The sequence below is a fragment of the Larimichthys crocea genome, chromosome XX (assembly GCF_000972845.2).
Source record: "Larimichthys crocea isolate SSNF chromosome XX, L_crocea_2.0, whole genome shotgun sequence".
NCBI lineage: Eukaryota > Metazoa > Chordata > Actinopteri > Sciaenidae > Larimichthys > Larimichthys crocea.
Genome location: NC_040030.1, coordinates 11,256,077 through 11,308,811, shown reverse-complemented (window position 1 = coordinate 11,308,811; position 52,735 = coordinate 11,256,077). Strand labels below are relative to the sequence as shown.

General features: G+C 40.3%; 1 protein-coding gene across 1 annotated transcript; it reads left to right on the top strand.

Annotated features, from left to right (window-relative positions):
• The first annotated feature begins 16,744 nt into the window (after nt 1–16,744).
• pdzrn4 (PDZ domain containing ring finger 4) lies at nt 16,745–50,767 on the top strand. Its single transcript, XM_019260322.2, has 9 exons — nt 16,745–17,240; nt 36,825–37,096; nt 37,695–37,797; nt 42,827–42,925; nt 44,533–44,595; nt 46,848–46,949; nt 47,156–47,272; nt 47,908–48,972; nt 49,077–50,767. The coding sequence occupies exons 1-9, from the start codon at nt 17,172–17,174 to the stop codon at nt 49,647–49,649; spliced, it is 2,463 nt and encodes an 820-aa protein (XP_019115867.2). The 5' UTR covers nt 16,745–17,171; the 3' UTR covers nt 49,650–50,767.
• Nucleotides 50,768–52,735: the final 1,968 nt, after the last annotated feature.

Sequence of the window (52,735 nt, the reverse complement as noted above, 5' to 3'; positions counted from 1 at the left end):
AGCATCGAAGCTGCAAGCAGATGCATTCATTCTTTCACTCTATTATGCTGTTATTTTTTTGCCTCAACTAAAGATTCCTCAGAACAATACTTTCTATTTGCATATGCGGTGAAAAATAAAATTGTGACCCTGAGACTGATGAAAGTAATGGGCCCTGGTGTGGGCAACAAGACTGACAAGCCTGAGTATGAGAACCAGTTCCTCAGACAACAAGACTTAGCAATTATCTCCACCGCAGGCCAATCAGACACACTACGCTGAAGCAAGAAGCCTGCAATCAATCTCCAATGCTTGTAATGAGAAACATATTTTTCTCTGCCAGTGAAAAGATAATCAGCAGCTGAACGGAAGGGTCAACAGGTCCCCTCTACTAGGATGTAGTGAAACAAATAACACAAATCTCTATCAGCCTCCAGAGCTGCACAGCTCCTCAAACAAGGTTACCTTCAAACCTGGAGACCCTTAACTCAGCTGCTGGCTGTGGTATCGATCAGAAAATGTGTGTGTGTGTCTATGTGTGCAAAGTATCTTAGCCTGTAGTACCAGCAGTTTTCCTATGTACCCTATGTAAAAGTTTACATTGATTTGAATATGTGATATGAGACTGTACACAACATTCGCTCTTTTACACTTTTCAGTCTATACGCCTGTTCTGCCTCTAGAATGTACCCCAGTGTCACTGAGGGAAAGATGAAGGTTACTAAGTGCTGTCAAAATGTGTTGAAGAGAGCAACACATTTTCATGTAATTACTAGATTAATGAATGGACTGAATTTCGAACAAAATCTCAACATTTTGGTACAAAAAGCATAGCTTTTAAGATTAGCCTGAGGAAAAGAATTATTCAAGTGAATACATTAGAGCCACGTGTTGTTAAAAATCAGCGTTTTGGTTCACTCATTATTCATTTCAGTGCTTTTTGAAGTATGAAATAAGTGCACTGTACTTGGATGCATAATTTACTTACATACTTACTCATTATACAGAGTGAATGTATATCTAGTACAATCAGACATGCCTATATCTCTCAATGTGGCTTTAATGAGATGGGGTATTTCTCTTCAGAATGGTTTCTAATATAATCTTACACACAATACCAAGGTAGTGGAGTTTAAAGTAATAGACTTTGGAAGTAGTTGCTTTTCTTCGCTGATAGCATGGATGTTTCACTCTTATGAATCTACAGCCAGCAGCTGGTGAGCTTAGCTTAGCATAAAGACTGGAAACCAGTACCACTTAAGCTCACAAATAAACACATTATCTAGACTAGAGGAAGATTTGTTTTCTTATTTACAAAACACATAAATAATTAACACATGAACACCTTACAAAGATCATAAAAAAGCCGACTGCTCGCTAATATTTGCTGCATATCAATCTTAGATCATCTACAGTAACTCTACAATAAAGTATTTTCCTGAATCTCAAACTATTTCTTTAGCACATTTTGCCATTAAATCTTCTACTGTATTGTCAGTTGCAGCTCTTCAATGCTGTTTCAGCAATGAAAAATGTACCCGACACTCTGAATCCTACTGTGTGGTTTAAGTGATGATCATTTAACTGATAATCAACTCATGATTGCATACAAATAGCTTTGCATTATTTAATATCCACAATAATAAGGTTCATTTTTAAGATTATATAATCCCTGTGATGTGTCTCTGCATGCTCAAGTGTGTGTGTGTGTGTGTGTGTGTGTGTATGTCTGTACGTGTGTGTGGAAGTTAATGGAGGTTATTTTGTTCTGTCATTGTTTGTGAGATGGAGGTGAAACCAATTTTAGATAATTGGAATCAGTAATTGAAATGTATGTTGCTACTTAAATTCCCTTCTCCAACTTTTATTTGGCCAATTAGAAGAATAAATGTGGGCTCCAAGTTTCAAAGTGGAAAAACATTAAATCCTATAAAGCGAGGCAGAAAAACATGTTAAATAATACAACAAATCCATTAATTACACGCTTCTGTTTTTTAGTGGGAGAAAATTCAATATCTCATTTCTCATATGCTGCCGAGTTGCCTTTGAAGCTTGTATGTTTTTTGTAATTGCAAGACTAATTCTTCCACAGTTATGAATAGTTTGCTACTGAACAGGTTGTCCTTATATAACCTCCCAATTGTTTATTCATTCAAGTTACAAAATATGAAGCCAAAGAAAATATTCTCTTTTAAAGTAATGATAACCAGAAGTCTTTTTTGTTTTTACCTTTTGTGGGATATGTTAAATACGTTTGTGTTGGTGCTTAAAGCCACGGACACAAAGAAGCACATACAAATAACGACAAATACAAAGGGTGGACGGGATGTGTTTTAAGGTGACCTCAGTGTTCATTTGACCTCTTGTGACTCCCAGTTTATGACCTGTGAAAGGATACAAAGGCTTCTGACCATAGACATAAATCCATATTAGGCACTGTGAAGGGGATAATTGGACAAACCCCATCATTTATTATTGAAGGTTTTGAGATGCTACATTTTATATTTGACAGTTGATCCATGTTGAGGACAAATTGCTTGTGCACTGAGATGTGTTAGCAGTAGTGGTGCTTAAAGACCCTAAAAACCTATTTTCTTAGTCACCTTTTCATTGTGGGCAATGGAGTTCTACAAAATGTTCAGCCAAAGTTGGGGCTGTGTTGGTTATTTCACAGAAGCTATTTCTGTTTTATTTTCTCACTGATTTGACGGGGATCTGGTTGAATCAGAGTGTGAAGAAAATTGTGGTGTAGTTTGAATCAAACGTGACTGAACCTCATCCACAAAGATCTGATAAAGCAGTTTAGCTGAGCTTCTGAGTGTTAAACTCTTTATAAATAATGAATAACATAAGGACGTTTCTTTTTTTCCAAACTCTCATTTGCCATGTTCCAATACAAATGTATTTTAATGTGAATTCTGAAGAATCACGTTAGAAAAGTTTGATGGATATGCCAAAATTAAAAACAACAAAAAAAAACATCCTCAATTTAACAAAAGTTTTTACGCTCGCTTGAGGTGTTTTTTGCCTTTTACAGGAAAGAGTTAATGCACTTTAAATAGGTTCATTTCAACATTTAAAATGTAACTATTATGACGATCAGGTGCAGTGGTTAGCACTGTCGCCTTACAGCAAGAAGTTTAAACCTTTCTGTGTGAAGTTTGCACGTTTAACCCATGTCTGCGCCAGTTCTCTCTGGATACTCTGGCTTTCTTCCACAGTCCAAAGACATGCACTTAATGTGTTAATTGGTGACTCTAAATTTCCTGTAGGTGTCAATGGTTGTTTGTCTCTATGTGCCACTGCGATATTCTCCTGGCCCTCGCAACCCTGATGAAGATAAGCGGTTACAGAAAATGGATGGATGACTGATCAGCTTTTTCTCATTGCTCATGGCTTTATAATGCATTACAGGTCTGATGTAACCTTCATTAATACACATTATTACAAAAAACAGAAATGTATTCAAGTTCCAAGAATTCAAATTTTACACATTATTACATGAATTTTTAGGTTCAACTGGTGCTCTTTTAATTACATCATCTTGTTGTGTCCTCTTTTGATTGAACCACCTACTGCTTATCTCATGAACCAACTCCTAGTAATGTTAGTGGATAAAATAGAATATTGGAAACATAGCCATTCTTGCTTAGGTTGTCTATTAGTAGTAGTTCATAGAGAACTTTTTGAATGTTTTGATTTCAGAGGCTTTAAACCTGATGTGATCTCTCTAACATCTGCCCCACAAAACAGCACATATGTATAGTTTTGATGACGTTAGAGATGGAGGGATAATACAAGCACACTACGGGTTTCCCATATATTACAATCAATCTAACATCAAATTAGCAGGAAATCACACGAGGTGTTGCTGGCACAAAGCAACGGTTTTGACGGCTAAAGTTTTTTGCCACAACGCTGGCAGGATGTCATCTCATGGAGCCTTGTTTTTTATTGTTCACACAGTCTGGAGCAGGATAATTGTCATGCATTGGAAGCAGGAGAGCATGACAGGCAAAGATAGACGGGAGACACACCATATATAAGCTGTAGTACATACTGACAGAGCTACTGCCATTTGTCTCACCCAGAGCGGGACAGGCCAACTCTGTCTTTTGATCAATGTTTTCTTTTTTTTCATCACTGTGTCTTTCTCACCCTTTACACCTCACTTTCTGTCTGTGTTCTGTCCATCTTTCTATCTTACTGACTTTCCTGTTTTTCACATTTTACACACTACTTTTTGTCACCTCTTTGCGTATCTCTCCTCTTTTCTGCAATATGCTTTTCCTTTTACAGTCTCCGTACACACCACACACAGACACATTAGCATTTATACATGGCTATTATGTGAATCTAGTGGTCAGCAAGGTTGTAAAGTACATAATATAACCTTCTAAATCAGGATTTAAGACTTTTTCTATTAAATGAATCTTTTGTTCAGATATGGTAACACTATAAAGAACACAGCATATGATAACATTAAGATTATCGTTTTTAATTGATTTGGAGTGATGAGGTCGACTCTGGTGATTGTATATGTGTGCTAAAAATGTAGATTTGGTGTTAGAGAACAGACCATTCTTTCTCATTAACATTTGGCCTTTAAATTAGGGTTTTTAGCTGACACCAACCTTTTAGCAGCTAACAGAGAATGAAATGTCTAATACATGTTTTTATTTTTGCATATAAACCATTTTCTGTTTCTGTAAAAGCACAATTTGCATCCTATGTTTCTACTTGAAGTTGTGTGGCCACTCGTCACTGTGTATTATCTTTTTTTTTATTTATTTATGTTCTTTCTCTGTCCTTGTGCTTCTTGAAAACAGTGGGTAAAAATGTATGGACGGTTTGGCTGATGAATACTGAAAATGCTTGGAAAACTAGACGTAGTTATGAAAAAGTAATGGCTGGGGGAACAAAACGACCATAGAAGTGGTCTGTTAAATGCACCTAATATTAACCTGAATGATGGGCATGATTGAATGCTAGGACCCTTAATAGAGCTCTTCATGTTTTCATCCTACATGCCCTAAAAGGTTTGAGTGGTCTTGGTTTCCAGTGCAGCACTTGACGACACTCATGGAAGCTGCAAGTCCAGACTGAGCTGAAATTATCATAAAACCTAAACATGGCCTCTCAGGTGAAGTAACCACACAAATTACATACAGTAGATATTTTACAACTTCCAGTTTAGGTGCTTCAAACTTTTAAACTCCTTTTTTTTTAATTGCCTGCATCATATTGCTCACATAGGTACACAGAACTAGTTCAAATATTTCTTTACACACACACATACTGCTACACCTGCACTGCGAAAATGTGATGTCAAATATGTCTGGATGTGTTAGCAGCAGCACCTCTAGAATTCCTGTACTCGACTGAAGTATATAGGAAACATAATAGAGGGAACTAAATGAAAAGGTTAGTGTTTACTGTCGCTACGTGATTGTACTTCTCTCACTTGAAGCTAACAATACACAGCATCCTCCAGTTCAGCTTCATATCAAACCTGGGGCTACATGGTCTAACTATAACACATTGACAAGTACAGTCACGTGACCAGGATCTATTTACCATACTTGCAGCTTTACCCAAGACCTCCATACTGTGTGAGGACAACCTCAGGGCTTACTTTTTGAAGTAACAGAACTCTTTTCTACCTTAAACCTAAAACAATTCGCCTGGTGAGGCTGGTTTTCACAAAACTTAGTCAAAGAAGGAAGAAAGCTGAAAAGAACAAATGAAAAAGTTGAGTGGTGGCTTTTGAACTCTGACACCTGACCTTGTGGCATCATGGATCCACTAAACAAGTGTCCCTCTCATGAGATTAAGCCTCATAACCATTTTGATCTTGTTGACCGAAGAGGACCCCCCACTGGGACACAGGGTGACCTTAACATGCCCTTAATGCTCCGTTCTGATGAATTGACCGCTAAAGGTCACCAAAGAAGAAAGTGCTTCTTCATAGCTAATTTGCACATGCACATTTAACTGTCAAATTTGGGAACATTTACCAAACACATGATCTGATGTACCATCTGTCTGACTTGCAATTGCAAGTAGAGTCTGTGACTTATTCAAAATCAGCATATAACCTGAATGAATTTGAAATCAGCCCACGTAGCGTAATCCTAAAATACGGCACTACTTTATTTGAGTGACGAGCTAACATCACTATAAGACACTTGCATTGCTTAACTGGCCATGCTTTTTTCCATCTGTGGTGATGAATTAAAAAATCCTCACATCTTAGATGGTTTCTTTGATGGTTGAGTGCTAATTTTCTGTTCAGCATGGCTTGGTATTTTTTTTTTCCTCATTTTCTGTTAGCAAAGAGAAAAACAATAGCTTAGTTTACAGACAGAGGACCAGATACACAGCGCCCACTATTTTAGTATAAGACACAGTTGTGCTTATTCACTTAATTTTTAATTAAAACAGATTGAATTACAGATTAAATATTTCATTTCTTCCCGCATTGTAACAGTACTTACATTTTTGAATAACAATTGGTAGTCCAGACAGAGGGATTTTTGATTAAATGACGAGTGCAAAGACTTAGAGTTTTACCACATCCAATGAAACTCAGTCAACACATCAGAACAGGCATGCCTTATTCATTGCATTTATGGATGTGACATTCTACCACCGAACACAATGTCCTTCTAATAAATTATGGTGCTTTTCATTGTATGTCAGGGGTTTTATTGTTGTTTTTGCAGGTTACTTTTATTCCTGCAGCCCTGACTTTAAGTCAAGTACGACCAAATGGAGAACCCTGACACACACACACACACACACACACACACACACACACACACACTGCCAAACACGCTTGACATCGCCTCTTTGTCATGTTTGTGGTGAGAGGAGAACTCCCCAATCAAATCAAAACAAAAATGATTTGACTTTTTTTTCTGTGGACACAGCAGAAGAGAAAGAAGTAATGGTCCATCCACACGTGTGTGTGTGTTGATTCATCTGTGCACCCACACACACTTTCTAGTTCACATACACACATACAGGTACACACATCATTATAGCATGGCACCGCCATATGAGGCTATTTCAGTGACAGATCTACGCTTAGCACTCCTCTGTCATCGGCTCTGTCATATTGCATGGTTGCCATGACAACCGCAGCACCATGTCAAGTAAAGAGAGGAAGGTAAAAAAAAATGTCTTGCAAAAGTGCACGGCATCCTACTATTTATAAATGAGACCGTGCTGTTTAAAACGTATACTGTACATGCTTGTGAACTTTGTTAATTCATGAATATGTGACAAGTCCTATCATATCTGACAGGCTGATGTGTCTTTAACAAGCAGTTAAAGTGCTGTAAAATGCTTTTGACAGCATTATGGTATATCATTGTTGGTATGTACCAATAAAACCCTGCACTCTGACCTTGTGTGTTTTTTCTCCATCCAGGGTGGCTGTAAAAAAAATGGCTTGATATTGGCTCATAAAACTGACAAGGCTGCTGCTGGATTAGAAAAACAAGAGATTTTATAAGGTGAAAATAGGGCTGTAAACATTAGTGTTTGTGAATGTTCCTATAGCTCCGTCCATCCAACGGCTGGTCACACTAGAAGTTCAAACATTTCCAATGGAAGCGCTGTGACCTTTTGAATTCGGTCACAAGGCTGAAGTATATCAACGGAAATTTGTGTCGAATTTGATTTTGGTGAACTTTGACCCACAAATTTATGCCTTTGACCAGTAGCAAGCCGTCATGACATGACTGCTCTGATGGCGTGACAGAGTCAGAAAGTCCAGAAGCTAGCTTACACCGTATAGTTTAATTTCCTATCCTCTGTTGGATAAAAAAAACTTTCCCAAAACGTAATGGTTTACAGACAGTTATGAGACAGGAGTGGATGGTACATCACTACTTTCTGGTGGGACTAAGAGTTTATCAAAAGCCAGGTAGTTCAACTATACGTGACTTTCATTGCGTAAACAATACGGAAAATATTGTTGAACTAGTTGGCTTTCCATAAGAGTTTTTGCTCCTTGCTCCTTTAAGGGCTAGTTTAAGTTAGAGCTTGGGGTCAGATTTGTCTTTTAAGTTAAGGTCAGGTTTTAAGTAGGTTGGTCACGGTTAGGGGAACGAATGTAGTCAACTGAAAAGTGACGAAATTGTATGTACGTGTGGATGTGCTTCTTACCATAATCAGTACTTGTGAAAAGGGGGTCCTTCACAATCCTCATTAGCATTGTAAAGACTGAGGCCATCTGATCCTTGCATCCTTTTTACCTCTGGGGTCATAAGAGAGCTGGTGTCAGAGCTTTGTGTGGACCAAACCGTCTGTGTTCAGGCTGCTTTGAACATCATTCAATAATCTATGAAATGACCTAGGCCATATGTCAATGATAAACATATGTCTTTTTAATTAAACTTTACATCATTGTGGCTCTTACTGTATTTACCTTGTACATCATATGAAATCTGGATGGTTCAAAATAAACTCAACACATATCATCTCTTCCATGTCTGCAATTTTGATCTTTTAAGATTGAGATTTTTTTTGTTGCCAATAAATACTATATATTGCAGAATGAAATGAAACAAAATGAAGCCATTCAACTGGACTGTGATGGGTCATCTTCTCCTCGTAAAGGCATTTTTTTTTTCTCTGTTGTATGGCCATCGTGGGGACAGTAAATTTTTTACTGGGACCAGCAAGGTACAAAAGGCACGCCCAGTTGATCAAGCAATCAATCACATTTATCTCTGTATATATCTACAGACATCCTCCTCTTCCTCTTCCACGGAGTTCGCCGTGTTGAACCATCATAATTCTACAGAAGCCCAGAACAGACAAACTAAAAACTGGCTCTATAATAAAATTGCTACAACAGCTGTCAACAAATGACAAAATTTTGCTAAAATAGACATTTCTGTCTAGTAGAAATCCTTTCTGATCTGCTGTATAGATTTACTTAATATAGATCTGTGTTCTTTGAGATTTTCCAAATTACTGCATGTTCTACAATCTGCACTTTATTGAACATATTGACTGCAAGGCCAACCACTGTCAGTTAGCTAGCTACACCCTTAGAGGGCCCCAAATCAATACCGTGTGCCTCTTCACTACATGGACTTAGGGCCCTGTTGTTATGGATGCAATGCAGCGCTCACAAGGCATTCAGAAGTCAATGTGGGCGCCTGCTGTCATGTAAAGGAATTGATGTCAACAAAATGTATGTGTATTTTCCTGTTGTTTGCCTGTTCGTGATTAGAATTTCTCTATCAACCATTTAATTCCAGGTAAAAAAAGAAAAAGAAAGAGAAAACTTTAAAGTTAATTTTCCTATATACAATGACATCTCAATATTTTATTTGGTTCCAGATGGAGCCATTGTTCAGTGTTTTTCTGCTGTGACCACACCTCAGGTTGGCACACTGACATAAGAAGCACCATAATATCCAGACATAAGGAGGATCAGGGACACAATGGACACTTCCTTATCTTCCTGGCAGGCAGTAGCTTGTCCTCCGTCAGGATTAGACAGGAAAAAGGGGGCACCAGCAGCTGGAACCAGGAAGTGAGACGCCACGCGACATCACAGGCCCCACTTCGGGCTCAGTGGCGTATGACTAATCTTGTGTCCTCTGACCGAACACGCTCTGTCTCTTACACTGCTTTATCACCATGTGTGGGGGGCCAGATTAAGGCCACATTAATTCACAACAGGGAAGCCCTTTTAAACCCAGCCGGTGCACTGATAAAAATCGAAAGGGGCTATGCTCCGCCAAGGGGAGGATGTGCATGTGAAAGATGAAAAAGAAGAGAGTGAGGGAGGCAGGAAGAGAGTTGGTGAAGTATTTTTCAAAAGATGAATCTGGTGCCTCCCAGTCATAAAAAAAAAAAAGATTAATGCCATTAGCATGAAGATAATTATGCGTAGTTATTTTTGCAAAACACTCCCACAGCCAGAAAATTGTGTATTTGTTTGGCATAACAGATCTTTTGAAGCCCAAACTGAGCAAATGATACAGATCAAAAGGGCTCCAGATGGCAAGGCTTCCAGGATAACAAAAAAACAGAGCGAGAAAGAAATTCACTGAAATTACTGTTGCAAATTAACAAGGTACCCTTGTTATTGCTAAGAAATGCTCGACCTACTGACTACATAATTACAGCTTTCAACCAGTTCCTTCATGGTTTATCCAGTCCTGACACCTTATTTTTAGCATAACCATGGATGGTAATGTCAGTTAGGTGGGTCAGCCACTCAAATATCTCCACAATTGAATGGATTTCCATGCCCCTATGGTCCCAGAGGGTGAATCCTACTAACTTTGATGATCTCCTGAATTTTATTCTAGCACTAATAAATGCCAGCAGCTCAGCGCTTGGTGTCGTGATCTGCTATGATTTTTTTTTTTAATGAAAACCAGAAATGTCAAAGTGAGTGACAGCACATTTAGTGACTGGCAGGTTTTCTGTCACTTTTAAAAAATTGAACACTGGTTTGAATGACTGAATGCAATGTATATTTTTCAGAGTGTGGTATTTTTACCAACTCCGACAGTCTGTGTGTGTGTGTGTGACATGATTGCAAAATGTGGTCCATCCATGCACAACCATGAAACTTTACAGGTGTGTAGTTGAGATAAAAATGAAGATCTGTAATCCGACCGTCATGGCTATGACTGTGAATGTTTTATTGTGCAATGCTCTTTGTGTGCTTATATGACAAGTGCTATACAAATAAATATAGCATTGTGGCTGCTGTGATGTGATGACAAGATGGTCTCTAGTTTTTGTTTATTTACACTTTTTTTTGTAACATCAATAACAGTATCTGCATGCTTGGCCAAGCATGGTCCTAGCTCTTATCCGTAAAGCCGAGGGATGATGTGTCCTTGTGCTTCTCACCCTGCCTTTGAAGTTTTAGGTTGAGTCAGTACACCGAAGTGTGTGTATGTGAGTGGAAGAGGCTGGCCTTGTGCCCCCCTGTAATCCTGTTAAGCACCTGGACAATGGAGGAACAGCTGGCTTGGCCTTCCTGCACTCTGCAGCATATGAGTGGAGGAGAGGATGTATGTGCGCAGCATTCAGATTGGTAACTAAAAACGGAAAAAAGATGGACAGAGATGGAGATCGATGTGTCTATTTATCTATCTTTCTCTACCTATCTGTCTGTTTTATCTGTCTTCCTTCCTCCCTTGGGTCACCGTTGGTGCTCTCTTGGCCCTGGCGTTCCACCTATTCTCATGGTTAAATACTGGCACAGATGTTGTGGAAAGATTGAGAGGCCCACTTGTGCCATTAGTCCAACAGCAGGACCTGGGAGCAGCAGGGGAAGACTTCTCTAATCAGTTTTATTGGAGCTATGCTATTGGGTTAACACAACAGGGAGAGGCCCAGAGCCCAGCAACACTCCAGAGTAAATGTGTACGTGCAGACAGAAGGTGTCTGTGTATGTTTACACCCTGAGGGTATAACTCAGATAATAATGTCTCCCTACCTGTCTGTCTCTTTTATACACACACACACACACACACACACACACACACTGGTCAGGGTGGAACCTGAGACCCAGCTGTGTGGTAGATGAGCTCCAGTTGTGATCAAATAACTGCATGGGTTCACATCTCACACTAGCAGCTCTGTAAGCGCAGTGGTGCATTGAGCTGACTGTCAGCATGTTAACCTTGGTGATGTTTAGCAGCTTTAATGTTTCATATCTTTGTTCAGCTTCTTAGCATGATAACATTAGCTAATTACCACATATTATTTTATTATTTCACAACCTCAATAAAATCACCAAAGTCAGGACGATTCATCCTCTGGGGACCATGAAAATTTTCATTTTATAGGATAAATGAAATTTTGACCTGTTGGGGTCACCAGAGGAAAAGTCAGTGGATTGACAAAGTCATTAGAGTCATCCTCTGGTCACCATGAATACCAGTACCAAATTTCATGACAATCCATCTAATAGTCATTGAAATATTTGGACCAAAGTGGTGAGAGACTGAGATTCATATCCTTAGAGCCATGGCAAAAAACAATTGAATGTACAAACTATCTTAGACCAGTCAAATTTAGAAAATCGTGTCTTGGATTTCAGTCATTTTGTCAGACTAAAATGTCACTTCTTGCAAGAAGTAAATGTTATTCAGTGGAACAAAGCTTTCCCACATTCATACACACTGCTCAACAGTCCAAGAAAAGCTGCCAAGAGAAATCTGAACCTGCATGTCAATGCCTGAGGACAACTCCATCTGTATGGGCTACTTGACCCTCCCTGGCCAACGTGGTGTGAGGTCAGCTGGTCAGACGCCAGTTTGGCTGCTAGCTTATTGAGTAAAGAGGCTGTCAGGGTCTCATATTCCCCCCGGTCATGCTGCATGTAGTGGTTAAGTTGCTGTATATATTGAATAGCCATCGAGGAGTGGGTAACAAAGCCTCTGGGTTTCTGGTCACAATGGTTCAAGACGGATCCTGAAATGTTGCCATTTGCTTTTCTTAATAGCTTTGTTCAACGGAGCAATGAAAAAGAAAGTGTTAGCGACTGATTCAACAGTGATTTGACTTGTTTCAATGGCTGTCTCGGTTCGTTTGACGCCAAGCTCTGAATGGTTTCATTATTGCACATTTTGTCTGTTTGTGTGTGAATTTGTGAGCTTGTGTCTACCGCGCTTTGGCTGGCTACTCAAAGGGGATATAACTAAGATTGGACATTACAACACACTGTTTTTACAACAACTCACTAATGAATGATTTTTGCCCAACTGGCAGTCTGCAAATTATGAACAAAAGGTCCCTCTGTGTTCCATTGAATGGATCCCAGTTTAGTTGTTTTGTCTCTTTCTTACTTTTGTGGGCTGACTGCCTTTTGTTTCTCTTATAACTCTGTTCATAATTTGATAATTAAATGACTGGAATCACTTGGGCTCTCTTTTTTTTTACAGAGTCAGTCATTTTGCTTCAACAATCGGGATCAGGAGACAATGAGTGGAGGAGAGATAGTCATTATGAGGATTGGATCTGAACACTGGCCTCCTGCAAAGTAATTAGACAGTAATGAATAGTTAGAATGTAATTACTAGAACAAAAAACAGAAAAGGACGTTGCTTTTCAATTACCATCACGTACCATTATTTCCCCTTGGCCTTTAGCTCTGTGCTGTAAGTAGCACTCTAATCGTGTTTTTACCTAGATGAATGGTTCACAGTGTTAAATAATGTATGCGTTATGGCTATTGAGAGCCGTGTGTCGGTCGCCCTCGGGCTCTTCTCACGCCATTGGCTTTGAGACTCCAAGCTGTCTACTCTAGCAGAAATGCTGTTGTTTTTGTATTGATCTTTCCACACATGGCGTGACATCTTAAAGTCACATTAAAAGCAAACTTTTTCACCACAGGTGGTTGAGAACTGATATGGTCTTTTGACAAAAGCCAAGCTGCTAATTGGAAACTGACTTCAGAGCCTATTTGCATGTTTTCCTACTTTGGTTAAAAATTAAAATGCGCCGCAAGCATCACAGCTCTGTTTCCAAGTTCACTGAAAGAGAATCTGGTGCTGGTTTGAACTTCATAACCGTCATCCTAAATAGCCATAATATTGATGAAGGACACTTTCTGATCATTATAAAAACTCTAAGATCTGAGTCCTATAGGTGGTTCCATGCCTCTCTGTTGTATCTTGGATGCGTCTACACTGATGCACAAAAAGCGAGAGAAAAGTTTCTCTGATAACTTATTGAGCTTCAGTTTGTTGGTATTCTGCAGAGCAGGCCTTTGAGCACAGACCAAATGCGTGATCATCGTTCCTGATTAGAACAGCTCTCTAACCATGACGCACTGCTCCCGTCTGTCGTCAAGGATACTGTGGCCTTTGAACATCTCAGTGAGGGATTCACGCAGCTGTAATTACCTGTTATACCTAGAAATCTGAGAATTTTCTCTTTAAAAGTTTATACTCGGATCGAATGTACAGTCAATACTGAAATGGATCAGAGCTTCACCTAACAAGTTTCTATTTTCAGAGAGGAACGTGTGAAGTGGCCAATTTTCTTTCCATCACAGCCATATAGGGCATTATGCAAATGTGGCGTTTCAGGCTGCCTTTGAAGTGCAACACTTTCCCCCTGCAGCAAGCTATTTTTGGTTAACCTTTGACTGACTGGCAAGTCACACTGATGGACTTTACCATAAAATATGAAATGACCAGTACAGCTGTTTGAACCCACCCTAAAGTTAACTACTTGTCAAAGAAATACAACGTGCAAACTTACAGGCATGACACAACTCTGCTGCCGTATTGCCTGTGCAGTTGTCAGACATCAAAGACGGTGAAGCAGGCATTTTGTTTGTGCAATATTCCTCATATGATTTCTGATCTGTAAAGGTTCAAATCCCACGTCTATAAAAGTTATACAAGTCTCTTCCATTTTATATGAGAACATGAGCCTGTCCGGTGTACACGGAGACAACAGAAGAGGGTGATGAAATGGAGGAGAGATGATAGAAAGTGGTGTGATATGAACAATAAAACGGATGGTGATGGGCCATAACAATAATGATGTCACCCGCAGCAGAAACGTCATGCATCGACTTTCCTTTCAGTGGAAAGTGGAGGAATGAGATGGAAAATGTTTTTGTTGTATGTATACACACTGTGTGTGTTTGTGCGTTGTGGACACTTCAGCTCTCTGTATGGGTGTCCGTCAGCAAATCTGAGCTTATGGATGATCACAGTCGCGGTTTAACCAGAGTCTGGTAGTGTCGCTAATCCCATCCTCAGACAGCAAACATCAGCATTGGAAAAGAGTGAAAGAGGGTGACAGAAGGAAATATAAGAAAAAGAAAATAATAAAAACAAATAGAAGAACCCTAAAGTTCATTAGGTGGTGATGTCACCCCTGAGAAGTCACCTTCAGAGGTCAGCGGAGAAAGCGGTGACCTCATCAGAAGAGGACCAGAGTGGACGCAGAGAAAGGGTTAAGTGTTATCTGGGGGGCTGTATCTGGATCTGCTCTGACGCCCTTGACTGAACCACTATGGTCCTTGTACCTGCATGACTGGTGATAAGAAGGATGACGCATCTGTGCTCTCTGCTCATAGTCTTAGCGGTGATGGCTATTCGTCATGCAGACAGAGTGTATCTGCCTCTTGACTGGGAGTTCACAGTTTGCCATTACAGTGCAATTTATGCATTTTTTATTGAAAAATCAAAATGGGACTGACCTCATGTAAAGACTGAATGACCCAAACTAGAGACACAAACCAAAAAACATACAGTAATTATTAAGCATTGAGCGAGTTTGCCTACCTTACCTCTGACACTGAAGGCTGTCCTTACAAACTGTAGACTGAATGTCCCTCAGGACAATACAATATATTTTTCGAATGGCAGTTTCAAATACCCATATATTTCTATTTAACTGGAGACAGAACACAAGAAATATTTATGTAGGCATGCCCTTGGGGAACAAAGCAAAGGCCACTGGCAATGTGTTTTCCAGAGAAGGAAGTGCTACTTTACACTGCCACATTCAGGTTGTGTAGAGGTGGTGAAGTGGATGGTGGGTGAACAAAGGACTTTCACTAGATGACACTAGATCCTACACACAACTAAAATGCCATTTCCTCCCCAAGAAACCAGCTTATGTTTTAGTGTTTTGACTACCCACCTGAAGCTTAGACAATTTCCATTTGTTTCCATAAATACGTACCCAAACAGTTTCATCTTCTTTTGAAATATGGAACAGTATGCATAATAGTTGTGCAGTGTATTTTTTCTCCAAAAAATGTGGAAGGAAAAATGCCAAAAAATTTAGTTCAACTTATCATTCTTCAGACCTTTTTAACCCTAACTTAAGCCAATTGCTGTGAGTACTAAAACAGAACTTTTCCTCATTATGTTGATGAAAAAATGAAAAATGTAGTCCGGGCAACATTACAGTCCTGTCAAGAGGTATTTGCTGTGGCAAATTAGTGTCCATTTCTAATGTGACAGGTTTGTAATACCATCACTGCTCTTTCAATTTATCTTCGGAGCATCTCTTCCATCCTCTCCTCTTTCAATCACTCTCTCTTTCCTTCACTACGCCTCTGTCCCCTCACCCCTGTGGAGAGGGGCCAGTTGGGCTGGAAGCTAATTTGAAGCCAATCAATAGTAGTCTGTGTTTCTTCCTGTGCATGTCAGCCCAGTCCGTTGCCCTTGCCTAACTGCCGGCAGAGAGAGAGGGAGCATCTGTTTGGTGACTATCGCGCTCTGACTGTAAATCTATGGGAGCCTCTAAACACCACTCCTCCGACCATTGTACTGAGTGCAAAAGGCTATCTGATTGAATCCAAATGAGATTGATTTCCATGCCAAATCCAGTTGTCGAATGTGTGCATGGACAAATAGCCCTCCCAGTAACTTGATTAACTGCTGGGATGACATTTTGACTCCTGTTTGACTTTTTTTTTTTTGCATTGAAGTAGAGATCTGTTTTTTTTTTTGCATGTTTGTGGAATGTGTGCACACAGATAACACACATGCAGCTACTAGCCCAGGCACACACATACAAACACAAACACTCATGCAGCACGTCCTTCACTTCGCCTGCAAGCAACAACACTGATGTTCAGATACTAAATCTGCCCAAGATAAGACCCAGTCCCCTCCCTCTTCTCCCAGCCCCCTTTTCCTTAAACAGCCAATGAGGACGACATCTATTCATGAGCCAGAGTAGGAGCAGGCATGTGTAGGCAGCCTGCCACAGGAGGAGGTGTGTCTCCATGAGCCAAAAGTGTGTGTGCGTACGAGTGTGTGCTCACACTGAGAAGAGGAGGTGGTGGACAGAGAGGAGGGAGTGTATGTAGGCATGCAAGTGAGAATCAGGGGAAGGAGTGACAGGCAAGAGGGAAAGAGAAGCAAGGTGCTTTTACTCATCTTACCACTGATACACTCCCCACAAACACACACACACTGGAGGAACTACACCCACAACCTCTACTACAGCAGTGAGCATATACACGTGTGTGAGTGTGTGTGTGTGTTTCCTGTGCTGGGAGCGAATAGAAGGGATCTCTGAGGATACACGGATGAGAAAGAGGTGTGGGGGAGCCAAGGAAGAGGAGCCCGAGTGTGTTTCGCCCCAGGGAGAGCTCTCACACACACCGCAGACAGCACACACACTCCAGCGGGGCACTCGGCACTGTTTCCCTGACAACTAGAATGGGCTGCAATTTGTGCACCTTGCAGAAACGGGAGGAACACTACAAACTGCTGTATGAGATTGCACAGGTAAGTGAGACCTGAAGGAGAAAGAGAGAGGATTCGATGGTGGGAGTCATCATCAGCATGATAAACTTAACGACAGCGGAGGCAGTGGTGATTTAGCGCATGAAAGAAATTGATGAGCAGGAAAGGAAAAAGTGAGACAAGATAACAAGAAGAGTCATTTTGAGGGTGGCTGTTTTTTTTTTTCTTCAAGTGTGGAAAAACCAGGAGAAAAAATGGGAGTGGGACAAGAAAAATAATAAAAAAAATGAGTTACTTCCAAGCAGCCAGGCAGAAAGCCAGTGTGTGTATGTATTCCTCTCTCCATCAAAGTGAGTGCAGCTAGTTATTTTTCCTCAGCAGCCGGAGATGTGAGAACAAGTTCAGCTCTTTTTCCCGCGCTGGCTCCAGGGGAATTCATCACATCTGCCTCTGCCTGCGACTGTCTAGCAGCAGTACAGTTCAAAGAACAACCAACAAATGTGTTCTGCTGTTTTCCTCTCTGTTGTTTGTCAGAACTGGACTTGTTTTTTTCTTTTCTGACTTGATATGAAGGTTTTCACATTGCTCTTGTCATTGCTCTTCAGCCTCTGCGATCTTAATACCTTTTAAAATCTAAATTATTTCTAAAATATGCACTGAATGAGTTCATTGACACCTGGCTCTTGTGTTCATAAGATTTCTGCAATGAGCATTTAAAAACAAGATGCATCTTTTGACTGACAAATCCATACATTCTCCACAAACAATCATATTGTCATTATGAGCAGTAAAACACTGTGAATGTTTAACTTGTCATCTTACAGGGCTTGGTTGGAATGTGTAGATTAGATAGGAAGTGTGAATCTACTGAAAAACACCTATCAGAATACATTTCTTTTAGAAATAGAGGAAAACACTGTGGTTGCTTTTGGAAAACAGGTTTCATTTTATAGTTCAGAGAAACGTGGACACATGATGTGTAGGTACATGGATTTTACAGCAGCGATATGGTTATATGTGAGGAGCTGATAGTGGGGAAACACGTGCTTTCGGTTTGCTCTGTTGTCAAGTAGAGTACAGGCGAATATGAAGCCAGCAGCAGCAGCAAGGATTCATTCATCATTTAGTATCTTACATGGTTACAGACAGCAGGGAAACTGGATACGGCATAATAGGACTGAACAGTTGAATACTTTGTTGGCTTTGTATACCGGTATTGTACACTACCATCCAAAGTGTGCAGTTTGAAGTTCAGTGTGTACTAGTGGGAAATAAACTCTTACTGTGTCCAATAAGTCAGTCTATTGTTGATGGTTTGTTTTTTTTTGTTATCGGCTCTGTAAAATAATTATCCCTACCCAACCTTCCAAAGCTGCAAGACGCATCTTTCATGGATGTTATTCACACTGCTGCCGTCTCAAGCTCATTACGCTGTCTGACTGAATGCCTCCATGCTTTAATGAGATGGTAGATGTGTTGTCTGCCTGGCTGGTGTGCAAGAAAATTAGCCATGTCAGTTAAAGGAAACCTTAGAAGGTCATCAAAGCTCCCTTCGTATTGTTAAGGTGAACTGAATAAACTGGCCAGAACAAAGGGATGAGTATCGTCCCTTAATCTGCTGAGCTATTTAGGGACGTGGATATGGCTGAGAGAGTTATAATGATTAATATTGTTTAACGGAGTAGTTTGTCATGTCTGTACAGTAAAAAATGTAACAAGAGCTTAGCTTAGTTCAGGACAGAGGTGGAACCTGGCTGTGTCCAAGGGAAACAAATGCCACCAAACAGCATCTCTAGATGTCACATATCTTAATTTGTTAAATCCGTAGAAAAAAACATTGACTGTTAAGCTTTCCCACGTGTCTCCAGTCTTCTATGCTAATGTAGTTAACCAGCTATTGGCTCCACTTACATATTTACCATACAGACATGTGTAATATCATTCTTCTTGTTTGTCTCTCGACAATAAAGAACGTCTAACTATTCCTTTAAGTTTGGAATCTAAAATAACACGTGTAATGCTCATGCTGGATGGAACTCCTGGTTTATCTAGACATTCACACATAGCACCACAAGAAGATATAAGGCTATATATCAGCTGTGGCTCAGGCAATTTTCATTTGGCATAACATAACAACAGATGTATGATCGTACCATAAAGCATGGTGTTTGCAAGGAGATTGGCTGGAAATAACATAAAAATGACCCTTATGGTTTCTTCTGATTTCCGCATTACACTGTAGGTGTCCCAGCACTGTGGCAGACATCCAAGAATGTTGTGTGTGTGTGTATGTGTGTGTAGGTGTGCGTTAAACGCTGTGTGATGTTTATGTGACAGTCAGTGAACACCTACAGTTCTCATTACCCGCGAGAAAGAAGGCTAGAAAGAAAGATGGAGAGAAAGAAAGAGAGCTCACTAGGCAGTAAGTGTGTCAGTGTGACTTTGTCCCGAAACTCGAGGCTGAAGGGATTCTGCAAATCCACGGAGACTCCTCGACAATCTCCCTGTCTCTTTTCTCTTTTATCATCCCAGACTCATTTCTTCTCCTTCCCTTTTCCTACTTTCGCCTTCTCTATAACCTTCACTAGTGTTTCTCCACCCCCTCTGTCTTTCTCTCTCTCTCAGCAATCTGTACCTCGCCTCTCATTTTACTTTGGCACACACAACACTACAGATTCCAAAAGTGTTTTTGTTCTGTTCTGCTTCCAACGGTGCTACACAATAGGACAACACCTGCTCGTTATACCAGTGGAAAACTAAAAGATGCTGATACTCTACTATACCTAAAGTAGGGATAAAACAGGTGCACACACTGGACCGGAACATTAGGTGAACTTTAACTCCCATTTGTCCTATAATCCTTTGCTGATATTGTGTGTCTCTCACTCCCTTTTGTTCTGGCCAGTAAGCCTTGACCAGTGTGATTTCTTGTTAGAGCTTTGAGACATTTGAGGGACTCAGTTTGATATTTTTGACTTTCTTTTCACATACATGGGTAAATTTATATCGCTGCTGATCACAATAAGGGAACACCTATCTTGTCCAGCTCCTGTACAACATTTGATGTAAATTCTATGTCAAATGTCAATTAAAATTTCTCACATCAAGTTTAATTTCCTTGAACGTTGACACATACATTTTCACCGCCATACAATGGCAAGCTGTCTTGACAGTGCTGGGACTCTGAAATGGAGGAAGCTATCACACCTTATTAGCTGTGTTGCGCCATCCTGTTTTCTCACCTCTGCGGGAGTCTAAAAAGCTCCAAAGAAGAAAATGGTTTGCAGGCGATTATGAGACAGGAGTTAATAAACTGTGCGAAATGGGTGCTGTTAGCGATTGGGCTAACAAGCATGTTCTCTTTCCTGCTTTAATAATACTTCTGATTAAATAAAATATATACAACCCTGATAACAAAGTTCCAGGGCGGGGTAAACAGGACAGTACAGCGGAAACAGGAAAGCTATTGTGACTAAGCATGGTTTCGGCTGGCTGGCACGTTAGTGGCTAATTTGGTAAATAGTCCCGCAAGTAGTCACTACATGGCCGAGCTTCTAAAACCCAATATTTCGCAAAGACCCACAGATTAATTTTGCTGTGTCACACTCTGACTAACTATAGTCACTTTTGGCATGATTTTAAAAATGTTTTTGTCAATGAAACAATGACACAACACCAAAAAGCCAAAAATGTATATGTAATGTTTGAGCCAGATGTAAATGCAGCACCTTTCATTTTGAAATGGTAACAGAGGCCAATTCTAGTTTTCAGCCTGCAGGCCTGCCTCGGTGTCTCCTACACCACAGTGGCTATCTGTGTTCACACAGCTGCGCTATTCTGACAGGACTGCTGGCTGCCCGACCCCAGCTGCCCAGCGGCCACCAAGAGATTTATGGCTCTCGTCAGACCATTTACATTCAACGTTTCATTTGTGATTTTGTGTGTGTGTGTGTGTGCACTCACACCGTGGGGCTCCTTTCTGGCTGTAGCAATTGCCATTCCATGTATTTTGCTTGTGGCAGTGTTAAATTGTCCCACAGCCTCTGGCCTCCAGAGTCTCACAGGACGCATGTGTTTTGTCCTTTTAGTTGTACCAAATTCAGCATTCTTGTGTCGCACAACAATACTACACAGCCTGTACCTACAGTATACAACAGCCACTAACTGCCCTGTGTGTAATCCTCCCTTGCATTCTTGTTTAAATGTTTGAAAGAAACCCTGATTAATTCATATTTTAACCAAATAAAAGCATGAGTGAGTGCAGTTTAGTCAAATCTGGGTAATTTCATTGTGTTGTGCTTGTTAAAAGGCTCTGCAATTGGATAAAAATGTCATTTTCTGGACTATATTGGACTTGTGGTAGACTATATATATCATATTTCAGTGTATTTAAGTACATTTTATGTACTTTCTTATAAATATAATATAATAATATATAATATTTACCCCGTTTGTACATACATGGGTGTGTACGGCTCTGACCTCGGCCAATCTTTGGTGTGGGCCTTTCCTCCAGAGACAGATGCTGTGCCACATGTCCACCCTGTTAGACAGCATGGAAGGGGCTAGACAGACACCCCTTCATCCCGCCACCACCTATGGTTTCCAGAGAGTGCCACACAGAGCAGGGGAAGCTGTGGTCAGACCCACACAGCCGTCACCTCCATATGGTCACCTCAGACCTGGATCATGATTTCATCCAGATAAGGATGTGAAATATGTCTGTGCTATCAGTTACACACTGGCCGGAGAGGTTTCAGGGGCGAGGGAGGTTCTCAGAGCAGAAAATCGAGTAGAAATGGAAAAAGCACCTGACTACAGTTATCATGCAGCAAAAGCAAAATAAAAAGTGAGCAGGCATGACAGAGAAGTCTGGGATTCAGGGAGTAGTCATTAACATGATCTTCTGCTCCCAGATCTCAACTCAGAATGACGTGTTTGGGTCATAAAATGTGCTGCAGATGAATAGAGGTAGTATCAACCGGATTCACCAGCTGTCCACTTATCATAGAGGCACAACACTGGCCCTGATCTCACTGCTTTCTTTCCTTTCTGCCTGTCTCTGTCTCTCTGATGGGATTTTGAGCTTTTTCAGAAAGTACTGAATGAAGTGACCTTTCCACTTTTTCATGCATTTTTTTTTTTTTGGACCAAACAAGATGTCTTCCTGTCTGCGCAGGTCAGTGAATTTGACCTTTTCACCTGTGAATGCAGCTCCACTTGACAAGTCTCTAGCCTCACATACACATACACACATACTTTTGTTTTGTATTGCATACTGTAATCAAACTACTATCCCGGCAATGTAGCATCATTTAGTTTCTAAATGCTCAGATTTCTCAATACGCACGTCTGTACGTGCATTCAAATCCGGTGATCGTTCTCATTTTACTGTATGTGCTGTACTTCTCATTACAAAATATGACAGCTATAGTTTAAAAATAAGAAATGACTTCAAAAAATGGAACAATTGCACTTTCACAGCTCGGAGGTACTAAATAATGAACTTAGGTGATGTTTTATTCTGCCTAAAAATGTTAATCTAGCATTATGGAAATGAACTCTGCTGCTGAACACAGATCATCTGGTGTCTTCCATCATGGTTATAGTTGCTCGTTGGAGCACAGCATGGTGATAATACCACATGATTTAGGGGTGCATATGGCCTCGTCAACTGCGCCGTGGGTAGAACGTCGTCTGGTCGCCCGCCAAAAATGGAAACAAGAAATGGGTGATTATTCAGCATCAGGTTAATGCCAGGTTAATACGGGAAACAGCACCCTGGTGTTGTTGTGTGTGGAAACATTTGCAATAGATTGATTGTGTTTTTGACTATCCTGTAAATGAATTGTGTGTTTCCTTGCAGTGTGTGTGTGTGTGTGGGAGTGAGTGACAACGATAATGACAGAAAGCTGGTCACTCTGTACGTTGACGGCCTTTCAGCCTCTCTTTGTGTATCTGGCTGTTTGCAATCGGGGAGGGGGGGGCGATCACAAAGTCCGGAGAAGACTGGTCCGGCAATGATGGGGGAACGGCAATAGTCGCCGTTTCGCTCCAGCAGCCAACGATCTCCCCCTGCGTTGACTCTGATAAGCCCAGGATGAAAGCCCTTTCTGTGGGCAGTGACAGTCCTCACTCCACCTCCTGTCCCCCCCCTCTAGATGAGGCAATGGATGCATGCATGATGCACACAGCTACATTGCAACGGTAAAAGGGTAGATATGCCTATTTGCACATACTGTGTACATTCATGTAGCACACAGAAGAGAAATCACACAGCCTCCATCCATTTATCAGCTTTACTGCGTGTTTTCCTTTTTTACGACTGTGTAAAAATGTCATTCAAGCTCTTAGCACCCGACAAGAGGACTTATCAGTTGTTATCAGCCTCTGGCTGATTACCATTCTCACCAATTGGCCAAGTGGCCTGGCCAAGATGATAGGAGGTAGGGAGATGGGTGAGAGAGCAATGGAGAGGTCGAGGAGGAGAAAGAAGTCGAAAAAAGGGGAAGGTTGTACAGTAGCAGTAGAACCAGAACGAGTAAAGACAAGGTGCGCGACATCAATAAGTCCTTTAAATCCCCTCATTCTTCTGATATTTTTCACCCTTCTTAACCCCGCCCTTTCCTAAACAGAAAGTCTCTCCCACCTCCTCCTCCTTCCATCACTTATCAGTCGCCAGACACTGTTTCAAGTCCGTTCCATTTCACTGCCCCTGTCTTTCTTTCTGCCTGTTTGTCACTGTCTGTCTATCCGACTCATTAATACACTTTCACATGACCCCACCCTCTGAGGTGCCACAGATTTTCTCTGCATGTTGCAAAAATCCTGGAATGAAAAATATAGTGATGGAAGACACGGCGACAGTTTGTCTGTCTGTCAGAGACACTCATTTTGTCTTCGCTCAGTGTGTATGCTGTCAGCCGTTGACTGTTATATGGTTTGAAGACAACCTTGTGCCAGAATAACCCAATAATACACCTTATGGCCGCACGCTGCAGGCTATGTTTTGTCAGGTTAGACAGATGTTATGATGAACCATCTGGAGATGTTATGAATATGTTGCAGGCATTTGTTGCTACACGCCGCTACAAAAATGCACACATACACATGAAACCTGCACAAAAGAGTCCCATAGATATGCTAAAATCATTACTTCTGAGACATAAAAACCTCTAATGTCTTTCGTATTAGCATACAGTTTCTCTCAGTTAGATCTTTGGATGAGTTTTTTGGCAGCGGAGAAACAATTCTCATCTGAGACCAAATACCAGTTATACTACAAAGGGAAACCACCCTTCTCTTCTTTCTCTCTGCCAAGAATTTCTCCATCACACATAATCATTCGGGACAGACTTTCAACTGTTTTGAAAGAATAGTGGCTCTAAGTCATGAACATTTCCAGCTAGTTGCTCGCAATGTCAGTGATGATGTTTTTCTCTGACAGCCAACATGAAATCTGCTCTATAGCCAAAGCAAAAATAATTCTGCATTCAGCATGTGTCTTGACGAAGCTGTTTAAACTAAATGCTTAAAAATGCAAATGTGCGTCTGTACTGCCACTGCCAAGTATATGTTTGAACCCATGGGGTGGATCCTGGGTCCAGGTGGTCTAAAGGGAGATTGGGTTACAGCAGGGTGCTAGTGTCAGATTCCCACTTAACCAACTTGGGTTCAGGAGTCATTAAGCCCACTCAGTGCCTGGCATCGAGTCCAGTTACAGATAGAATAACACTAAACCATCTGCACAGTAGGGGGGGATGATTACATTTAGAGCGGGGTGTAACCATAAGCCTTGTGTTGATATGGGAAATGCCCTCAGGATGGAGAGTGGCCAAAACACTACGGATGGGTCTTTGTTGTTGTTGTTGTTGATGTTGTTAGTTTGTAGAAATGTATTAGATTTTCTCTTCTGTGGTGCAGTTTCATTAAATCTTGTCTGATTTGTGAAATATGAATTGTGAATGCAGATTCCAGCAGCACTTACATTTTAGAGAATTGAGAGGCATGTAAATTAAAGAACTAAAAACTAAAAGAAAATCTGTTGGTTGAGAATTTTACAAATGTTGGTCAAGGGATATCATCTGCTCATCCTCTTGTGTTCCAGCTCCATAGGGTAGGGTGTTTTCCCTAAAGTGCAGAAATGTCTAAAGAAAAATCACTTTGTCTAGAACTGTTCAAGCAGAGACTCTCCAGAGATATGTATTTTGTCAAAAGAAGAGGAAACTTTAAAGAAGGATCCAACACTGCGTGACCCATTTATGCCTTTCCTGATCTGACGGCACCTTTGAGTAAAATTACTTTGCTTGACTGTGCCTTCAAAAAATGTTTCAAATGACTTTTGGAAAAATGACTCATTGGAACGTTTTTCCCCAGACATCTCTCAAAACTGAATTTTAGCCACAAAACTACTCGGAAAGATTGTGGTTCGGTGTTTTGTTTTAAAAAAAAAAACACGTCCATGTTGGCTTAAAGGTTTAGGTTGACAGTTAAGTCTTGACTTTGTATTGGAACGAGCAAAAGGACTTTTTTCCAAGATCAGGATGAACCGGAAATGCTTGGCAAAGATTGTGGTCTTGCTTTATAAGAAACCAACAATGACTATAGATAGAAAATGTAATCCAAACACCAAACTTGTGTTTCAAAGTTGCAAACTTTACCAAACCAACCATCCTTCAATGTCAGTTGGTCATTTTAACCATTTAAACACAACCACTGCTGGTGTTTTTCTCATGATGGCGTCTTCCTATCCTCTTACGGTTGTCCAAAGAGTACCAGAGTTAATAAGCCAAGTATTCCAGGGATCTGAGTGGTGGTGGGTGTCTAGCATATCTGACTTTTATTTTTGGAGACTAGAGTTTGCATGCTGTGTAGATGCAGATGCTATTGAAAGAAAAAGAAATTCAGTTCATAAAAGAAATGCATTTCCTCGGGTTGGCCTAGTGGTTGAATATTTCCCTTCAAAAACATCAGAAGTGGGCCACGGAAGGTTAAAAATCAGTTCTATCTTCTTGGCTTCATACATTCTTAATCAGTCATCATTACTACAACATGTTTCGTGGCCTTGTTAGACGGAGACTTCCGCAAATTAGGCCTGTGACCCATTTTGAGAAACAATTGATTTAAAGAGTCAATCTGTGATACAGTCTGAAAATGATCCAAACCCAGTCACTAATCATCATTCGACTGATACTACATTGGTGGCGGATGTGATTAGCCATTCACTCAGTCATATAGTAGGCGTACAGTCAAAGTCTTGATTGAGGCGGGTTGAATGAAGTCTAAATTGCACTGCCATGTGTTTCTTACTTAACTAACCATGTTTTTTGGATGAATGTATTTTTCATCGCAGGAAGAGCTCTTCTCGCTCGCTCACAGTTAGTGGAGTGTGAAGTCGTTTTTCTTCTCCACCAAAGGGCGGACTGGGGAAGCTTCATGTTATGAATAATGCTAATGGGTTAGGTGCTTCCTGTGAGCATAAACATGCATCACTTTAAAATGAAAAAGGCAAAGATTTGGTGGGAGGAGGGAAAAGATGGTTAAAAAAAACAACGACTTAATTTTATGCAAAAAGCAGGACATACATTTTTTATTTCTCCAGTAAAATGTTTTCACTTTCCATGCTTTAGCATGTTTTGCTAATTATGCCCCTGCATCCAGAGCTGGCTCTTTATGCCTTCAACTAAATCTGTGCTAATGTGAATAACAAAGATTCATAGCAAGACTGCATTCAATAAGGAGGTCTCCTGAATTTAACAGTTTTTAATATAAGATGATTATTATCCCACTGATTTATGAAAGTACTGTAAGGTTAACTCAAAACAGTGTCTGATATATATCCCCTTTATAGTTCTGTCTTAATTCAAAAAATAAATTAAAAAGAAAGAACATTTTGAACTTGATAATGTTCAAATATAGAGCATGTTTCAAGCAAGGCAAGTTGTGCCAATTTCCTACTGATGTATTCAGTCAGCATTGTCTCTTTAATGGTGTTTGCATGTTTGTGACACTGTTATGCCCCTGCAAGCTCATCCATATGGTTCACCCGCAGCACTGCGGTTGCTTAGATCCAAAACAATGAAAACATGGGCAGCAGAAACTGAATGGGATCTTGAAAGAGCCACTGTCACGTCTAAAAGTCAGCATTAATTGCTGTGCTAAAACACTTGTTTTTATTCCCCCCAAAAAAGCATTGAATAAATAATGTTTTCACATCAACATTTTGATGTCATTTTATTAAGTCTACCATTATCCACTGGCCTGATTTCATCTTTTTGTAGAAAAATATGCTTTTTTGAAAGGCTTGCATTTTTCTTCATTTTCTTATTATCAACAAACCAATAAATCCATCTTCTAGTGTTTTCTCCATCCTGTCTGTGGCACTCAACTCCGTTTCCTGCTGAAGAAAATCACAAATAGATCATTTCATTTTGCTGAAAGGCCTAATCATTTCCAAAAGACAGCTGGGCACTGCACTTTTTTGTTAGCACACAGGCTGTTGGTCATGAGAGAATATGTCACATGGTGGCTCATTGACTTTTTTTTTTTCACTTAGAGGTCTGTGGCACAGAGAAATTAGCAATATCAGGCCGACTACACTTGTTGGTACGGTTAATTAATTGTGGGTTGTAGTCTTTTAATGGGATTTGATGATTATAATAATATAGAATATCACCGGTCTTGTTTTTTAAGCTACATACAGAACAAGAATATAACACGCCTGGATGGAGAATGTATGTCGTTCAGCTTTTCCATATAGAGGAGTAACACATAACCTCTTTGTGAACTCAACCGTCTGGATGAATTATGAGGGTCTAATCGGTGACCCCCGAGAGCCTAATTCAAACTCATTGCTAGTATGTGTCAAGGGGCTGGAGGAAGGGCCACTGTATTGTTCAGCCCAGCTCACTGGCTGTTGTTTTAATGGCAGATGAGAGATTAATGGCGATCTAATGACTGTGGGGAGGACACAGTGCAACAATAGAGTCCTAGTACAGCGCAGGCCAAGTACATTAGTCAGTCAAGACAAATATGTGCATGGTTGCACACACACACACACACACAGACACAAACACAAGCATGCATGCGTAAAAGGTACACATTTGGTTATTCCCCAGACACACAAACACATTCATGTACAGACGCACGCAGAGTGAAAATTATAGTGACTTCAATTGATTTGTCAGTAAGGAAGTTTTGCAGTCATCTCCCATCAGTGCACCCTGTCTCATCACGAACAAAACAAACTGAGCTAATTCTCAACCCGCCAACCCCCCAATGTGACAAAAGAAGGCTAATTTATGCATTGGCGACATGGTGTGAGAGGAATAAGAGTGTGGCAGCGGGGCTGGATGCTTACTCGTGGATCGCGGTAATTGTGATTTGGTTGCTAGGATGTTGAGGGTAATGAATGTCTTGTTGATGCAGTTTGTCATAACCCGTGCAATCCGTGGCTGCTTGAGGACACAGAGCCTATTAGTTAAACACAGACACATTGGCCCTGCCATGATGTATGAGCCCACCAGACAGAAGGCATTAGTCATTTTATGAGAGACAATGAAGAAAACTGCCAGATTACAGTAACTTTTACTGTAATCTGGCAGTTTTCTTATAATAATAAGACTGAATAAGAATAAGATTGTGGATTAAACTTTTTGACTTTTGACATTAGGTTCATTTTATCTAATAGTAACTGAGGTATAAATTAACTGGAATTCAAATTTTTTAGATTACCGTAGTGGGAGGTTGTTTTTTTCTTTGAAATTATCACTAGCACACATGCTGTTGTGGTTGTCTTATGAATAAGATAAAAATACTCACATTGTAATTCCAAAAAACAGAATACAAGACAAATCATGTTTCATTCCAAGGTTTTACCACTGGGAAGTAGCTGTATTCATGAAGCCTAATTGAAAGGAAGCCCGCCTTGAATATGGAAGTGGTACAAAGAGCAGGAAATGAGATGGTTCTTAATGCGTTCACTGACGGATGATAACCTTTGATTTCCCCCCACTTACATCAGAAATGGCTGCTTGGAATGACAGTCACAAGTCAACAGTCTCTGATGTCTGTGTGCGTGTTTCTACCGCTGATGATGTTACGGTGGGGTTGGGAAAGATAGACATGTGAAGAGCGAGAGAGGAGAAAACCCTTGAGACACACACACAAAAACACATAGGTAGAAACAGAAAGAAATGTGCTGTCTGCTTTTAGAGTGCTTTGGCAAAATACAGCCTTTTTACCAAGTGAATCTCAATGAAATGGGCTGACTTACAGTGACAATGACAGACAAAAAGAGAAAGAAACACCGTGACAGCAAGACAAAGAAAAAACACCCCGCATAAAAGAGAGTGAGAGAAATAAAAGTGATACGATTAGATCAAAAACCCGAGTCATTTTAAGAGAAATATAAATACACATGCTACCATGAAAGTTAAAAAATAAACATTGATTTTTGTTGCTTCTTTAAGGTGTCCACCTTAACTAATAGGATTTTGCCGTGACACATTGACAACCAGACCAATTTACTGTAGTGCGCATTTAGTGATAATTACTACATTACTGGGACGCCTGAAATTACTTTTTCATTATGCTTATCATTACATTCAAGAGTGGAATTAAATGTAGCGATTGATAAGCAGTTTCCCACTCATGATAATGATGACAAACTGCCATATCTGACAATTAAACCTGAAAATAGTATCATCTAAATTGATGCTACTGTCAAGCTAACGTTAGCTAGCATATCACAGACTGATAGAACAACCTGCGGTTCAGCTCTGAATGTCTGGATATGATAAATTAAGGCAATTAAAATCAATTAATATGATATTTAAATTGACAGAGGGATTCCGACTAATGTTTACTAGCATTAGCTGTTGTTCAATGCTTGCTACCTCGCTAACAAAATGCCTTACACAGGTAGCTTTCTGTATATACCTTTGATATTTTATTATGTATAGTTTGCTTTATAGTATATTTTTATTTTTTGTTGTCACTTTGTGTAATGCTGCTGCTGCACTTTAATTTTAATTTAATTTCTATCTATCTATCTATCTATCTATCTATCTATCTATCTATCACTATATGTTTCATTGCCTGTTTGTCTTGCCTGCATTCCTAAAAAATACAGATGCTATGTATGTTTAGTTCATTTTGTTGCTTGCCTGACTAACATAAATGTCGACACAGCTTATGAAATGTAAAGCATTGATCCTACCCTTGATTTTACGGAGAACAATTGAGTGACATTTCATGTTTTAATGGGGTTATTTGTGCAAAATGGCACTATATATCTGTGGAAGATTGTCTGAAGTGATTCTGGAAAATACATGAGGCGATTTCTTTGTTTTATCTCTCCATAGAGAGGTAACAGCGTGATCAGCTGTAGAGCAGCAAAGTCAATCTTGTTGAAGGACACTTCAGCAGTGCAGATGCTTCATGATGAGGGGTTTGGATGCAGGAAAACCAGTTTGAAGGACAGTACACCAGCCTGGTACGTTTAGCAGACATTATTGAACAGGGACATGCGGGAAGCACTGGTCTCTGCTGTTGCTGTAAAACCATTTTTAATGCTCTGAAGCATCTAAAACAACAACATCTAAAAGCTAAAACAAGCCAACACTGTGAAGAGCTTTTCCTACAGAAAACAGTCTAATCTTCTGCACACAGACACTGCGTGATGTAGAAAGGGATTGACCTGAGCTGGCTACTTAACATCTGTCCCGACATCCATGTTGTCATGCAGTCCTCCCTCCATGCAGAACTAATTGGTTGTTTTTGCCTGTTGTGCAAGAGCCCATGTCTGTGAAAAACTATCAAGGACACTCATTACAACTTGTACACACAATAGCAGGCGTGGAAATAGATGCAATCATGGGTGCAGATGAGCACCTAAACGCAGGCAGGAAAAGCAGAACTCGAGTCCATGTATAAGGGTCCCAAATTAAATCTCCTTGAACCCGTTGCCATAGCTTATCACACACACACACACACACACACATACACACACACACACACACACACACACACACACCTAGCTGCCACCACTACCAACACAAACACATATCTCTCGCACGCCCTTCTGCACTCTCTCTCCATCTGATTTGCATTTTGGTTAACACTCTAATTGCCTCTCATTAAATACCTTGTCACTTTGATTAATTGGTGCGATACAGAAATGTAAAACAGCAGAGCATTACAATGCATAATGAACAGTTGCTGATTGGGAAAGACGAACAAGCCTGGCTAAAATGCAAAGCAGAGGTGAAATCTCACTAACTCCTTATACACTTTTAACGTTGAGTCAGGGTTTTTCTATTCCTGAAGTGAATCTTTTAAAATCTGAAGAAACTGGCAGACTCAGGAGAATTACCTGAGGTCCAGATTTTGCATTTGGACTCCGATTTAGGCATATGCAATGTAGTACTGATGTATAGGGTTGGGTATTATTTTAAAAATGCTGAAGATACTGAGGAACGCTAGCAGTGATTGGCTGTGAGCAAAACCATCCAGTAATCTCTTTCTAGATATGCGTACAAAAAGGATCGAGCATCACTACTTCTATCTTACTGGGTTATTTAGGATGATACCATAAATGTATCAAGAACTGATCCCCAGTCCTGCTGATGTAGTCGGGTGGAGATACTAAGGTTGCCATTAGGTAGAGCCAACCGTAAGAAGACAGTGGTTGCTCTTATCAACTACAACAGCAGTGAATCATTGGGATACTGCTAAGAAAGGACTCATGCTCAGCACATCTTCCCCGGCTAAATATAGGTTCAAATGAATCAGATCACAGCATAACAGCAGTCATTTAAGGTAGAGAGTTATCATGCTCAGTTATAATTGTAGTGAATTATATATTTTCCTGTCTCAGCTACATGTGAAACAAAGCTATGGGATTCTCTGTCCTTTGAAATGGTAGGTGTTGCAATCATACAGTAAGTGAAAGGTACTATCAGAGTTTGGTTATCACTTTATAACTTCAGAACACTGAACTTCACTGATAGCCACTGTTTAAAAAAGTAGCATGTAATCTTGAGGTACAAAGTTTCTGTAACTTAAAGAGAAATTCTGCATTTTTTCAACCTTAGAGAAGTTGGCTAACAACAGGAGATGGTAGTGTTGAATTCGCTGCCTTTGTTGAGAAAAGTCAGGGATCCACAAACTTTTAGGTAAATCATCTCAAAAGTTATCTTTGAGTCCAACCAAAAGTAAAAATAGAAATCGGTAAACTCCTGGTTTAGTGACTGCCTTAATTTGCCTCTAAATCCTCTAATGACCAGTTAAGAGGTGTTATCTAACAGTGAATGTTAGCTATGGTAGTATGGTAGACTATATTGAAAAGACACAAAAAATAGAAAAAAGACATTTGTCTTATCTTTTACATTCTGTTTTTGCTAGCCTGCCCATGGGTACCTGTCAGGCATGCATCAAAACCATCAAGGTTTTGTCCAAGGGTCAGTATGATTCAGTTGACCGAGCATGACCCACCAGTTGCACAGCCTGCCACTCATATTTATGAAACCATCATCTTCTTTGCCTCCGCTGCACTATGTGATATTACATGTCAAAGACTTTTATTATTGAAATGAGACATTTATGACAGTGAGTCCTCGCCACATGAGAGTGGCCTCCTGAATAATTCCAATGCAGCTAAAGGAGGAAGAGAAATGAGATATGGCAGATTATTGGAGCACGCCACCTGCGCTTTGTCGCTAAACACAATATGCCAATTTCAATGAATGTAAAAAACAATCTTTCTTGTATTGAGCTCAAGTTCACAAAAATCATGATCTGGGGGATTTGTGGATGAAAGCTTGTTGGTGGTTTTGAGCGCTGTGTCTCCTCAAGGGCAGATGAGGTTGGTGTTGAATAGGCAGCCTCCTCCTCCATCTTATTGTTTCGTGGTCCATTGTCAGCCCATTCAGTCTGAGATAGTGGCATTATTCAGTCCAACATGCTTAATGCAAACAACCACATTGTAGAGGTGTTTTAAGTCTGTTGGGAGCTGATGTATTGTTTGAATTGTGTGTGTCGTCTCACAATGACACCATATCTGTCAGATTTAGCTGTGAGGTTGAGTGGTTTCCATTCCATTCCATTATCTCTGCACAGCAAACACACACATTCACCCACACACAAATACACACACAAACAAACTCTTATCTCTTGGCTTTCCTTATCGCTCCTGTTTGTATTCAAAAGTGGAGACAACATTTAGCCATCGTAGCGGGCAACTGATTACACCCAGTGACACATTTAAAGGTTGACCTGGGGCCTCTCTTGAGCATATTGAAACCCTCAGGCCTGGCACTGATTGGCTTTCACTGTGCTACTTTCAACCCCGTCTCAACACATGTAACAGCTATTTCCACACCATGGTCTGCTAGCAACCCCTCATAGTCAATGATGTGTGTAATTGGTGCATCACCAGGCAGCAAAGTGGTACATTAATAGTTGGTAGCTGAGACTCGCCATTTGCTTTCTGCATGACCTTAAAAGTCTGTGTCAGGAGTCGCAAGTTATGTCGGGTATGTGGCTGTATAATATATTATATTATATATCTATATATATATATTATATATATATATATTTCAGAAATAATCCTCTACTTGCAGAGCACAAGAGGAAACAGTGCTGTGATTCAAAGTAGTCTACTCTGCCTTGTTAGACCACATAAATTAGGCAGAAACTAAATCCAAAACATGATCAAGCTAAACAGCCCTTAGCAGTAATTGCCATCTTTATGCATTTATTTATTTTCATTATTGATACTGTTGTCCTGCACCTTTCCTATTAATGGCGCCTTAAACGTTGATTTAGGTGGATATATAAAATATGGCGGAAAAAGAATATTTATGTTTTTACAGTAGCCCAGTCTTAACAAACCAAACATTCTAACTTAGTTTCTGTATTCAATTGCTTGCAATCTGCAACCTCACAGGTAGATGCTACTATATTTTACACACCTTAAAGAGCGGCGACACATTATATATTCATTAAAAAAAAACTAATAAGCCAACTTTTGTTAGCCTTAACCCCCCCTCCCCCTTTTTAACTCTTTTAGCCAGTGCTTTCTATTGTATACATAGATAGAAATGATAAACAACAAGAAAAAACATAATGTAATAGGTATCTCAAAGAGAAATAACAAGCATACAAAGTAGGCAGATAACAAGCAAATGACATTTTCAGTAAAGGCTGTAGATCGATGATAAAACACTGCGTCCTCTGAACACACAAAGTAGAAACACACACACACACACACACATAAGCTACAGTATGTTCTTTCCCTAAACTGTAGCGCACCACTTTGAACCTTGACCTTTACGAAGAGTGTTTGGACAGACAGGAAGCTTTGGTTTAGGGCTACTGGGAACCATTTTTTATTGGCAATGGTAACCTTTAACTTGAGAGGTATATGAAGGCTGCGCTAGATTGTTGGTTCATTACAGCCGTCCCTATGGACTGCCATGAACTCAGACTATTTTTAGTGCTCTTGTGGAGCTTTCATGGGCTATATCAGATGATGTAATGAGTTGATATTGTCTATCCGTCAGCTTGGTCGCTGGAGCCTGGTTGAGTAATGAGAAAGGGAACTTGTAATCAAAATGGAATTACAGTTTGATATTGATGGAATCCGCACACCTACACGTCTCAGTACAGATATCACACCTGCACGTATACGTGTTTGCCATACATGCTTACCCACTCACATACAACACACAAACACAAACATAGATAGGATGATTACATTCTATGACTAAAATAAACTACAATCCCTATGGGAACTCTTTGCAAGAGTAAACAATGATAGGAACCTGTAAAGAAAGAAAGAGATTATACATGGAGGAGGAAATTAAGATATATCTACATCTCAATTGGCACAGTGCTCTAAAAGTCTTCTCTTACTTGTCTGCTCCTCGTTATCCACTCATTTGTGGTTTAATTATCCCTAATGCTTTGTAAATTCAGTGTATATGATGTACAAAATGTGTGTTACACACAAACACATACACACGTGTAAAACCTGCATGTTCTGAGCCATTATCCCCGGTCTTTGTCGCATCTGCTGGCTATTAATCAGCCCCCAGTTAGCTCATCAACAGGCAGATTGTATACAGGAACAACAGCAGGTAAACACACTGGCAGGTGTACCCGTACGATCATTTCCTGCTTTCCAGAGCATTCCCTCTGATTGGAGATTAATGTGTCCATCTGGACCTCATTACAACTTAAAAGTGTTGTGCAACTTTATCTATACTTTTTTCTGGGATGGACATAGGTTCAAACTGGGCAATAAAATGAAGTTAATGTGTGTGGAGGATAACTTTTATGTCGCAGAAGCATATCATAACAAGAAAGGTCATAAGTTTAATGCAATCATAAGTTAATTGCCATCAGAATTGCAGATGGCAGGAAAATTTTAACTGATGAGCACCTAACGCTGCAACACTCAACAACTCATTCTGGATATAAAATTGTCAAGAAATGTGTCATTGCATGGGTATATTAGCTCATATACAAGATCCAGTAGGCCTATTTGTTGCCTATGCTGACATTAGGCGTATGGTTCCACATTTTAAGCCCTTGACAAACTCTGACACTCTCAGCCATCCGAAATCAATGCAAACAATCAATGTCAGGATGTGACAGGTTGAAAATGAACTTGGCATACAGAGGTGAAACTAATTGGGTTAAACTTAGCGCCAGAGATTGAATGCATATTGTGGGTGTCTGTATTCTCACAGCTGTCAGTATGGCATCTTTTCTTCAATGATTCCCCTGTGGAACAACCTTGTCTGATCTTCCAAATTAAGTAGGTGTGGCTTGCTAAAACTGATATTCCCAATGGATCCAGGTCTACCCCCACTGCTTCTCACCACATTGCTGCTCTTTTACTTAAATAAGCATTATTATTATTATTATTATTACTCTATGTCAAATGGGATTAATGGTGTGAATGCAATGCATTGCATTTGAGTTAAATTGACTTGAAGAAGAATATTGGTGCAAAATGAAATTCGATACAGTGAGCTCATTAAAGGGTTTTTCCTCCTTCAGCAAATGCTAAAATCCAGTACATTATAGTCTCTGTAAATCTGGCAGTAGCCTAAAGGTTAGAGAAGCGCATTTGTGAATAGATTGTCAGCAGTTAAAATGTCTGAACCTGCTGGAAAAGCGTACTGTGCAGGTAGAATAAAGGGGTAGAATATGTCATGGGCTCCCTCCATCAAGAATTAGCGCCAAAATGCCCTTTATAAAAGCACATAATTTGTAGTTGCTTTACTGGAAGCTTTCCGGTTCTTGACTGTGGAGACTGGTAAAGTACTGTGTGGTTCCCAGGTGTGATTGTGAAACAGGCTGTTGCTGAAAAGAGCATGCATGTCAGTCAGATTGTCCTTGCATTAATGAGGGTTAAAAAAAACAGGCAATGTGATCTTTAATAAGTGTTCAAGGTCTTACTTTCGACTGACTAGTCTCCTCTTTTCAGAGAGTATATATTGTAATTATTGTCTCTGACAAGGGAATTCAGACACTGGAACAGAACATGTTTTGCATCTTTTCACCATAACACACAACATGAAGGGCGCTTAGTAATCTGGTCTCCTCTTCCCCCAGGTGAATGCACGCGACTTTTCCAAGGTCGAGCATGAGGAGGCAGTTGTGGAGGCCATCAGGCGAGACCCCATCGTTGTCCAGGTTCTTCGGCGAACCCCCACCAGAGGCACAGCTGCTGTTGCACATAACCACGGCGGCACGCCACAGGATGTGTGTGTGGTGGACGTTTGCACGCAAACAGATATCACCTTCGAGCACATCATGGCATTGGCGAAGCTTCGGCCTGCTACTCCACCTGTACCTGACATCTGTCCCTTTCTTTTGTCTGACAGGTAACACTTCCTGTACATACTGTATTGTAACAAATGCAAGAAGTTTCCATCTACTGAAAGACAGCTGAATGTTAGACAGAGAAAACTATTACCACATATTTTGTTATCTGGAACCAGGAGCTTTATCACAGATTCACATGAAGATTCCTTGAGGCTCCTCTGTTGTCTTTCATTTCATGCTAGTTAATAAGCAGTTGTATCATAGTATGGAAACCCCCAGCTTTGTCCCTGTGATATCATTATGCAGAACCAAACCCACATGCAAAAATTGCTTCTGTGTGCTACATCCATTTTCTTTAATGGGATCTTTTGCTGGGCGATTAAAAGCCAATGGGTTGATAGAGTAGCCATTCTGGTACTATGCCCATTCTGTGGCTCTTTATAGGGTTTTGCTGGGCAGATTAAATCAATTTGTCCTATATAACTACAAATCTGCCAGTCTTGGTCAATGATTATAGAGGGTTGGTTATCATGGTGACAGTTTACAGAGGTCATGGCTTTTGGATGAGAATACCACCATCATATTAGAGATTACAAACATGATAATGAACATAATGATCTGTAATATCAGTTTCTCGTCCTCTTTTTTACTCGCTAGTTGCCATTCCATCCACACCATGGAACATGAGTTTTATGAATGTCCGGAGTACCTGTCCAATACCCCAGCAGAGGTGGAGAGGACTGAAGAGTATGAGTATGAGGTACAGTTTTGCATCCTTCTGCTGTTTGAGTGAACTTTAAAGTTATGATGGCCAAGAGCTTCCACTGTGTGTGTTCTACCTTTGTGTCCTGTATTGCATCTTGGTTCACATCTATCTCTCCCCTCTTTTCCTTTCATGTGTATTATTGGTTATCCAACAAAGGCATACAATGCCCAAAAGATAATAAAGAAGGGGCAAATTGACATGGAATTTACTAATTACATGTATGCTCCCCAGAGGATAAACCCTTTTCCATTTTGGGCAATTCATTAGCCTTTCTCTTGTTCTTTTATTTTACCATTGTTTAACTGGTACTTGAAAGGATGTATTCAACACACTGGTAGCTTGAAAGTGACATACAGACGATGATTCAGTTTCCCAAAAAAGAATAAAATGGTTCTAATGCTGTATCGAATTCTTATGAATCCCAAGGATGTGCACTGCACAGTACTATTTTCAGATTTCTCAGCTATTCTAACTACATTTAATAGGCTTAATTTTCTATACTTACGCAGTCTTACATGAGGCCACTGGTCTGTCAGTACTACACAATCCCTGGAGATAATCCAAGGCTAGCAACGATGTATGATGCTATACAAGAAAATTGATCTACTGCAATGATACAAGAAAACTCGCTGCCCCTTGTGAAAATTGCATCTACTCTTAGGATTGTTTTGTGTTCTAGAGTCCCTGGGTTTAAAATGTCCAAGAAGGCCATTCTTCATTTAATTGTATTAAAAGAAAGCCCCTCTCTGGAAGGTCTCCCTGTTGAATTACCAGTGTGTTTCATTCACAATCTGTTAGTCTCCCTTTTTTCATGCACTGTCCTTCAGAACTGTTTGTGCCCCCTTTTTAGACAGCCACTGAAAGGCATAATGCTGCATTCACGTGGATTCAGGCAGATGATAGGACGACAGCAGGATGTACTGTATATTATTAATGGCTTCATTGACACGCTCAAGTGGCCTTTTTAGAAACCGTCTATGTTTGAGTCACAAATAAGCGAGTGGTTTATCCAAGTAGATTGGATATTGCTTTGTACATAAAAAAACATAACTCAAAATAAAGTTACTGGATATGTCTGCTATTTCATTCACACAGTGATGTTTGCTGTAAGTCGTCTTCTAAAATCTTGACGATCAGAGGGGTCTCCATTGTTACAAGATGCATCACGTCACTCAGACAGTGAATCTCGAGGCCAAGCTCGGTGACAGTGATGGGTGACGTTTGCTACTGTCAGTTGCCCCCTTTGGTTTAATAGGCAGTTCCTGGTTCAGTGAACTGCATTGTGGGTCATTAGGATTCTTCTGCTGCCAGCTGTGGCCTTACCTTACAGCGTCATCTGGATGAAAGAGTCTCCTGTGTGCGTCTGGGGTGGGAGCGGGGGTGTAGGGCTTGTGTGTCCTAATAGCAGTACTATCAGAACAAGGTCAGCTTTACACACACACACACACACACACACACAAAACTCAAACTCCCCCCTCCACCTGCCAGACGTAGACACACCAAATCAGCCATCCTCACTTACCTCTGTCCATCCATGTGTATCTAACTGAAACATGAATGGGTTTCCTCTTGGATGAAACAGAACAGGGCTGCCATTCCCAGAAACATTATTTTTGACAGGTTTAGTTTCACTTCCAACAGATTGTCCACATGGGTACTCCTGCTGCCGTAATACTCCTGCTACTGCCAAATCTACCAAACTATCATAATGCCAATTAGCAGATAGTAGATAGTAGAAAATGAGCTTCAGAGCTAACATTTAAATACAGATGCTTTTATTTGTAGGATAAAAAGTAAAGTTCACAGTGGAATAGCAAGCCCTTCCAATTCCAATTTCCACAGATACTATGAATACTGTTATGTTGTGAATATCTGAGCTCATTTTCTCAACGCCTCTTTTGGTTATTAATATCTACTCTGCAGGCAATGTAATGTTGAATAATGGAAGATTTTAATGAATGCGCTGTTTGGTCACCAGGTTACAAAATACAGTTAATGAAATGGCAGTATTATGCCAGAAAGCAGCCAGTTAGCTGTTTGCCAAATTAATCAAAATAAACATGTCTTAATTATGGATCGTCGATGGGTGCCAAACATCAAAGGCTTTTTTTAAATCCTCAAAAACAAAAAAAGATATCGGTATGCAAGGGATGGTACAAGAATGAAGAGTCTTATTGAGCTGTCAGTGCAAGCATAAAAGAAGATTGAATGAAGCAGAAAGAAGTGTTATCAAGCAGCGACAAAGTCAAAAGTAATACTGGGGTACTCCTGTGATTTCATATTGCATTTCTGTAATGTTGAGGGACTTGAGAGAAATAGATTAAATGAAGAATGGTCAAAATCAATGCATCACAGCTCAAAATATCCAGGCTTTCTCTTGGATCCTATAATTACCATAATGCAACTGGATACCATCTTTAGTTAGATGCTCCCTGCCTACATCTTTTAAAATCTACACTCCCAGTTCATAACGCAGGCTTTCTGTTAAAAATCAATAGTCTTTAACCCAATCCAAGATAACCCTGATGGGATCGTCAGGGTTATTTTGTCACACTTTAAAAAGCTATCACCCTTCCAACACCATATGGTTTGTGGCCAGTCAATGGCCACATTCTCTGTAATGTAGTACCACCACATTGGTTTGCATAGACCAAGTAGCACTATAGCAGATAAAAAGAATCGGTACAAAAACATCTGAAAGAAGCTTGACAGCTTTGACAATATCATTGAGAAACCTGGCCTTTGTGAGCTTTTCCCAACGGACTGAATTATCATTACTACACTTTAAAGACTGTTGCTATAGAACAATGACAGCTGAAAGGATGTCATCATCTGCAAAGTGGAAACAATGAGGCAATGAACATTAGGGATGGCAGTAATTTCTTCTGAATGAAATATGAAGTAACTGTTAAGTGCATACTAGACTGAATGTTAAGAGCAGATGTTTAATGTGGCTTTAAAAGACAGGGCGCCGTCTTTTGTCATATGTCTTAATTTCTCATACACCTTGGTAGCATGTGGTAAATGTGCTCTCTCCCACTGAAAATTGGGAAAACACATACTGTAAATTAAGAAGATAAATTCTATTAACTGTCACGATGCGTTATAAGCCACGTGAAATTAGTTAGTCACTGCTGTGCCATAATTTAAAATCCACAGTGGCACATACTATGATCCAATCATCACTAATCAAGCTTCTCTGCAGTTTCAGCACCTACTGCTTCATACATCTGGAGACCGTTCACTGGTGGGCTTCACACGATGATAACTGACTCCAATAATACACCCAGTGTGCTATGACATTTAGGCAGTAGTGCTGTCTGATCTCGCTATATGCAGCTGTTTCACTGTCAGGGCTTGTAGAAATCAGCCAGCGTACTAAACTGGTGAGGAGTGTAGGTAGTCAAAACCAGCGTATGGTGTTACTATATTATAAACTCCTAACACACCGCAACCTTTGAAGGTCAGGGCTGTCTGCACAGGGGGTTAAATGCCACAGAAATTAATTACTTCCCCTGTCAATCTCTCCTATCGAGGTTTCCCATGACAGAAAAAAAAGGGGGCTGGGGCTTAATTCTCGCCCCCCACCCTCATCCCTATTTTATCCCACCTCCTTCTTTTCACAACTTCACTGTGCTGAAATGAATTTGGCAGCATGGGGTTAATAAAGATTACCCCCAGAGTTATCTTTATGTGATTACCTTTATACACAGCAGGGATCAAAAGAAGCCAGTAGCTAGTCGGGCTAAATTTAGAGAAATTTCCTGTGGGAGGGAAGCAGCCAATGAAATAGCACCACTATAGCCATCAAAGACCTGCCCTGTATGCTGGATTCAGTTTGATACTAACAGGGTTTTGTTCCATTGATGTACGGGGCACATGCTGGGGTTATGTTGGTGTGTGTGTGTCTGTGTTCTATATTTCATTTACATTGCATCATTTTGCTTTACTTTCTATGTTGTGCGCGTGTGCATGCCTTCATTGTTAAGTTCTAGTGTGGTTATTTCGACAACTTTAGGTTTTAATCTGCGTGAAGTAGACCAAGAATCCAAGGGACTAAACCATTTTGGAACTGTGTGTGTGTGTGTGTGTGTGTGTGTGTGTGTGTGTGTGCAAGCAACTAAATATTTTTCTGAGAATCTGATTTCCAAAAGTTTAAGTTAAGCTACATCCAACATGCTGTAGACTGACACAATTTATGAATATGGTGGAAGATCAGATGAAGTGATAGAAACCTTAAAAATTAGTCCAGGTCTTGGCTCCAAATGAATGCTAATTTGGTGTTTGCTGTATGTGTAAATAGGCAACTGTTTGCTAACACATCAGCCATTATCAACTTATGAGGTGCTAATATATCAGTGTCATTTTTACTGCTCCAAATTGCAAGAAAGCTTAGACGCTGTGACACAAAAGAAAATAAGAAGAAAAGCTGTTGAATGGATTGAAGAAAAAGTTAAGCAATTAAAAACACAATACAGCAGCCGTATCTCATAAAAAACATTCAACTAATTTGCAGCTCTGATTAATTTTCTTATCAATATAAAGAAGAAACGTTTATTTTGAATGCATTTGCTACATTTCAATGTAAATACTTATTTACTCTTATGTCCAGTATCCAGCTAACAGATGTATCTTGATTAATGCTCTTACTGTTTACATTAGGTGGTTAGAAATATTGTTGTGATGGTCAAGGTCAGCATTACGTGCTTAGGAATGCACTATCATCCCCATATGTATATAATTACAAACCTGTGACTCCATAAAAATGAGAAAGCGAGACATTTAAAGTGGCCTGGATATTGTACATCAGTAGAAAATTAACATATAGCCTCTTTGCCTAAAGCAAATTCACTACTACGAAACAACACACCAGAAACGTAGAGCATAACAATCAAGCTGGAGCCCATCTGCCATCTGTGGAATTATTTTAGCAATTGCCTTCCTGTAGGTTCATAACAGGAGCATCATGGGAAAGCGTGTTTCATTTAAAACATTGTTGTTGTTTTTTTGTGTGTTGTGACAGGAGGTAGAGCTGTGTAGGCAGAACAGCCAGGAGAAGCTCGGTTTGACGCTGTGCTACCGGACTGACGATGAGGAGGACACCGGCATCTACGTCAGCCAGGTAGAAACATGTGATGTTCTCAGCCCTTATACTGACACTTGTAGGTGAAAAATAGCCACCATGTTACCACATTTAAAGTTTTTTTTTTTTTTTAGGATTTTATGGTAATTGCTTCCTGTCAAACAATTATCTACTGCAAAACAAAATACTATGCCCTGAGGAAGCACTGGAGTATAAACAAGCACTCCCTGATGAGGAGTGATAGAGACAAGGTTGCATGTTCGTTAAATTAAACTTAGAGCGCCGTGATCCTGTTTCCTTTGGTGCAGGAAGTTATTAAAAGTTGGCGTCAAATCCCATTTGAATTCTCATCTTCGCATCCTGAAGCAGGGAGCAAGTCAAACTGAATTAGGGAGGAAGTAGAGAAAAATGTTTGGGAGTCAAAAATCAACTTTGAATAAGCCACGCTTGGCCAGAGAGGAAGTCAGGTTTGAAATGTGATTCACATCCCGCTATTCTCATTCCTCCTCCTTTAACACATTTTAATTGAAGGCTTTAATTAGCTCTGAGCGACAACCTTTTCCTCCCCCCGACAGTAAGTGAAATGACGCATTCTCCCAGTCACTGTGCCCCCTCTGAATATCAAACACACAAAACAAAGCGGGAACATATTACAGAGATTCTTTTTAAAATTCAAATGATTTGCAGCTCAGGGAAAAAAGAAAAAAAAACTTCCTCTTGCAAAATTGTTGATAATATAAACAAATTATTGCATTATGTGGAATTATTATTAAGCAAAAGAGTAAGAAAAATGTTTAGTTTGACTACAGGTGCAGTTTCAATCTTATAAATAAGAAAAAGGCAAGGGTGTAAAAAATGAGACCTTTTATGAGGACTAGAGTCCTGCCTTATTTTTAGCTCCTTTCAGCCTTTATGCAATTTATATATAAAACTGAACACCACCAGCTATTTCCCTGTTTTTTTTTTTACCTCTTCCTCCTCTTCAACCAGACAAAGCAACAAATTCACAAGCAACACTGGCACCTGCTGAACCTCAACAGATTGTGATCTCCCACTAACAGAACACATCTATTTTTGTATGCTCGATAAAAGGGATTAAAATGCTAATTTCCCTCATTAAAATGTATGTATGGATCTGTGCAACTTTTGAGAAGTACGGGATTTTTTTGTTCTCCAAGTGTAGCTTTCTCTCTTGATCTTCAGCGCAAGAACAACAAAGTTCATGAAATGATTAAAGAGGTTTTGTAGAGTTGTGCATATCCACACGCATTTTGAAAATCGTGACTCTTTCAGCTTAAATAGAATCACGTCTGTGCAACTTTGAACCTTTGTTGTTTCTTCTGTCTCGTGGTCTTGCCCCCGTGCTTCATTTATAACTCACATGCTCGTTTCTATGATGTCAAAGGCTTACCTGTTGCCTCAGTTTCAGTCACCAGCCTTTAAAGTCAGGTGGAATGTGAACTCTTACACCAGGCAACACTAAGAACGTGTGAAAACCCACCTGTATGTGCAAAATGAAAGGTTGTCAGTGAGAAAATAAGTGTCTTCCCTTCATGAAAAAGCACAACAGAGATGAGAGAGCTGTGGCATGTCAGAGATACACAATGACCGGCTGTCAGCATTGATTTTCATCTTCTTTTGTGCAGGTGGAACCAAACAGTATAGCAGCCAGAGATGGACGTATCAAGGAAGGAGATCGTATTCTACAGGTGCGTATTTTCATCTCAGTGACAACAGTACATTCATACCAGTTTATATTATGAACTCAAATGGCTTCAACCATGTCTACCTCTGTATTCCTCACATAACTGACAGAATAATATTTTTTATATGAGCTATGTATTCAGAACAATAAAGTCCTGTTTCTTTTGTCTGTGTTAAACAAACCTGCTAGGTAGGTATTTTTAAAAAGGAAGCTATTAGTGTCCCCAGTCTGGGAAAGCATATGTATATTTAATCACCTCGTTTTACCAGAGAAATTAAAGTCCTTGGTCACGGTTACTCCAGGTACTAGTTCATCTCCAGCACTTCTCTCTGTCTTTCTCAGTCTCGTTATGCAAAAACACCTAGGGGGGGTCAGAGATTGTTGATAGCCCCCTCTCAACACTTTTAATTGAAATGTTGCAACCTTATACTGTATATACTCCGAACATTTTTATACCCTGGAAATCTATCTGCATCCATTCTATAACAGGTACAAAACAGTTTCAGTGTTCATTATTTGGAGTACAGGATTAACAAAGATTTGCACTCTTGACTTCAGGCTTACCACTGAGTGGCACCAGGTGTGCACAGCCAAGGTGAACGATCCCTTGTTGAGACTGAACAAGTTCCTTTCCTATTTTTTGTAACGTTATTTGCATAAAGTCCTCTGTAAATACAACTCTTCTTTCTCTTGTTGTCAGGTACACATGATACGTTATATGTGGGTGCATATGTATATGTAGATGTGTTCTCTTCATTTATTAGACACTCTTGTAGGCATGACCTCACCCAACTAATTAATTAGTTCATTGAAATCACCCTCTGCCTCTGATTGCTGTCCTTGTGATTGGCTGTTACCCTGAAAGCCTATTTAAGCCTCTAGGGCCACGCAGTCTGTAAGCTGAACGGATGGCTTACAGACCTGTTTACATCTCAAGAGTCTCAGTTCTTTGGCTTTTTCCCCCTGAATGATGGGGTCATTTTACTACAGAGCAGTGTGATCATGTGTATAAGGTGCAAAATATGCAGCAGCAAATAAAACTGAGCCTGTGCTTTGAAAAGATCAACATGTTGCTTTGAAGACATACAATCAGCTTTACTCACCAAACATGATGGGAATTCTTTCCTAAATATAAACTTGCAGGCATGACAAAGCATTCTGATGAAGTGGGATAAACAACTCAACATGTCTCTAATTGCAGTGTACTCAGGGCACTTTAAGTGCTTAGAATGGATTTATAACTTTTGACAAGTTATAAAACACACAGTGCAAGTCTAATGGAAAATAGAAAAGCCATGCTTGTCACTCTTATTTCAAATCATTTTATGTGCACCAAAGCTGAGTGTTGTCCTTTGAAGAAAGAGAAAATTTGAATTTATTTTAAAATTTGAGGGGTTAAAAAAGTAAAAATGACTGTGCAATACAAAACTAACGGAAACAACTCAAAATAAAAAAAGTGAATTAAAGAAAAACCCCCTCAAACTTATTCAAAATAAAACCATCCATTAGAACACCTACTACAGCAATGTCGTGAGCAGTGACATTCACCCAAATGGAGTAATTTCTTCTTTGTGCTTGTTAGTTTGATTTTCTGAGATATTGATTATAATGGAATATAATAGCAAAGTATAGCTTGATTTACACTTACTCAGTAGGTAATCTCAACTTGCTTCAAGTCTGAACAACAGTGTACCAGCACCTCCCCTCCATATATTTATTGTACATACTGTAACACTCCGAGTACCTTCATTCTCTTGCTGCAGTGTTTCTGTGTCCCAGTAGTGTGAATGATTGTGGGGAGCAGGGCCTGCTGTACTCCAGGCCCTATTATCTTCTTCTGACAGCCCCATTACTCTAGTGAGGAAAAGATGAACGCCACCTGTCAAAGAACAGTTAATTGTGTGTCTGGATGTGTGGTGAGAGCAGACTCTTGTGAGGTTGGACTATACAATTGACTCCCTTTAGCAAGTGTTCAGCCTATCCAGGCCTTTCCTAGGCATTGCGTGGTGGAAAGAAAAGTGTGAAAAAGAGACTAATGGAGGGAGAAAATGAGCAGGAAGAGTCAGAGAGGAAAAAGGTGTCAGCATGTGATTACTCAAGGTGTGTCTTGCAAAATTGGGAACAATGGTTGGTTGTATTACGCTCATCTTTTCATTCATGTCAGTTAAATGGATGGTGATGGTAAAAGTCCTTTTTCCGTGGACTTTCTACAAGTTCGTTCTTCCATGACCATCTATACATGTCTTTGATGTACAGATTAATGGCTGTGAAGTGCAAGACAGAGAGAAAGCTGTTGCCTTGCTGTCAAGTGAAGAAGCAAGGAGCATCATACTCCTGGTGACAAGACCAGAAATGCAGGTAAACACACACACACCTACACAGGCTTCCTGCCCTATCTTGACAACCTATGTCATGTCATATCACAACAGCTGCCTGCTAAGTGCCTTCTCCTTTCCTTCGAACTGTCAGCATGATTGTCTGGAGTTTGCACACACGCACACACACACACAAACACATACGTACACAGACAGACAGAGTTTCTGACAAGATGTTGTGATTTTCAGCTGGAGGAGGAGGTATGGCTTGATGAGGAGCAACAGGAGCTTGTGGAGGAGCTTAAGATGGAGATCCTGGAGGAGAGGAGGAAGCAGAAGGAACATAACTTTGACAGGAGAGATGAGGTGAGAGTGTAAACTAAGAGAAATGTATCAAAACAAGAGACAAAAATGTCCAATAAAGAAGCAGAAGGGTGTCAGGGAAAACAGGTGGAAAGGTGACAGGGTAGGAAGGAAGGAGAAGCTAAATAAAAGTAGGTAGCAGAAGAGGAAGGATAGTGAGAGCACAGAATTTGATTTATGTACCCTTACTATCATTCCAACTCTTGACATTGTGCTAGATGAGAACATTGATATTTGACATATCTACAAAACTCTGGACTATATTTAGTGCAAAGATTTTAAAAGTTCTGTATGGCAACTATGGTGAGGAACAGATCATGACTTTGACAAACTATGGGTAAGTTTGGGCAGCCATACCACCTACTTAAGATTATGTCAAGATCATTGTTATGGTAAATAAATATAGGGCAAGTGTTAAACAGCAAATCTATGATGGGACACAAATTCTGTTCTCCAGCATGAAAGTCAGATGTGCTAATACCTATCAACCGCCCTGACCTTTGGCCTTTCTACATATAAGGCACACTACTTCCTGCATTGGCACTAGACATAAATCACAAGGTGCAGAATCTATATGGATGTAATTGCCTGAGATACTTCTTTGATGACTAACTTTCCAATCTTTCTTCATACACAAGCATCAAGCTGAAGAAGAGATGACAACAGATACTGCTACCTGTTCCTCAAACAATCAAGACAAAGACAGTGGGTTTGGACGCAGTACAGACAGTCCAGAACACCAACCCTTGCTGGGCAGACTACACAGGAGGACCCCAGCCCATTGCCTGAGGGAACGATGGCGGGCAGAGCATCCACACACAAGACGAGGGACTGTAGTGCCACAGGACACCCAGGGTCAGAGGATATTGTCCAAAGGCCAAGGCCATGAAGGGGTAGTCAGTATTCGCAATGGTGGAGGCGGGGTCCTAGGTTTAGAGAATCGGTTCCAGCAACTCTTAGAGCTCAAGTGTCAAATCCGGAATGGAGGTGAGTGTGGGGTGTACTCCATTCGACACAGTATAGAGTGTAGTCTCACTGAGCAAGGAGGAGGGGATGGAGATGACCTAGATGGTATTGGAGGGGGGAATGGAGTGGAGCAAGAGTTGAGGATGCTAAATGAGGAACTGCGCAGCATTGAGCTCGAGTGTCAAAGCATCATGCAAGCGCACCAGCTACGCCAGAACCAGCAGCTAGACCCCTCACAACTTGCATCCTCCCCAGGGCAGAGCCCCAAAGACGGACACAAACGACATGGCAGGTTGGCAGACATCCATGAATACCCAGAGAGGTCAGACAGCGATAAGATCCGAGAAAAAGACAGCTCCAGTGCCTATAACACGGCGGAGAGTGCACGGTCAACACCACTAGGTATGGAGAGATCTCCTGATCATTCTCTGCAGAGACACATCCGCATTACCAACCAGAAAAACCTCAGACTGGCTTCCTCCACACCCTCCAGTCCCATCCCTATCCCCAAGCCCCAGGGTACACCCAGTCGGAGCAGACCAGCAGACCCAGGCTCTGTTATTTCCAGCAGTCCAGATCAGAGCAACCCTTCCCGATCTGAGTCAGACCCTGCCCTGCCTGCAGATGATGAGAGGTGTGAGAAGAAAGGGAGAACCAGAGATTCGAGGAGGGGGCTTCCTTATGGTTCTTATCAGACAACCCCTTATCAAGGCCCAGGAGGATCCAGGCAACTTCAGGTAGGTACAATCAAGAAAGCACATGTCAAATTAATGCTGATATGCATTTTAAGCGAGGCACCTCTGAAGACAATTCTGTGCTAACAATGTTCTTTGTGTTGCAGAGCTACATGCAGCTGCTACAACAGCACTCATCCCTGGAGTATTCCCAGAGCCAGCTGAGTCTGCTCAGTGTCTGTCGAGATCCTGTGCACCGGAGCGGACGCCCTGGGGAACCTCGCCTAGAGTGGAAGGTCAAAGTTCGCGCTGATGGCACACGCTACGTTGCCCGGAGGCCTGCTCGTGACCGCATCCTGAGGGAGCGGGCGCTGAGGATCCGAGAGGAGAGGAGCGGAGGCATGACCACAGATGACGATGCTATGAGTGAAATGAAGATGGGCCGCTACTGGAGCAAAGAGGAAAGGAAGCAGCATTTGGCACGGGCTAGGGAGCAAAGGAAGAGGAGGGAGTTCATGCAAAAGAGCCGTCTTGAGTGTCTCAAGGAGGGGCCCACCAGTGGAGCTGAAGGAAGGAAGGAGATCAATATCTTGGAGCTGAGTCACAAAAAGATGATGAAGAAACGAAATAAAAAGATCCTGGATAACTGGATGACCATTCAGGAGCTGATGAGCCATGGGGCTAGAGTCCCAGAGGGCTCCAAAGTGCATAACGCCTTCCTGTCTGTCACAACTGTGTAAGGGAATATCGAACACTTTAATATCAGGTAGTCTGCTTTTCAGGAACTACTGCTTTATGTAAAAAAAAAAAAAAAAAGTCTGTGAAATGGAATTTGTCACTGCTGAGGACGTCTGTAGCAACCCGAAGGCACCGTTGTAACTATCACTTTAAGAATGTCTGAATACATTAAGTCAATCATTACAAAACCTCAGCCACTCAGAACATTGTTTTTACACTGGCTTTTTGGTAATGCACTGGCTTCTAAGAGCAGATGATTTTGGTAGCATATTGGTTCAAACTGACTCACACAAAAAAGTGAAGAACCAACATATTAACTTCATGTATACGATGTATTATGTCTCCATATTCTCCACTCTTCTGTTTCATTGCATATGAAGCGACTTCACTTGCCTCGTTCAAGGTGGCATTTTTTTATAATGGGGGAAAATACAATATTTTTCACACTTTGTAAACTCAGTAACTTTTTGTAAGGAATTTTTCTACACTGAATGTCAATGTACTGTAAACATTTTATTGTAATTTCTTATTTATGTTTGTATCACCAAACCATGAAGGTCAGAATTGACACTATTTGATTGTACTGTAGCCTGCATTATATGCCAGACAAACACAAAGAGAAATGAGAAACTTTGTGAAATCTCTGAAGGACAACGACTCCACATCTGAAACACTTTTTGATAATGTCAAGAGTGATCTGAAAAATTGAAAGCACTGGAAATATACTTATATTAACTTAAAAGCTCATATTATTCATGAGTTGTGAGGGCTTTTTTGAAACAGTTTACCTCAACACACAGTCAAAACTTTAATCTGTCAAGTAGTTGAATGCCCGGTTAATTCAAACATTGACTTAAGTAGCCCTTCAGTCAACCCTGAACCCTCACTATAAACCATAAATTATGTGTGAATTATGTTTAAAATGTTAAATAGATTCATATTTATATTATTTACTGTTATTTCTATTTATTGTAAATTTTTATGGTCTGTCTGATAAATGTTTCACATCAAGTGGCTACCCTTGAAAGGCCAACATATTTCAAGGCACTATCAAGAAAATGTATCATACTGCAGCCTTTAAACTCGAACCTGCTGCTTTTTCACTGTAAAGTTCATAAAAGAGGCCTTGAGTTTGGTATTTGTTGATGGTGATATTTGTAATAAAACAATAATGATAAATAATAAAAAGATTAAGAAAGATTACACTTTTAGTCGATTACCTTCTGAAAAACTTTGTCTTGTCATTAGTTATTGGATTTTACCTTCACATATCAATACGTACATTTTTACACTGAAGATTTCTAGTCTTTCTAGTTGATTCAACCACTTTGCTTCTGGACTAAAATATCTTAACAACTATTAAAAGGAAATGCCATGACATTTGGCATATATATTCATGGTGGCCAGAGGATCTATTCTAATGACTTTGGTGATCCCCTGACTTTTCTTCTAGCACCAGCATGAGGTTGATGAGTGGTTTTGAGTGAAATTTGGAGCTGGCATTCATGGCACCCTCGGGATAACTTCTAATACTTTTGGCAATTCCCTGACTTTGCATTAAGCAGCATCGGGTAAAACTTTGAATTCATCCCAAATTCGTCCAAGCTTTAGTGTATGACTAAATATGAGCAAAACTACAGAAGAACATTTCCATCAGCTGTAACTGTTAAATGTAAATGTTTCATTCATTCTGAACCCTTACCTGCTTGTTAGCACTGTCATGTAGAATCTCAGTCTTGGTAAAACATTTTTGCATTCAGTAGATGTCCTCTATGCACTGGACCAACTCATAAAGAGTAGACACGTTGGCTATGGCAGGTGACCTTCTGGTTACATATTTTCTGTGGAAAAAAAATGGAAATCAGCCATATCAGGTTTCTTCATCCCGTCTACTTGGCATCAAACACACATAGCTCTGAGAGTTTTTAATGATTCAGTTTGAATGTGGCTCAGCAGTGAGCAATGTCTCCATGATACCGACCATGTATTATGCATGCTGGGGCCAGCAGTTTACATGTTTGGATTTGAGAGTCACAAGAGAAACACTTACATCTCCCTCCTCTAAAATACAAAAAAGGACTCTTTGAATTGAAAGTCATGTTCTCTGCAGGTAACAATACATCTTCCTCACAGTGTGTTGTTGTGTTGAAGAGAGGAGGCAGCCAGGTTGTTTATCCAAGATAATACATGAAAATCCTTGTAAATGCTGCTCCTGATCAATACTGCAATCAACTGTACTCTAAAACTGCAAGTCTATTTGTGAGTGATTTGTAAAGAAAATGATTGCTGATTGAACACATGGGAGAATTAAAAGGAACTATAATGATTGCCTGGAAGAGTACCACACCTGCCTCCAGGCTGTATCAAAGCAAGCCTGCTGATCTTTATATTCACAAGGAAGTCATAAAGCATTTTGATGTTTTGTGGCTTGATAGAGTACAGAGTAATTTACCCTGTCGCTACAGTTTAAAGTATTCATGTATTCACACTGATTTAACTGACTGACAGTGTGTGTGGGGGTGGGATATGGGTGCACAGAGGCTGTGTGCATATGTGTGTGTGTGTGTGGGAGGGGGGGTGCATGTCCATTTAGCAATAGGAAGCATCAAAGCTAAACTATACTCCCATTTCAAAGCATTAAGGAGACGCCAGTGAAGTCTCCTCATCCCCTGTCAATCTGCTGTGTCTGTCCACAGCCCACTGAACTGAAGAATTAATGAGAGACATCAGACTGGCATCCACATCGCCAGGCTTTTATGCATGATATTAAATCAGGTAAGCACCCACTTCTCATAGCTACCCATCTCCCTATATAATATCCAACCAGTTATATCCGTGTGACAGAAGTGGCACAGGAACTGAGGAATCATTCGTTGCAGTCAACCTAGTGTTATAAATGATTAATCCCAATGTGCATACCAAAGATAATTGAATGTATTTGAATGTTGATCTGTTGCAGTGGTATCGTGTTGTAGCCTACACAAAAATTGGCTTGGATTTCCATACATGTATGAAGCATAATGGCATGACCAAAAGCCATAGCTTAATCCCAAGGCATTAAGGCTTCACTACAGGCATCAGGACATGA

Excerpts from the sequence above, each read along its gene's own strand:
- pdzrn4 (XM_019260322.2), top strand. The coding sequence starts at position 17,172 with ATGGGCTGCAATTTGTGCACCTTGCAGAAACGGGAGGAACACTACAAA. Across the intron at positions 44,596-46,847 it reads AAGGAGATCGTATTCTACAG|ATTAATGGCTGTGAAGTGCA; the intron begins GTGCGTATTTTC and ends TTTGATGTACAG. Across the intron at positions 47,273-47,907 it reads ACTTTGACAGGAGAGATGAG|CATCAAGCTGAAGAAGAGAT; the intron begins GTGAGAGTGTAA and ends TTCATACACAAG.